A 72,089-nucleotide genomic window follows, 5' to 3' on the forward strand; every position below is an offset into this window, starting at 1 on the left:
TTGGTATATGTTGGAAAACTCTTTTTTTTCTATCAAAGATTCAAACATAACATTTTGAGTCTTGAATTTCTGGACGCAAAAAAAACATGTTAATATGCAATAAAAGAAAGTTGGTAACAATTCATATGCTAATAAAATTCATATTTTATTTCACGATAATCGGAATCTAATAATATTCCAAAGAACATAAACTACGTGAAAATGATTTAAAAACCAAATTAACCAGAACTAAGAAGAATTCTAAAGATACTAAATAACCTAAATTGATCCATCGATCCATCTATAAACATTCTTAATTCTTCGCTCCTTATAGGTGGAGACGGATGAGGTAGATGCATGAATGGCATGGATCTTATAGGTGGAGACGGATGAGGTGGATGCATGAATGGCATGGATGATACGGAATCTTGTGATGGAAACCACCAAAAGGCATGGCTGAATGAACAAATGGTCATGGACGTGGATGGAACCATCAATGACAATAAGGATTCTCACTTGACAATAGGAACAAGAGAATTTTTCTTAGCCATAGCTAATACTAAAGTTTCTTTTTTACAAAAATAAAATAAAATTGGGAACTCTTGAGATGAAATATGAAAGGTTGGTTTAGTGGGGATTTTGTAGGGTTGTCAAGCAAGAGATTCATAATTTGGAGAATTTTTTAAGTTTATCAACTCGTTGTTTATGTTATTCATGTTAATCATAAATAAAGTTTGTATACCCATAGAATTCTGTAAATGAGTGTAATGATCAAGAAGATAAATGAAAGACCAATAGAAATTTTAAATTTATGAGGATAAACAAGATCTAGTTAGAATTTTAATCAAATACGTAATTGTTTTGGGATATCAAATTGAAAGAATATTTTGCGTATAAGCTTGTAACCTATGGCCTATAGCCACAATCCACATTTAGTGAAGGATGGATAGTCGAACACTCTTCATCAAAAAATTATAACTATATACCTTGAAAATTATACGAAATATAGTTCAAAAGTAATTTTCAGATATATATATATATTAAATCTTGAAAACTCTTAATAAAATTTCTGACTTCGTCAGTGCTCATAATGTTATGAATAGTTAAATATGTTAATCAAGTTAATTATAGTTAGAATACATGTTGATTATTCTACAAAAAAATCTTTAGTACAGTTCGTCAAAAGCTTCACATATGCTAACACTAGTTTGTTTAGACTTAATAAATGATCTTAGTGCTCCGCAATCATTATTAGTGTCATCGGCCATAATTAATAAATGATCTTGACGAATATATATAATTCTCAATTTGTGATTCTTTTTCATTTGGATCGGGTGCAGATGAATAAACAAAATCAGTGAGGTAATTTTTTCAACTAAAAGAAATTAATTTTAAAATTATTTATTAGGAAATCGAATTCATTCAGCTGCATTTCATCTAGCCCTAAAAAAAACTCCTGTCATGACTCCCCTACTACTTTTGTGCAATGTTTCCTTTTGTAGAATTGGATTTTTCATTTATCCACAATGGAGGAGCCGCCCCTTGCTAGGAAGACATGTACTACCACCGGTCATAACACATTCCTTCCACAACAAATCCATTTAATATGAAGTTGACTTATTTGTTTAATCAATCGTTGGAATGTATATGATATATTACATGGGCATAATATCTTAATAGCATTCTTGTCTATTTAATTCAACTTGTTAATGAAAAGATTTATATACATTTTTATGAAACGACGAGAATATATATACCACGTTTATTAGACGACAAAAATATATATGCTACGTGTATTAGACAGATCTTTTGGGGTAAATTCATAATTTAATTATTTTTAAATAAAAAAAGGTCATTCCTATTACAAAGACTATTAAAAATAGTTTCAAGGATTTTTTGGGGTTATTCTTAATTTGGATTTTGGAGGATACACTTTATTTAATGATGAATGTGACGACTTTCCTACTCAGCGAAAATTTCCCTGATTGACTACCCAAAATTTAAGCATAAGACAATTAGAAAACGATACATTTATTAATTGTATGAACAAAAATAAGAAGATGCGTTCAGTTCACAAACCCAAAAAATCTTCTTATTTGAATCCCTTTTTTTCTCCAAAATTCAATAGTTAGAAAAAGATTGAAAACCAACCTAACTTGTCGTCATTCACCCAATTCCTTAAAGTAAAAATAGTCGATGGAAGTAAAATATATGTACAATTAAATCCATATTCAATTGAATAAAAATCGCTTAAAAGAAAAGGAATTGCGCTGCTATCAATTTCATTAGCCTTCTTGTAATAAACAAGAGTTGCATGTTTTCTGAATATTCTATTAAAATGAAAAGTGGACGTTTTTGTTCACAACGTCCCAATTAACAAGCTAACTTGGCCTACCTAGGTATCAGTTCATCACCAAATTTATCCTTCTCCATGCAACTGAATAGAGATCATGTGCTGGTGAAAGGTAACACGCCCTAAATGGCATGTTCTGAAGATTGTTCCTAAAAGCATTGTGGCCTCGGACTTGAATGGTATGTTGCCGAACAAGCCCAAGGCTGGCATCCGCTGCACTGTAGTACTCCTGCTGGCCTCGAATTTTATGTGAAAACTGTCGTGAAATAAAATTAAGAAATCAATATTTGATTTTCTAAAATAACAAGTATTGGACCAATTATTTTTGCATTCATCATACCTAAAAGATATTGGAGAAATAAGTATATATTTCTATTCATTTACCTTTTTCAGCGCTTTGATGTTGATGAAACTTCCACTCTTGAGAAAATGGAGTTACTCAATAGCTAGCTGTATAGTTGGCCTAGAAATAGATACAACTACAACAACAAACCTAGTGTATTTCCACGAATTGGACTTTGGGGAGGGCAGAGTGTCCACCGTCCATACCACTAACTCAAAGGTGAAGTAGAGATGTTGTTTCGATAATGGAAGTGCTATATATGTGTATACATCCTAGTAGCCATGTTTGCAAATCAAAATTTTCTCCAGCTATTGAGTCCCTCTCATTGAAGTCTGGATTCACAACTAATTCCTCCATTAGGACCAGTTTTTGTTTGAGATTATGAAAAAAAAAAAAAAACAAGTACAGGGTAATCGTCTATGACCAAGTATAATTTAAAGGGGATTTGAATAAAACACGTCAAATTTAAGGGCAACTTTAGGTATTATTTTTGCCACCATTATTTAAACCAAATATTCTTTTAAGCACCCCATGTACTAACATTTCAAAAAATTTGTATCTCCTTGTTCAGCTTAATGAGATTTGTAACATAACTTTGCGTTAACATGTTGATAGTAATGGAAAATGAGTCATGCTTTCATTGAACTTTTGTATTCATCATAATACTTATTGTAAACACTGAAATGCACTCCAAGAAAGAAATTGCATTACGCTATATACATAATCTCTATGGCCTGAATAGTCTTAAGCAGCAGTAAATTTGTAACTTAATGATAATTTCTCATCACTTTCAGCTATGGGCATCACTGTCAAATCGTGGTGAAAGGATGAATCCGCCATCGAAGGATGAGCGACAATGGCTTTGTAATCTCCATGAAACAGTGAAGTCTCGAAGTAACCCTCGGCATTTGTAGTCCCAACCAAGCCCTCGTGTGACATCGTCACACGAATTTTGTCGACGACATCTCCGGTTGGTAGATTTTTGAAATTGTTATCAGTCAAACACATTCTGAAACATCCAGTTGGTTTCCATGCCGACCAAATTATTACTCCTTGAACAGCTGGGTGTGCAACTACCTCCTTTATTACTTGATCCAAGACTTGTGCCTATGATGCCAAAAACAAACAAAAGATGTTATAACAATCATGGGAAATATATTGTATTCACCAGACTTAAAATATTCGATTTGTTTTTGATTTTTATGAGAGAATTAAGTACCTGATTTTGGTTGGGTCTAACATCCACCTCAGTAATCCATATGGGCAATCTTGCAGAAGCCATTGTATCGAGTCCGGACCTAATATAAGCCTGGTTAGGAGCAGCAAAATGTCCTTCCAATCCGATTCCAAGAGAGCCCCCGTAACCTCCTGCTCTTAATTGTTTAATCTTGTTAAGATAATTGGCTGGTGATGATACTCCATCTTCTGGCACTTCTATCGTGTTGTACTCATTCAAGAACAGAGGGGTTTTCTTGTCAAAATCTGAAGTCAATCGAAAATAAGTAGCAGATGCATTTGCACCAAGTTTACTCTCGAAGAAATTGAAGTGGATGTTTTCATTCATAACATCCCAATGAATAACTTGGCCTCTATATTTAGTGACGACAGAATCGACCCTTTTTCCAGCAGCCGCAGAGAGTTGTTGTGGGGACAATGAGGGAACCCAATTTGGCTGAAATTTTTGGTCATCCCAAAGTATACTTTGGCCTCGGATACTGACACCTTTGCTCTTGCATAAATTCACCATTGCATCACAAGTTGAGTAGTCTATTTTGCCTTGACTTACCTCCGTACTGTACCACTTCATTTCATCTTCAAATACTGTGAATTTGAATCTTGAAAAGAACCAATTTTGGTAAGCATTGTTGTTAAGGATGTTTTTGTTGATAGCAACACCAAATGGGAAATTGGCTCTTCCTTGTATCAACGAGATTGTTGCATTAGGTAAAGGCTTGCCTTGTGAGTCAACCACTTGGATTGCCACTTTGCTTTTCCGGACCTACATAATACTACACTAAAATTAGTCTAGTCTTTTTTTCAGAAAAAGAAAAAATCTTACTAAGGTAACAACTTTTTCGAACTTGAAAAGTTCTATTTTGTACCTTTTCAATGGCTTGATTTTGATGTGACGTCCACTCTTCTTGGCTGAATGGTTGCACTGAGATACTGTCTACCCATATGTCAACTGCCGGATCATTGGTCTGAAAAAAGGAAAAAAGAAAAGATAGAGGATAAATAACGATATTTACGTAATCAAGTTATTTATATGTAAATTTGTATATGATAAAAGCTAATCGGTAACAAAAATGGTAACGACGTCTTTTATCACCTCAAAATAGAGTTGGGCAGGGCCAGAAGCATTAACAGTTAAGCCACCCTTAAACATGGACCAACAACCAGATTTAGCAATGCCCCAAGCAGCATGTTGAAAACCACTCTGTGTCTTGAATATGACTGCTACATTGGCATCATCACCATGGTTCACTTGTAGCCATCCTAGAAATTAAATATATATAATAGAAGAATTAATCTGAATAGTTGTTCGCCAACCCTTACACAAAAAATAACCATACGAATGTATATTTCATATTATCATTAATGTATAATCACGTATAACCCATGTATATAGGTCGAGGATAGTACCAGAAACTACGTAGTTTATGTCTTTTTCCAATTGAAACTCTTGTGACAAACCATGATATGGTCCTTTCCTGTGTGAGGCAACAATGAAATTGTTTCCATCACTTGAAACGACGTTCTCAATTTTAGCATCTCCCAGAATGGTCCATCCATTTAATCCATCATTAAGTTCTGGATTGACCACTATCCCTCCTTCATACTGTGGCTTAAGAGGATTTTTCAAACACTGCGAACACAAATTAAGAAAACCATGCCAAATGATCAATAATTAATTAACCAACCAAAGTACATTTCCTATTCATTCAAATGATTAAGAGCAAAAAATAAGGAGTTATGCCTCGGCTGTATAACTGTAATCATAGTCTTGGCCTTGTGCATAAACTTCAAAACCTGCCAAATATATAACAATTAACTCTTACATTAATGTATGTAATTTTTTTATTTTATTTTTTTAAAAAATATATTTGACCAACCAAATGTGAAAGAATTGAAAAGCTAAAAGATTCAAACCTGTGGAAACAAGCAGTAAATAATATAACACTAGAGCAAGATTTTCTCTTTTCATGATGTCCATAGCAAAGAATCTGCATTTACAAACACACAATTACTATGAGAAAAAGAAAGAGTGATACAAATTTAATATTTAAACTAAATCAAACAATTTAATGCAAGTAATGACATAAACATCAGTTGAGCTAGTAAAAAGATTCTCTATGCAACTCTTCAAACAGAGAAAGTAATCTAGAGAACTAAAAATGATTTATAAAGTATATACTTACTATACTTACTTTGAGATTGTGTAAATGCAAGTAATAATATGCATGGAAGTGTTCCACATCAATGGCATTTATAGTGTAAGCGTATAAGGATTATATTGATTTAGGATGAGAATCAGTTATGAGATTCTAAAATTAAAGATTTTACGATTTTGGTTGAGATATGTTGTAAGACGATTATGCTTTAACTTTTGTACCAAATAGACCAGATCGTAGCAATTACTATTACTATTTTCACCACCAACTTTTTAGGAAATGGAAAACCTTAAATATTTTTCTATATTGAAACAATAAAGAAGAATGGATTGTTTAAGCCTTTAAGGTATATGACGTATCTATATTTAGTTCCACAATCATAAATTTTGAAAGCGTTTTTTTTCTAAATCTGCTTCAAACATCTTTTTGGCTTTAAGATATAACCATTGACATATCTTAAATTTATTTCAAACTTTTGTATTTTATAAAACTTTTATAGTTACTAATGTTATTATTATTACTATTATTTTGCATCGACAGAACTTTATAACTTATTGTAATTTGATCCATTGTAATCGCTAGTAATTATGTTATTAGAAGTTGTTATATAAAAATCCTATCATAACAAAATTAATAAATTTTTGTCAAACTTATTTGTATATATGATTATGATTTGTGATAATGAATACCACCAGTGAAAGTTCTGCCTAATTTGAAATTAACAAGCATGTTTGTTTCCTATGATTTTCTTGATAGTTTTAGAATTAAATTATAAAGTATAAATCATGTTTTTTCTAAAAAAAACTGTGAAATTTTTTTGAAAAATACTATCGCCAAATACATATTCAATTTTAATCCAAACTTTATCTAATCACATTTTTCAAAATAAAAAAATGTAGAAATCTCTCCTAAACGAAAGTTTCATTTCATTTTTTTCCTATTTCATTCTTCTTTACCTATGGGTGTTTCTAGATGACCAGATAATATGTTTTTTTCCGAATATTGAATAAAGGTATCAATTTTACACTTACACAATGTGATTCGCTATTAATATTTTTTAAACGGAAAATGATTAAAAGAAATACTTCTAAAGTATGCGAAATTCAATATAGTTTGGTTCAATCATGCCTCTCATATTACTTACTTGAGCCAAAAAATGCTGTTATTTCAAGAAAATTTTACAAAGCATAATTACAAGACTAATGATGGTATATTTGGACCTGTTCGATTATATGAAAACATATTTGATCCAGCTTATTAGTCCCAACTATAATTATGTAAAAATATGCTAAATATATTTTTATTTATTGAGTATATTAAAAATAGATGTCATATTTGTTTAGTTTGAAAAGATAATGAATATTTTATCCATGTATGCCCATTTTATCATTGGTATTAAATACTATTCATTATTCAATAGATTTTTGAAAGCATTAAATTTATGAAAAATGTACGAATATATTCTTGAACTTTAATAAATGGTACAGATATACCCTCCGTCATAATTTAGGTATAAATATACATTTGCCGTTAATGAAAAGGTACGAATATACCCCTGAACTTTAATAAATGGTACAGATATACCTTTCGTCATACTTTAGCTATAAATATACTCTTGTTGTTAATGAAAAGGTACATATGTACCCCTGAACTTTGATAAATGATACAAATATACCCTCCGTCATACTTTAGGCACAAATATACCCTTCCCGTTAATGAAAAGGTACATATATAACTTTCTCACTAACGGCAGGACACGTGTTACAATCTTGTTCATTTGCCTTTTTTTAACGTGTCACAAAAGTATGACGGAGGGTATATCTGTACCATTTATCAAAGTTCAGGGGTATATTCGTATTTTTTTCGTTAAATTTATTATATTCAAAGGGTGATATAGTAAAATTATTCATATTATTATTGGTCTTAAAGTGTGTGTCAAGTTAATAGTGAACAAATATTATTGAACGAAGGAAAGTATTTATAAAGGAATTTGGCCAAATTATAGTGGATTTTCTCACCATTTTAAGAATCGCGTACGCATATTATGTGCTGCCTAAAGCAATTTAATGCTTCATTTTGTAAAATTAGAAGTTAAAAACACAACTATCATAATATTATTAAAAAAATCCAATTCTATATGGGAAAATAATGAATCATTCCACTTTTGGTTCCATAAGTACGGATAATTTTATTTTTGAGTTAATACATAAAAATGACCCTACACTTGACACCAAATTATAACTTTGCTCTTAAACTTTGATAGTGCACAAATAGGAGTTTTAACTATTCAAAATCTGAACAAATATGACCTTCGATTTTGCAACCCTATGTGTGAGTCTCACTCGCGCCTACGTGGAAAGGTAATCCAATCACACGGTGCTACGTCGTTAAAAGGGCTGACTTGAAGAGAGGTCATATTTGTGCAGTTTTGAATAGTTAAAGGTCATATCTGTGCACTGTCAAAGTTTTGCTTTTTGTGTTAAAACGACGTCGTTTTTTATTATTATTATTAGTATTATTTATTTATTTATTTATTTCTATAGTAGCAGCACCTAACTTTTTTTTTAATTTTAAAAAAATATTATTATTATTTTATTTATTTCTATAGCAGCAACACCTAACTTTTTTTTAATTAAAAAAATAACAGCCATTAGCAGGGATCGAACCCGCACAGTAGGCTAAAGGAAGCGCCCAAGAAGAGCAAATAATACCACTGGGTTGTCTAAGTGTCTTGTTTCATGTGGTTCAACATTAATATACGTACATAAATATACATTTTCTATCTTATATATATACAACGTAATTTTTTTACCGAGGGGGTTCGGGTGAACCCCATGGCAACCACATAGGTCCACCCCTCGTTGATTTAATAACGTTAATTTAATAACATTTTAATACGTTAATTTGATAACGTTAATTTAATATACTACTAGTACTATCCTTAATAACATTAATTTAATAACATTTTATTAAAACTATAATTTTTTATTATTGGTATAGTTTCATCTTTAATTTAATAGTTAAATAAATAATATTTAGATATATTATATAACTTAAATTCGTCCCCTGCTTTATAATATATATACATATTTCATATGAGGCTGACCTGCCTAATTAATAAATCTTCAATATTGCTCTTTTTTACAATGATAAAAGAAATTAGATGTCATTTTCATCGTTGAGCCAAAAATAATGAAAAAATAATAGTGAAGAGTCATTTAAAGGTCATATTTGTGTAGTTTTGAATAGCTAAAGGTCATATTTGTGCATTGTCAAAGTTTCAGGTCAAAGTTATAATTTGGTGTTAAGTTTAGGGTCATTTTTATGTATTAACTCTTTATTTTTTTTATGATTCTTATAATATTTGGCTAAGCACATCTAACTTTCAATTAATTGAAATATATTTCCTTTGATCCCTTATATACGAGAAATATCAAATAAGGTGTAATAGACAAACATGACATAATACATTGATAATTAAATAATTTTAGCACTTAATAATTTTTCAAGTTTATAAGAATTCAAGTTGAGGGGTCCAAAATTGCACATATAAATCAACTGAAGGTAAAAATACGCTTAACTAAAAACTAAATACACCAATTCAAAATCATAGTCATATTTGAAGTACTCCCCTGAAACTAAAGTTAAATAACTCCTTATTTTTCCTTTTCAATAACAAACTTGTGCGACAAATTTATCTATTAGAACCACAATCAATAAGAAATTAACTAACTTAATTGGGAGTAATTAAATCAAACAAAAATTGTGTAATGTGAAAATTTTCCTGCTCCATCCTTTTGTGCAGCCACCTTAACTTTCTGAGCTGTGGAGACATATGTTTGTTTTTCAGGATGATTGATTTCAACTTCATAATCTCCATGAAAAAGTGAAGTTTCAAATAAACCATTTTCATTTGTGATACCAGAAAATCCCCAATGACTCCATTCTTTAAGGATCCTATCAACAACATTTCCAGTAGCCAAATTCTTGAAATTGTTATCAGTCAAACACATTCTATAACATCCTTTAGGACCCCATGGTGCCCACATCATTATTCCTTTCACTCCTGGATGTGCATGGACTTCCCTTATGATCTCTTCCAAATATACTTCCTATCCAATTTAAAATGTCGTTACTGAATATATATAGCGGTGTATAATATATGTATATCGGCTAGGAAAAGTAAACGTAGAATTCAACCTGTTATATGTGTAAAAGACTTAAAGATTACCTGATTGGTGGTGTTTGCAACATCTAACTCTGTGATCCAAATTGGCAATCCAGCTGAAGCAAGCATATCAAGAGATGATCTTATATAAGGTAAATTTGGTTTGACAAAATGCCCCTGCAGACCAATTCCTAACGGTCCACTATATCCGTGGGATCGAAGATCCCGAATTTTTTCCAAATATTTTGCTGGATTTGAAGTTCCATCAAATCCATGTTCAATTGTATTGAAATCATTCAAGAATGGTATTGCATTGCTATCAATTTCATTAGCCTTGTTGTAATAAACAGCAGATGCATTTTTCCCTAGCATATCCTCTAAAAATGAAAAGTGGACATTCTCGTTCACAACATCCCAGTGAATAAGTTGGCCTAAGTATCGATTCATCACTGAATTTATCCTTCTTGATGCAGCTGAAGAGAGCTGTGCTGGTGAAAGATAACGCGCCCACGAGGGCATGTTTTGAGGATTGTTCCAAAAAACGTTGTGACCGCGGACTTGAATGTTATGTTTTTGGACAAGCCTAAGCATGGCATCCGCCACATTGTAGTCCTGTTGGCCTTGGATTTTCTCATTGGTATACCACTTCATTTCGTTCTCGAAAACCGTGTACCTGAATCGTGATGTAAACCAATCTTGATAGGCTTTGTTGCTGAGGATGTGTTGGCTTACTGCATTGCCAAATGGAAAATTGTTCCTTTGTTGCGCCAGGGAGACCGTTGCGTTTGGTAATGGTTGGCCTTGAGAATCGACTGCTTGGATTTTCACTTTAGCTTTACGTACCTATACATCAACATATTATAAGTGATTTTTTTAATACGCATATAGAGTTTGAGCAAAAGCTATTGAATTCACGTGAACTCATAACTTCTAAACTAGGTCAGCCCTTGATTATGTTATCGAGCATTTAATTTCAATTCGATGGTTCAGTGACACCCATATGTAAGTATTTACTAGTCATTTAATTTACCTTCTCAGTACTTTGGTGTTGATGAAATTTCCACTCCTCTTGAGAAAATGGTTTTACTGATATGCTGTCTGCCCATAACTCAATGGCTGTATTGTTGGCCTAGAAATAGACAAAAGTGAAAATAATTAAACAAGTTCAATTGGACAACCAGGAATCATATATAATGTGTTGATTCTTTTGTACAGTAGTATTTATATTTTTTTAATAAAAAAGGTAAAATAAATCACCTCAAAATATAGGTCCACATGACCTGAAGTATTTAGTATTAAGCCACCTTTTAGCATAGACCAGCAGCCAGAACGAGCAACAGCCCATCCAGCACGTTGAATCCCAAATGGGCCTCTGAGGACTAGAGCCACATGAGCATCTAAAATTCCATCTACATGGCTCACTTGCACCCAAGCTGCAAGTAAGAGTACTGTCAAATGGGTGGATCCAATTATAAATTAAGTTAATAAATGAACTGAGTTATTGACTAGTCCAATAATTACTTGGGCTGAGATTGGTTGAGTCAAAAGAGGCTAAACAATGATTCAATGCACAACACGCCAACTCTTACATAATTAACACACACTACTATTTGAAGCAGCAAGGACTAGGTTAGAACATCAAATATTACTGTATCAAAATCAATTTGTCAAGACAATTACATTAATATTTGACATAGGAGTTACTACGTGAAGATAAATTTAAAAAGAGCCGTCAGTGCACTAAAACTTTCACTATGCACGAGGTTTGGGGAACGACCGAACCACAAGGACTTGTTATACACAGTTTTACCCTGCATATCTACAAGAGGCTGTTTCCACGTGATCTACAATTCACATGGAACCCTTCAATGAGAAGATAATAAATTAAATGAAAAAAAATAATTGTAGTACCTGAAGTGACGTAATAAGTATCTTTTTTCAAGAAATATTTTTGGGTAAAACCATGAAGGGGTCCTTTTCTGTTAGCAGCCACAATGAAAGTGTTATTTGTAGTGTTGGATATCCTAGTGGTCATGTTTGCAAATCCAGATTTTCTCCAGCCATGGAGTCCCTCATTGAAGTTTGAATTCACAACTATTCCTCCATTGTATTGAGCACTTGAGGGATCTGCCAAACACTGGAAGCATATACATATGGTATTGTATTAATATTTGTATTACATAATTGAGCGAGTTACCTGATACAGCACGTTAACTACACCAATACTATAAAATAAATATTTTATATTCTGTGCACGGTCAGTGTACAAAATATTCTACACTATCAGTTAACTTGACCTGCTATTGCAGGTTAGCCAATTATTTAGATAAAAATTTTAAAAAAAAATGGAAAAGGACCTAAAATGCCCTTCAACTACGTAAAATGGTGTAAAAATGCCCCCGTCTACCTATTGGACCTAAAATGTCTTTTCCGTTTACCTATTAAGCCTAGAATGACCTTCTCACCTACCTATTGGGTCAAAAACGCCCTTTCATCTACCTATTAGACCTATTTTATCCTTTTATTTAGGTAAATTACATGAAAGGTCACCCTTAAAACTTAATTACATATATAATAGTACTTTTTCGATATTAAAAAAATAATTTTTTTTTAAATATATAGCCATTTAAAAAATCAGAAAAGATAATTATAATTCTTAATTTAATTCAACAACTAATTATAAATTCATCTTAATTTAAGAGATATATTTTCAATCTTCAAATTAAAATTGGAAAAGATAATCCCTGCTTTCAAATATTTTTCTCTCTTATATTTAAGATTCAAATATTTTTAAATGAATTAAGTATTCCATTATTTTTCATATAATTTATGGAATAAATATTCATGGTATATCCATTATGTCGGAAATACTTTTCTTGTTAAAAATTATTTATTAAATAGAAATATATATTTTCAGTATTAGATGGTATAAATTTTTTATATCTAAAATACCATGTATGTTTATGTTATAAATATAATTTATATGGTATAAATATATCATGTATTTTTATGATATAAATATAATTTGTATAATATTTAAATATATCATGAATTGTTATGAAATAAATATATCATATATTTTTATCGAGGCATCGTGAAAGCAAACAATAAAAATGCAAAACATAAAATTTTGATATAGTATATAAAAATGAATGAACAAAGGCGTCCATAAAAATAGGTAATAAATAAGAAATATGAAAATTTAATGTATAATTATTTTTCTTTATATTAGAATCTGTTATAAAAGTAAATATTTTATATGCTATATTTGATAACCAACTAATACGGCTATGTATATGTAATAATTTTTTAAAATGGCTATTTATATTATTTTTCTTTTTATTTATCAGATCAATTTAGAATGACAAAAAATTGATATTGTGCACTATTTATTTCGTTAATATTAATAAAAATGATAGAAATTTTATGTAGTTTAATAAAGATAAGTTGTGGTATTATATAATATTTTTTTTAAATAAAAGGACAAAATAGCCCCAATAGATAGCGGAAAGGACATTTTAGATCCAATAGGCAGACATCAAGGGCATTTTAGGCCCAATAGGTAAACGGGGGGATTTTTGCACCATTTTACATAGTTAAAGGGCATTTTAGGCCCTTTTCCGAAAAAGAATAATTAAGTTATCTACAGTAGCAAGTAAAGTTTACCTGATAGTATAGAATATTTTGTCCACTGACGATGCACAAAACTTACATTCTAAAATATTTTACTAGCGATGTATGTAATTTGAAATCCTAATATCCTATATAGAAATTATGGAATTAAAATCCTAATATATTATATAAAAATTGCATTTGGGGTAGCTTGCCTCAGATGTGAAACCATAATCGTAGTCTTCACCATAAACTTCAAGCCCTACAAAGGAGAAAGATACGAAAATAGAAAGTTGATATTTATATCATAGATTTTAAATAATCTTTAATTATTAAATAAGCTAGGCTTAATTACAGACCTGAATAACAAACAAGAAAATATATCACCAGCCAAGGTAGAAATATTTCCTTTTCCACGGTTTCCATGGCAACAAATTCACTCTTTCTATCATAGCAATGCTCAAAATTAGAGTACGCATGAATAATAAAAATAAAAAGTAGTAATAGAAACCCAAAAAATAAATAAGATACATTCAACTACCTCTAATTAAGCTCCAACGTAACTATATAGAGATGGTAGGATGGAGGTAATATACCAAAAAACACTTCCAGAAGTTGTATTTGTAGAGATTATTGCGAGTTGTTGGATTAAGCTATGAACGCATCATATTTATAGGGAAAACCTGCAATTAAAATAATAGGCAAAATCATTTAGTACTCCTACTGTCTCAATTTATGTGACATGAATTTCGAGAGTCAAACCTTTTAGTAATTTTGACCATGAATTTGGACATAAAATCTTTAGGTTTTTTAAAATAAAATTTACATATATATTTGGCAGGGTGGCTCAAGCATATTGGTGGCCTAAGACGAAAATCAAACGGAGGCCTTAAATTTTTAAGAAAAAATAAATTTTTTTTATTAACTCTATTTTCAAAATTATATAATCGAATTTTCTAATTATTCTTTTTTAAGTAATTAATAATATAATTAATGCATTTAATCTTTCTTGAGACATAATACGCTAGATATATATATATAAACTTCTAATAATTCTTTTCTTTTATATAAAAAAATTAATTTTTTTTATAATAGTAGTATTTAATTTTTTTAAGAAAAAATCTATAATATAGTATCGTAAAAAATGAGCCCCTCAAATTTGGGGGCGGCCTCCTACTTTTTTTGTAAAGTAGAGCCGCCCCTGATATTTGGAAACTAGCATAAAAAGTATTATAAGTTATTATAATAATTAATAATTTAAAAATATTTAATATTACGATTAAAAAAAAACTGGAATCTCAAAATTAAATCGACATAAAATCGGATGGAAGGTGTATCAATTTGTAAGAGATTCTCCAAGTCAATGTTCTAAGCTATGTTTGACACGAATCGATGAATTTTCAGACGACGTTCAGTTCATCTGCCAAGTTCAAATATTAGAGAAATTGTTTGTGGAAATTAAGGAATAAACAAAACTTATTCATTGTTTCGGCCACATGCATGCAAATGCGGTCCATCTTGGACATATGATTAAATTTAATTATATGTGGAAACACGGTTAACCTTCAACTTGAATTAGATAGTGAATGTCATTATCTAGCTTTTACTATTTTAAAGCCTTAGACCTTAACTAATAACATAATAATGGAGTAATTTTGAATTTATTTGATGGCATGCAGATATTAATAACATAATAATGGAGTAATCTTGAATTTATTTGATGGCAGAGTTATATGATATGTTCCAGTAGAGATAGCAAGTGTTACCAAGATGGGTTGTGCTGCAGCGGATGGGGCAACTCTACCCTTAACCAGAGGTTAAGGGTTCGATTCTGGGCATAGAGAAAAACTCTGTTGGGAGCGCTAACCCCCGAATGGGGCCCTACCCGGCGCGAATCCGGATTAGTCGGGCTCCAATGCGGATACCAAACACCTGATGAAAAACCGGAAAAAAAAAAAAAAAAGAGATAGCAAGTGTTCGATAAAATGTATATTCGAGGTACGTGCACGGTGCACGACCATCGTATATAAAAATAACAATAATGCCAGCTTTTAATGCGTCGTTTAGGAGTTGTTTTAATTCTCGGCACGGCCAAAACATTTTCCTTCACTACACTTTTCTTAGAAAGAATCATTGGGTTTTAAGTTATATATGAACTTTTCATATAAGAAAATTTGCAACATCATCGTATCGTCTTTATCTGTTGTATGTGACAGGAATACATTTTATTTTCAAGATTATAAATTAAATCGCATATTTTTAAAAAATTTATCTGCAAGTAGATATTATTTTGATGGACTTAGTAATGTAAAAAATTTCTTTCATGAATAATTGTATATAACTTTCCAATGTGTGTATTTGAGTTATAGCCCAGTTTGGAAGTTCCTTTTGAGTCCCTTTTTTTAAAGCTACCGCCTACCTGTAAATTTTGCCTTGACTTGCAATCTTGCATGCATGTGGATATTGAAAGTGAACATGAATAATACGACTTCGGGTTAGTCCCTTCTTTTTTCTTTTGAACAATTCTCTTTCCTTTGTGTATCAGTATTACACGTTTTTCATTGGCTGACTATGACAATTAACAATATGACTAGTGGTTACTTTTGTTGGGTTAGTTTTTTTCTTTCCTACGTGGATAAATGAAGTCCAATTTGGACCAACCTATTTTTGCACATAGACCCATTACTATGGGGCATATATATTGATCTTTTTAAGTCTTATTCACCATCACAAAAAGAGAGTTTTCAGCAGTCAAAGACAGAAAAACAAAGCTGATTTTTGCACCTAAATTTCAGCCACAGCTGTCAACTTCAAATTGCGATTCCCGTTTCGTTTCTTGTCCGATTGAGCTGATTTTTGGACTGTTTGTTCCTCTCATGTCAATATTTGGTTAGGAACTAAAAGAGCTTGATTTGGTGGCCTGTAACTCCTGTTTTTCATTCCCGTATAGTAGCTGTGTTTTTTGTGCTTTCACTCCTTTATTTCTCTAGTGTTTGGTGCTGTGGTTTATGTATTGTTTCTTGTTGTTTGGCACTTGTTTTGTGGCCATTTTGGAGGACAATATTGTAACTCTTTGGTGATTATAGTGGAGGTTTGGGACCGTGATTTTTTGCTCTTCACACCGAAGGATTTTCCACGTAAATTTGGTGTCTTGTGTGATTGCCTTTATTCTTGCCCTATCGCATTTGTGTGGTAATTCATTTGCTGTCATATTACTTTGTTTTGTTTGGTTTGCTTGTCTCCTCTTGGTTCAAGTTGAAAAGGAAAGTTTAGTCTTGGGTATTTTCCGCTGCTACCCTGTTGGGCTCTTTGATTGTGTGCCCGTCTTTCCTAACAAGTGGTATCAGAGCGTTGGTTGTTGTTGATTGTAGATTTGAATGATGGAGGCAAATCTGAGCAAGATGGTGTGTTTGAATTGTAGTAACTATCATACTTGGAAAGACAAGATGAAAGATCTTCTATTTGTCAAGAAAATGCATCCACCTGTGTTTGCATCTACTAAACCTGAATCCATGACAGATGAGGATTGAGAATTTGAGCACTTACAGGTTTGTGGCTATATCAGATAATGGGTTGAAGATAATGTTAGAAATCATATTGTGAATGAGACATATGCTAAAAGTTTGTGGGACAAGCTCGAGACACTTTATGCTTCGAAGACTGGCAATAACAAGTTGTTCCTGCTTAAGCAATTGATGAATATTAGGTATAAAGAGGCAGTTCCATTTCTTATCATATTAATGATTTTCAGGGTGTCCTTGACCAGCTGTCCGGAATGGGTGTAAAGTTCGATGAAGAAATTCAGGGACTTTGGCTTCTTAATACTCTACCTGACTCTTGAGAAAATATTCGATTTTCTTTGACTAATTCTGCTCCCGATGGTATTGTAACTATGAAATATATTAAAAGTGGTGTCTTGAATGAAGAGATGAGAAGAAGATCTCAGGCCTCATCTTCTTCATCTTCACACTCTGATATTTTGGTTACTGAAGAGAGGGAGAGAAATAAATCCAGAGATTCAAATGATACAGATAAAAGTAAAAGCAAGTCAAGGTCTAAATTCAAGAATGTTACATATGACTATTGCAACAAAAAGGAGCATATCATAAAATATTGTTACAAGCATAAGAGAGATATAAGACGGCAAAAGAAAAAAAGCGATAATGAAAATCGTGTTGTTATTGTTGCTAATGATGATCTTCTTGTTGCTTGTGGTGAGAATGTCATTAATCTTGTTTGAGATGAGTCTAGCTGGTTTGTGGATTCTGGTGCTACATCTCATGTTACGTTAAAGAAGGAATTATTTTTTTCTTATACTCCAGGTAATTTTGGGATGTTGAAAATGGGCAATAATGATGGAGTTAAAGTACTTGGCATTGGCACGATTTGTTTGAAAAGTAATAATAGTTCCAAACTAGTTCTCAATGATGTCAAGCATGCTCTAGATGTTCGCCTGAATTTGATTTTTGTAGGAAGTCTTGATGATGAGGGTTATGTTAATACCCTTGGTGCTGGCGAGTGAAAGCTTACTAGAGGTTCGATGATTGTGGCTCGAGGTGACAAGTTGTCTAACTTGTACGTATTTCAGGGATCTACTTCTAGAGGCTTGATAAACTTGGTAAAGAATGCTACTTCATCAGAGTTGTGGCATAGAAGGTTGAGTCATATAAGTGAGAAGGGGATTGATAGTTTGGCTAAGAAAAAATTTCTTTCTGGAGTAAAACAAGCAAAGTTGAAGAAGTGTGTTCATTGCTTAGCCAGTAAACAGAAAAGAGTTTCTTTTCAGAGTTATCCACTTTCAAGAAAGTTCGATTTGCTGGAGTTGGTGCATTCTGATTTGTGCGGTCCTTTTAAAGTAAGGTCTCATGGTGGTGCAATTTACTTTGTGACTTTTATTGATGATCATTCTCGCAAACTCTGGGTATTTCCTTTGAAGTCCAAGGATCAAGTACTTGATGTGTTCAAGAATTTTCAGGCCTTAGTTGAAAGACAGACAGGGAAGAAATTGAAATGCATCTGTTCAAATAATGGTGGTAAGTATATTGGTATTTTTGATAGATATTGCAGAGAGCAGGGTATTCGGCATCAGAAAACTCCTCCAAAGACTCCTCAGTTGAATGGCTTAGCAGAGAGGATGAACAAAACACTAATTGAGAGGGTTAGATGTATGCTTTCAGATGCTAAACTGCCAGATTCCTTTTGGGCAGAAACACTTAATACGGTTGTTTATGTTATCAATTTATCTCCTATTGTTGCTTTGAATGGTGATGTCCCTGACAGAGTTTGGTCTGGTAAGAATGTTTCTTATGATTATCTTAGAGTTTTTGGATGTAAATCTTTTGTTCATTTTCCTAAGGATGAAAGGTCAAAGTTGGATGTTAAAACTGGACAGTGTATCTTCATTGGTTATGGTCAAGATGAATTTGGCTATCGTTTCTATGATCCAGTTGAGAAAAAACTTATTAGAAGTCGCGATGTTGTGTTCTTTGAAGACCAAACAATTGAATATTTTGACAAAGCTGAGAAGGTTGATTCTCAGAGTAGTGAGAGCCTAGTTGATGTTGATCCAGTTCTTTACTGCTCCTGAAGAAAATCTTCATGATGATGAAAATCAAGTTGATAATGAAGATGATGATCATGTTCAGAATGACCTGCAAGAAGTTGTTGATGCTCTAGCGAGTTCTCTCAGACGATCTATAAGAAAGAGAATACCTTCATCTCGTTATTCTCCTAGTGAGTATGTACTCTTGACTGAAGGAGGAGAATCTGAGAGTCTTGATGAGGTCATGGAAAGTGAAGAAAAATAAAAGTGGTTTGATGCTATGGAAGATGAAATTAAATCTTTGCATGATAATCATACCTTTGATTTGGTTAAGCTGCCTAAAGACAAAAAAGCTTTGAAAAATAGATGGGTTTTTCGGGTAAAGCATGAAGATGGTAATCCAATTCTACGGTACAAAGCTAGATTGGTTGTGAATGGATTTAACCAGAAAAAGGGAGTTGATTTTGATGAGATATTTTCTTTGGTTGTAAAAATGTCATCCATTCGTGTGTTCTACGCTTAGTTGCAAGTCTAGATTTAAAGGTTGAGCAAATGGGTATTAAAACTGCTTTTCTCCATGGTGACTTCGATGAAGAAATTTATATGAAGTAACCCGAAGATTTTGAAGTCAAGGAAAGAGAGAATTATGTTTGCAAATTGAAGAAGAGCTTGTATGGTTTGAAACAAGCTCCTAGGCAGTGATACAAGAAGTTTGGTTCCTTTATGAGTCAGCAGGGCTTCAAGAAGACTACTTCAGACCATTGTGTTTTTGTGCAAAAATTCTCTGATGGTGACTTTATTATTGTGTTGCTTTATGTTGATGACATATTTGTTGTTAGTCATAATGCTTGCAGGATTCAAAAGTTGAAGCAAGAGTTGAGTAAGTCTTTTTCTATGAAAGACTTAGGACCAGCAAAGAAGATTCTTGGTATGTAAATTGTCCGTGACATAAAGGCCAAGAAGTTGTGGTTATCACAAGAGAAGTATATTCAGAAAGTACTTCGAAGGTTTAACATAGACAAAGCTAAGGTTGTCAGTACACCTTTAGCTATGCACTTCAAGTTAGGCATGAAGCAGTGTCCTTCCAGTGATGATGAGAAGGAAGATATGAAGAAATGTCCTTATGCTTCAGCTTTTGGTAGTTTGATGTATGCAATGGTTTGCACAAGATCGGATATTGCTCATGCTGTTGGTGTTTTTAGTCGTTTTCTTTCTAATCCGGGAAGAGAACATTGGAATGCTGTGAAGTGGATTATGAGATATCTTTGTGGTACTTCTAGTCTGAGTTCGTGTTTTGATACAGGGAAGCCTATTTTTTGTGGTTATACTGATTCAGATATGGCTGGTGATGTTGATACTCGCAAGTTTACTTCAGTGTATTTGGTTACTTTTGCAGGGGGAGCTGTGTTTTGGCAATTTAGGTTGCAAAAATGTGTTGCTCTATCTACTACAGAAGCTGAATTTATTGCTGTCGTTGAAGCTTGTAAAGAATTGCTTCGGTTGAAGAGATTCTTAAGGGAACTTGGTTGTGCTCAAGAGAGGTATGTGCTTTATTGCGACAGTCAAAGTGCCATACATCTTGGCAAGAATTCTATATTTCATGGTCGGTCTAAACACATTGATGTGATATACCATTAGATTCGGGATGTGTTGGATTCTAAGTTGCTTGAACTTAAGAAGATTCATACGGATGATAATGGTTCCGACATGATGACTAAAGCTTTGCCAGGAGGGAAGTTTGAAGATTATTGCATGATCTCCAGGATGATGGTCTCCTCCACATAGTGGGGAGAGGGAGAATTATTGGATTATTGGGTCTTTTTCCCTTTCCATGTGGATAAATGAAGCTCAATTTGAACCAACCCACTTTTACCCATAGACCCATTTCTACGGGGTATATATATTGATTTTTTTAGGTCTTATTCACCATCACAAAAAGAGAGTTTTCAGCAGCCAAAGAGAGAAAAATAAAGCAGATTTTCACACCTAAATTTCAGCCATAGCTGTCAACTTCAAATTGCGATTCCCGTTTCGTTTCTTGTCCGATTGAGCTGATTTTTGGACTGCTTGTTCCTCTCATCTCAATATTTGGTTAGGAACTAACAGAGCTTGATTTGGTGGCCTGTAACTCCTGTTTTTTATTCCCGAACAGTAGCTGCATTTTTTGTGCTTTCACTCCTTTATTTTTCTAGTGTTTGGTGCTGTGGTTTATGTATTGTTTCTTGTTGTTTGACACTTGTTTTGTGGCCATTTTGGAGGAAAATATTGTAACTCTTTGGTGATTACAGTGGAGGTTTGGGACCGTGATTTTTTGCTTTTCACACCGAAGGATTTTCCACGTAAATTTGGTGTCTTGTGTGATTGCCTTTATTCTTGCCCTATCGCATTTGTGTGGTAATTCATTTGCTGCCACATTACTTTGTTTTGCTTGGTTTGCTTGTCTCCTCTTGGTTCAAGTTGAAAGGAAAAATTTAGTCTTGGGTATTTTCCGCTGCTACCCTGTCGGACTCTTTGATTGTGTGCTCGTCTTTCCCAACAACTTTTGGCATAACAAGTGTTATTTTTCAACTCATTCAAATAATGGATGGACTCTATTATTACCGACCATGTTTTTCGACTCATCTTTGTCCAACACTTTTTGATATCAAAACATTGAGGATTCATGCCGTTACTTGTTTATTAAATTATCCAGTTTTTCATCATCACATGCAGTCTAATTTTTTAAGGATATATCGTAATAAGTGAATTAATAATCACTAATGTGAGAAATGTTTATTCATCACATTTAAAGTGGAATACACGACGTCTTTATAAAAACATTATCATAGTTTTTAAGTAACTAATAAATAGCAAGACGAAAGCATTATTGTTTTTGTAAAATTAGGTTCTGGGCCTAACTCACAACCCCAAAAGATAGCTCAAAGGAAGGAGGATTGCCCAAGCCAAGTGGTGTTGTCTAATTAAATTGTTAAGAGATAATGAATCATTAAGCATAGTTTTGGACCTCTGTCACCAGGAAATAAGTACGGGGTAGAATCTCGTCAAACTCAAGAACTTCAGTGTGCATAGTATAATTTAAACAACTAAAGAGGTGGAGGGTAAACTTTTTATCAAATTGGGACGATAAAAGGAAAAGTCGCGGTCTTTTTTCCTTTTAGATGAAAATTTCATCTTGTAGTGGAAGCAATCAATCAATGGGGAAGAGCGAAAACTCAGTGGCGAGCGAAGATCCTTCTTCATCTCGCCCATGGGAATCTTATCATACAGTTTATACAAATGCCAAAGCTGGTAATTTTTCAACCTTTTTCTGTTTTTTTTTGGTTGAAAATTTAGGTATTTCCAATCGTTTTATTGTAATTAATTGCTTAAATCATCTGTAGAGAGTGTAGTTTCACCAGTTTAGAATGAAATTCTTCTAATGGAGTGGATGTATAATGAGAGGTTGGTTATGGATGGATTCTAGAGCGGTAGACCGAAGAAGCATTAGTGGGAGTTGATTAGACACAACATGGCGTAGTTGCAGATCACTGAGGACATGACATTAGATTAGGGTAGAAGGGTAGTAGGTAGGAATGTATTGACTTACTGTCCGTTCTAGTAGTCGTAGTATTATATTACTCTTGTTTCTTGTTCTTCGATTTATGTTATTAACTGCTGTTTTGTGTAGTTTGATTATAGTACTATTTTGTTGTGTTTTATTACTCTGTATAACCGAAACAGCCGCTCTACCTCTGAGGTAGAGGTATAGTTTGCGTATACTCTACCCTCCCGGACCCTATTTTGTGGAACTACGATGGGTATGTTGTTGTTGTGGTAGAGTGGATGTATATTGAATTGATTAATTGACCTATTTAAATTACTTTTTAAATCAACATTTCATAAACAAAAAAGTTGGTATCATTTTTTTTTATGCTGTGGTGGTTTTGGATCAGTTTTTTCTCGAAGTGTAAATTGCTGTTGTATATGAGGGTGTAGTGATTGATGATTGAAATTGTAGGAATGGAAGGAGTGGACAAGGAAAAAGTGCAGAGGATAGTGTATGAAATGAGTAAAGGGTCCAAGTATTTTGAGAATGAGGAAAAGAAGGAAGCTTATATGAAGCAGAAAATTGAGAACATGCGTATTCAGTACTCCAAACTTACTGCACAAGATATATCTCATCATCAGAAGGTATTTTATTTAAATGACAGTAGTTTCATGTCGGAACCTAATTGTCCAATTCTATCTGTATTCTTTGAATACATGAATTGATGTGTGTGTGGATGGTTGAGTGTCTGAGACTGAATATTTATGATAAAACATGTTGTCCCAATGCTTGATCTGTGTAAGGAATCTTTTCCTAAAGTCTAGGATCAGTTGACTGCTGCTGCGTGAATATATTTTAAGTGTGCAATTATGTAATTCCAACTGTGAGTGGAACAAAATTCAAGAAGTTTTGTGCTCAGTTACGATCTGAAACGGGTTGGGGGTAGAAAAGAAGTAAATATATGCATGGATGTATATCTTAGAATTATTTTGAGCTTCATCCATTATTGAGAGATATGTGGAGCTTTTCACTATTGGAAGGTGCAGTGGCCTCACATGGGGCTGTTGAAGCTCCCTTTAAACCATAACAGAAGTGCTTCACTACAATTGGCATTTCGTTTTTTTTTGGATAACCGTGGTGTCCGGGCTTGCTTTCGCACACCTCGACTAAATCCACAGGGTACCCGCCATCTCCCACCTGCAACGGATATCAGGTAATTCTGTCCACCAAGGCTAGGACAGATTGGAAGCCTCACCTTGTGTTTTTTTGCCTCTGCTGGGATTTGAGCCTGAGACCTTAGGTTCCCAACCCACTTCATTGACCACTAGGCCACACACCCTTGGGTGCAAAATTAGCATTTCTTGAGCTAGCTTTTGCCCTGTCTAGCATCTCATTATTGTTTAATGTCACGTCAAGAGCAAAAAATTAGCTAACTATATAGCTCATAGTTCAGAAGTAGTTGCTATTTGACAGTAATCCTGTTCTTTTATTATGTGTCATGACATCATCTGTTTGTGTTGCATTGTTGCTCTGTCTTTTCCCTTGCACCTTCTCTGCTGGGATGGGGGGTGGCTTTATCTGCGTAACCAAACTTTTCATTAACTTTCTTATATTGGGTTAGCTTTTTTCTCTTTCTTTTTTTTCCTTTTCAGATGGCTGAGAAAAGGATTTTAGAGCTAGAAGACACACGTGATTTGTCAAGGATTTGGCTACATGTGGATATGGATGCTTTCTATGCAGCTGTTGAAACCTTGTGTAATCCTTCATTGGAAGGCAAGCCAGTGGCTGTTGGCAGCATGTCCATGATTTCCACTGCGAGCTATGAGGTTTGAATTTCAGAAGATGAGCTTTTAGATTAATCAGAGATGCTTGCTGCCCAAATGTGGCTGGTGGATGGATATTCATGTTTAGTTCATTTTTAGTTTAGCTTTCAGATTCCTATTTCTGTAAAGTTTGTTGTTGCTTTGTTTTTGCCTTTGCCCTTCCTGAATAACAAGTACTTATGCTTTATAGGCCCGAAAATTTGGCGTTCGTGCTGCGATGCCTGGATTCATTGCACGTAAACTATGTCCAGACTTGTTATTTGTCCCTGTCGACTTTGAAAAATATACTCATTACAGCAACATAACAAGAAAAGGTTGCAAACTATACGTCTATGAACTTGTTAATTTTTGATTGATATGTGCCTAATTATTTGCATTGTAATCCATCTTCTCATAGTTTTTCAGAAATATGATCCGAACTTTTTGGCTGCTAGCTTGGATGAGGCATACCTTGATATTACTAGTGTTTGCAAAGAGAGGGGCATTACAAGTGGAGAAGTAAGTCTACATCTTTATTATCTCTTTCCATCAGAATTTCCTCCCAATCTTATCTATCCCTGCTTTTCCTTGCCCTTGAGTTTGTTTTGTGTCTTGTGATCCTCCAATTCTTTGGTTGTTCCACTCCTTTAGGTTGCGGAAGAGCTTAGACAAAGTGTACACCTTGAGACAGGTCTCACGTGTAGTGCTGGAGTTGCACCAAACCGCTTACTTGCTAAGGTATTGAAAATGAAAATTATTTATTTTAGTTCCCTGCCCTCTTATGAAATGAATATGCGCTTTCGACATAGACTTTTTTTGAGGCATCTACACGATGCATTAGTTTTTTTTGCATTTAATCTAGGAGCATCATCTAAGCTCATATCTAGCGTAGGTATGCCTTAGCCAAACTAGGAAAAAATTGCATCATATTTTTGGCAAATCATGAGAAAAGATGGATTGGAATCCCAACTAATTAGGTAGTCCTGCTATTCACACTTTTTCATATCAAAATGAAGATGGAGGATGTCTGAATAATAGCTTCTTTATTCCTTCTCACAGGTTTGTTCAGATGTCAACAAACCCAATGGCCAGTTTGTTTTGCCAAATGATCGAAGTGCTGTCATGACATTTATTTCTTCACTTCCAATAAGGAAGGTACGGAAAGTAGCTGTTTTGTCTAGGCTCTTTGGTTTATGATGTATCTTCATTCCAATTAGGCAGTTCACTTCTGCTTTTGCATTTAGGATGTAGGTCTGTAATCTGACATTCAGGAAAGTATGTACAGATTGGGGGCATTGGTAAGGTCACAGAACGTATCTTAAAGGATGTGTTTGGAATAGCAACCTGCGAGGAGATGCTGCAAAAGAGTAGCTTCATTTGTGCCTTGTTTTCTCCATCTTCAGCAGGTTTGTTAATGATATAATTCATCTCTTTTATTTCCCCTTAAGCTGACAAGAGCACAACCTAGAACTATTTTCATGGAAAGTTCAAGCTCGATTTGAGTTGTATAATATGATGTTCTGTTGTGTTTGAGAGGTCTTCGTCAAATTTGATCAACTGATGTGGTCGCTGCTTGTGTCCTGAATTTTCCCATTGATGGTATTTTTCTGTTATTGACAACATATCAGTTGCCTCTTTTTGCAGACTTTTTCCTTTCTGTTGGGCTAGGACTTGGTGGAACCGATACTCCTCAATATAAGATGCGAAAGAGTATAAGTAATGAAAGAACCTTTTCTGCCATCGAGGATGAAGCTTTGCTTTTTCAAAAACTAGGTATGGTATTAGTTACTTCCACGGTTTCTGGTTGTGCGACCAGTGCATATTGTTTTTCCCCTCAGATTTTTAGTCTGGTAAAATTTTCCTTCTGCTGGATGTCTGGAACTTTGGCATGTGTTTCATAATCATTTTCTATGAACCCAAGTTAATTTTGTCAACTGTGACTTCCAGTTGATTTATCAGAGATGCTTTCTGCTGATATGAAAAAGGAAGGTCTGTTTGGGCGAACATTGACATTAAAACTGAAAACCGCATCCTTTGAGGTACTTCGAAGTTCCAACATTTTCCTTTAGTGACTTTTGCTACCCAAAATTTAGGTTATTTCTATATAAAATTAGCTAACATAATCAAGGTCTCAGGTTCGAACACGAGCTGTGACCTTGCCAAGTTACGTAAGTTCAAGTGAGGAAATCTTGAAACATGCTTCAAAGCTGCTGAAGGCCGAATTTCCTGTTTCTTTGAGACTCATGGGTGGGTGCTTTAACACTGTTTAGTTCATTTTAGAAAATATGGCTGCCTTGCATGGTTTCCCTTCTTTTAATTGCTCAGTACTGTAATTAAGCTGTTATTAAGTTTTTGTGTTCATGGTGAAAAGCATCAAGGATGTGTCTCAAAATATTCTAATTCAGGTGTGGCTGAAATCATCCAAAAATAAGACAAAGTATCTGGAATGATTTGTATTGTTATCACCACAATAAGCTTCAAAACATTTTGTTTTTTTACAAAATAGATTATAAGATGTTGATCATGTATTGGTCCTCCTTTTACTTCGTAGAGGAAGTTATCTTCTTCCCTTCTGCTTGATTACTGCAAATGGAGAGTGAAAAGGCGCAGGGCGGGGTGGGGATGGGATTCAAAGTGTTAGAATTTTTAATTTGGTTTGAAATATTCACGACATCAATTGGAATTTGGTAGCATTGTGTAGCTTGAACTTAGCAAAATTTATTTTCTCCAAATCTTTTCTGAAGCCCTGCTATCGGAATTGAAGGGGAGGTTACGGCTACAAATGAATAAAACATTTGAAAGCCTAAAATTTCTGATAGTGAATAAGGTTAACATTATGAGGAGCAGATATAGAGAACAGTTCATAGATTTTACTAATTCCTTAGGTTATTTGGATTTGCTGTTTTTTAGGTTTTATTTTGATTTACATGAGGGACTGATTTAATCATTTTGCAACTATCAATTTCGATGCTATAGAGAACAGTTCATAGATTTTACTAATTCCTTAGGTTATTTGGATTTGCTGTTTTTTAGGTTTTATTTTGATTTACATGAGGGACTGATTTAATCATTTTGCAACTATCAATTTCGATGCTGCCCCACTCACTTGCCACCACGATTCTGTATCTTTTAATTTCAGTCATTGGTTAAACTATGCATTTATGAATGTGCTTTGGGGCGGAAGCCCAAACAGAATCCAACACCATTTATATTATTTTCTCTCCCCTAAGCTAGAAATGACGTTCAGTTGTCGACTTGTTAGCTATTTTGACGTTTATTTGACTGCAAACTTCCCGTATGAAGCATTTTGACTAAGCAGTTGAACTTTTCCATCAGGACTTCGGATGTCTCATTTCAGTGAAGATAAGAATGGAATTCCACCTGATCCCAGACAAAGAACTCTTTCTAATTTCATTCTAGCTGGAGATGCTTCTGGAGAAAAGACGAATGATTACAAGCCTTTGGTCCCTGATGTTTGTGATAATACTTTCTCAGTTGATGTGAATTGTTGTCCTACCTACTGCGCTGAGACATCTTGTGATCTGCGTGGCACGTCGATGGAGAACCAGACTTCAAATTCTACTTACAGTTTCCACATATTAAGGAACATTAATGAAGAAGTGAATGATACTGTTATACCTCAAAGTAGTGAACCTAGACCCAAGGTATATGTTTCTCTCTTGAAAGAGCTACAGTACAGCTACTTGATCGAAAAAAGGTCAATGATTCAAAGACCGAGCATTCTAATTGTGAACATGTCATTTTACGCAGGTTCATGAACCAACTGAAACTGATCGTACAATAAAATCTGAGAAGGTTGACTCTTATATGGGACAATTGGAGGCAAGCAGCTGTGATAGACGGGAAGTTGGTGTTAACTGTGAGGATGATGGAGCAGGGTTTGTATCAGATCAAAAGCAATTATTTCGTTGGGTGGATGACTACAAATGCTCTATTTGTGGTATTGAGTTGCCTCCAAATTTCATTGAAGAAAGGCAAGAACATTCTGATTTTCATCTTGCTGAAAAGCTACAAGGTGAAGAATCTGGTTATCACCACAGAAGTTCTATGCCACAACCGAGGTACCTTCTACTTCATGGTGTTGATGATACATGAATATATTTCTTCATCCTTCTGATTACGATTTGATCCAGTAGTTATTTTCCTTTGGCTTCTCTCAATATTGGGTGTCATCTTAATTTTTTCTGAATTCTTGTTAGGGCCGTCCAGAAAAGCCATACTGGAAGCAGCAGTCGACCCAAAAAGAAACAGAAATCATCTCCAACTGCCAGCAAATATGTACCAATTGACGCATTCTTTGTTAAAACAAACCAGAATTTTTGAAAGGCAATATATTTATGCAGAAAATAATGATAGATTTATTTCTTTGTCCACGTTCATCAACATACCCTGTGTGATCCCATAAATGGAATCTGGGGAGGATGGGTCTATTCCTTTATCCTTGTATTCTTTGTATATAACTGTGTAATTTGTATGCAGTAAGACAATGCAACAAGTGTTACAGTTAACTTCCTGCTTGTTTGGATGTTCGTTACCTATTGTATTGTATGATATTGTTACTTTAAATACAATGTTTCCATTGTTAATTTTATTGTATGATATTGTTAAATTTGTTGTTATTTAATGATTAAACGTGTCATTTTTAATGTAACGATCGATTTGACCGATCATATTAATGATTAGTTGTGATATATACATTGATGCATATGTGATTGGTAAAATTTCATTTTATAGGTTATCCTATTGTGATTATATTTAGAAGGCATGAGATCACAGGCTTAAATATATGAATGAATTATTATGTGGTCGATAAATTATCTCAGCTGCACGGATAGCAGTGTTCAAAATTGAGATAGAAAAGTGAAATTGATTGTTACTTAATAATGTAAATATATTTTTGCTTAATGCATAGTTCTTTAAACTTGTTATCATATACTATAATTTAAATACTCGAATTAAGTATTGTTTCAATTGAACACCTCAAGTCATAATAAAATATTTTAATTTCAACACCTTCGACGAAAAAAAGTGTGTATATTTTGATTCATCTACTAAACAGTTAAGTGAACCATATAAAATATGTGATGTTGTTTAATTGTACGCATTAATTTTTAAGTAAAAAATATTTGAAATTTAGCGTCATGTATCAAGCCATACATGCTTTTTAGTAACTCCGCTGTATCCCCACTCCACTCCACGAAAAAATAGGAAAAATAGATAAAGTGACATCTAGAAAAAAAAAAGAGAGAGAGAAGACGAGAAAGGATTTGTTACTCCCTGCACAATTTCATATCCTCAAAATTTGAGTATAAATGAGTTCATATCCTTGCGCAAAATGCCCAATTTCTATGAGAAACTCCACAACTCAATTCCCTCATCCAACATCTACAAAGCAAAGAATATGTTATCCTAAATCCATCATCTCCCAAATTTCATCAAGAACAAACAGTACTACTAGTTCTGAAGACAACTTTCCGACCATGTCAGAAATCATGGAAGCATCAAGATCCCAAAATCTTGATCTTCAGCTAGGAACGTTAGGACCCTTTTTCAGAATAACAGCAAAGAGCTTAAAAACCCAAAGGGACCTTGGGAAAGCTGAGGGGTTGATAAGGGTCTGGTTTCAAGGTAAAGTTTTGCATTTAGACTCCATTAAACTTCAGAAAGAGACTTTGGGGATGGAAAAATCAATATTTGGGATTGGTTTGTTTATTGGAGCTGTAGCAATTAGGCATGGTTATGATTCTGGTTGTAAGAAAGCTGAGTTGCTAGCAATTTATGACACTGAGCTTTACCACACCAAGGTTATTCGCCAATCTCTCTCAAGTTTTTCGTGTTAATTATCCTGTTGATGTAGTTGTTTACACGTTGCATTTGGATTGTGAACTCGAACTTTTATTTTATTTTCTTGTACATAAGTTTTCGCACATGCACCAGGAAGTCATGGGTTCTACTCGTGAAAATAGCCTCTGACAGAAATGTGGGGTAACGCTACCTACATAAACTCTTCTAGTTCGGTATTTTCCCGGACCCTGCATATGGTAGGAGTACAAATTATTGAGTCTTGGAATGAAATAGGTTCATACGAAGATATAGAAGATTCATATACCTAACCCCAATTAGTTTGAGATTGAGGCCAGTGTTAATTGATTGATGGTCTTCTTCTTATAGAAGTTAAATCAAGAACTGTTCTAAAGATTGGATCTTTGAGAAGCAGAAGTAATTACTATAACATTTTAATGATGGTTCCTGTAAAAACATTATGGTGTACGATCAGATGATTATTCTAGTTCTTGTTTAATTTTACAAATGTTAGTGTATCAACTTAGTGCTCAATTAGAAACTCAATGTATAATGAACCCGTCTCTACTCAAATTCTAGTCTTTTGCTTGCATCAGGTTTCGAAACCATTCGCCTAACTCACACCTTACATGTTGTACCACTAGACCAAAGCCCCGAGGCCTTATTGCATACTTTTACTTCGTCAAATTAAGCATCACATCAACTGGTGTTTACTTTCTACTTTTTCTGACTTTAATTTGGACATTATTTCTCTTTGAATATAACAGCTTGTGAGGTTCTACACAAGGATTGGTTTCAAGACAGTTCACCAAGTAACTGGTGAATCACTTGGAGATGTTGGTCACATGTTGGTCTGGGGAGGCGTAGGAACTCGAATGGATGCAGACATTGACCATCTTCTTGTGAAATGGTGCACCAGATTTAAACCAAAGAGTTAATTTTACTTGAAGGAACTCAGCATCTTCAGCAGTTCAGCTTTGTTTATAGCACAAAATGTGTTGCAAAGTATATGAAATTTGTTGACGCTTCTGAAATGACTCCCTTTAATAGTCTGAATACTACATGTGATACAGGTTGTTTGTCTTATTTTATACTCCCACCATTCTACTCTCATTTAATATAGACGAATAATTACACACTTACCTTACAGATCCATGAAAATGTTAAGAATTTTTTTTAGATATTATAATTTCTGTATTGGCTTATCGACACAAATAATCCATTTGAGGTTACTATTTAGATTTTATTCCTATTTTTACAAAAATTGCGCAATATAAGCCTGATAAAATTACCCATCTGGATAATATTAAACTCGAATCTAATGTTTATTCATATATTTCTCAACCTTAGATTGTGATCTAATGTTTTCTCTTTAACATTTTTTTATTTGTTCAAAGACGATCTTTAGATACATGTTCTAAAAGATGTATACGTAGCAATAGAAATTTGAGAAAAAGGTCGTTTACTAAATAGTTATCCAAAAAGAACAATAGGTGAAAATTTGCTCATTCATATACTTCTAAAGTCGGGCCGAACCCGAACTATGGATCAAACATTAAGGCCCAGTAATATTGGGCCCTTCACTGTATTCTCGACCCGAATATATCTGGGTATACATAAGCTACCAAGTTATCTTCTTCTCTTCCAGATTTACCCTAATATGTCGTCTCGTCGAGAAGCTCGCTATTCCGACTCTAAACGACACCGTTCCCGATTCGATCAGGAACCCAGGTAACCTAAACCTAACCTCTCTCTACATTATTCCTATTTTCTTAACAATATTTTAGTGACTTTCTCTACTTGCAAATGCATTAGTTATAATAAGTTTTGAATGATTCATGGTTCCAATAATATTCATTATGGCAAAAGAAACATTTTTGGTGGATAGAGTTTGTTACCTGATACCTGTTGCTGCTGGTGGGAGGTGAAACGTATCCCGTGGAATTAAGTTTAGTTTAGTAAATAAATTCCTAATAAATATTTTCTTCAGGGCTAAAATGAAACAAAGGAAGTATATCTTTAATTGCTTCACAACTAGAAACAGTCAATTGTGTCTTGAAAATTGGGGTTCTGTTTATTCTATACCTTGTGGTTCGTATGGAACAGCTCAATTTGTGAATGATATAGATTTCGGGCGTATAAATTGTGTGTTAATATTTGGTATCATGTTTTATCTTGTTAGTCCAAAGAGATCAAGGAAACACAGTAGACAAGAAACTGAGAGGCCACCTACCACACACGGTTTAGATTTTGGAAACAATTCAGAACGGGAGTTGAAACACCACCGTCGACTGCAAGATGCTGTGCCTCTTGATGCACCATCAGAAAGAACTGCGAGGAAGCCATCTGAGAACGTGACTGTTAAAGATGATGGGATCAAAGAGTCAGCTGATGCCAATGAAGGATCTCACCATCGATCATCCAAACACTCTTCAAATCCGCCAGTTGTACCTCGTTCTACCTCATTTTTTCAGGTTTCTATATTGTGTCTACTTAATTTCATTTGTTTCGTGTTGACAGTTTGTGTTAGATTCTGCTTTTGAACTACTGATGTGTAGAATTTTGGCAATCAGGCTCTTTGGTGAAGCTTGCTTCTAAACTTAATTGAAGCATGCCAAAAAACTTGATGGTAGTTCCTTTATCCATTCATGTGCAAAATTAGGATAACATTACTGTTAGTTGGTGGATAGGGGTGGGAGTGGAATTCAACTTAGCAAGAGTATAAATGAAACCAAAAATTTTGAACTTTATTTTCTTTTAAATTTGTAGTTTTAAGCAGCTACTTTCAATTTGAGTTGATTGTCTAGATATTTTGCTTTGTTACACTTGAGCGTCGTAAGAATTATACTGCTTCATTTCGTTCCTCCCAGTACTTTCTTGTTATGAGCCTCATTATGCTTATTAAGATAAATAATAATGTTGCTTTTCTGTTTGGATAAATCTTAGCTTCTACTTTCTTGTTATGAGCCTCATTATGCTTATTAAGATAAATAATAATGTTGCTTGTCTGTTTGGATAAATCTCAGCTTCTACTTATCAGAAAATGAATAAATAAAATTTCAGCTTTTGAACTTCAATAGATGAGAATAGATTTGCCTCGGACTAGTGCATTGATTTAAGTTAATCTGCTTTTATTTCTTATATTGGGGCTGATATTGTGGGATTCTTGTTCAGCCCGTTGACTTCCAAGTAGATCCGTATATATAACAATGTTAGACTTGCCTGTGCATATCTTGTAACAGCACGATGAGCGTGGTAGTGCTGGGCAAGTTGATCGAAGCTCCAGGCATAAGGCAGCAAGTGGTGAGTCTCCCCATATTTCTTGGATTTTGATGAGTGCCGTCCATTTCTTTTTCTTCTTTGTCCTTTTTCTGTGCCGGGGAGCAAAAGGAAGGATCAAACCATTTGTATGACCTCTAACATGACTTGAGCTGTGATCAGAATCTTTCTATTGCTTGGTGTCCAGGCTAACTGTGTTATAGTACATTAGCTATTTTTTTCCTTGATAATGGTGGTGTATGGGACAACTTGCGTTACACCGGGTACCTGCTACCTCCCACCAACATAGGTATCAGTTAATACTGGCCATCAAGACTTAAGCAAATGAGAAGAAAACAATCACCTAGTGTTTTTTTTGTCTTTGAGAGGACTCAAACCTCAATCTCCCAGGTTTTTATCAACTTCAGTGATTGTTAGGCCACACTTTTGTGTGCAAATTTGTTAGATACTTATTCTTCTATAACTTATAAAAAACGAACGCCCACCCCTATCTTTAAGCAGACGGTCTTCCTTAATTTTGAAAAGCATAAAATGCTTGAGAACAGAGTCAGCTAAACATATCTAGAGAAGAAAATAGTATTTCCTACCTGCATATTATGACCTGCGTAATTTGTGTTCAAGACTTGGTTACCATCTTTTGTTTCCCCCTTGAAGAGCGAGGATGGTGGAAAGATGTGAAAGAGCCATCAAGCAGAGCCATTACAAGTGATAAGCAGATGAATGATGAGAAGAACAAAGTTTCAGGCAAACAGAATAATGTTTGGCGCCATGACAGGTACTTTGAAGTAAAGGAAGATCCTAAACCACCTGTGAAGAAAAGGTCATTTAGGGAGGAAAAAATTCCAGTGGATACTGAGAAAGTTGAGAAAGCAGCAACAGAACTTGTTAAACCTAATCCTTCTCAGCCTGAAGTAGACGGCGGAAGAATGAATGAAAGAACTGACCACATGTCACGTCATCCTGGCAGATATGAGAGACCATTTACTGGTGAGAGGAATGCAAACAAGGGTGAACCATGGAGGGGCAAATTTCCACCAAGAGACAGGTACCATGGCAACGTCGATTACATGGGGAGGGACAGATTCAATTCAAGGCCAGGACATAACCCAAGTAAGGTGGTTGAAAAGTGGAAACATGATCTTTATGATGAGGCAAACAAGAGTCCACCGCCAAAGAATGAAGAAGATCAAATTGCGAAAATTGAAGCACTATTGGCTTCTTAGCACACCCTTGTCTTGCAGTGAAGTGAAGTGGTAGTTCCCTTTTCTTTTGTTTGTCAAAAAAGTGAGGGGGGATTATTCCGGATGGTCAAAGCTATTGCTGTACAATCCTCGCGATTATGATTTTGCTTGGATTTGTGTTTGGGGCGTAGTTCTAGCAATGTGGTTTTAGCGGTGTACTTGAAGAAAGCTTCTCGAGATGCTTTTTTTAGTTGCGTGCTCTGTGAACATTTATAGTGAATTAGTGATGGGCAGCATGGAGCCATGTTCTTTTGGATTTCTTCTGTATGGAAATATTCAGTTCATCTGTTTCGTAACAAAGTCTGCAGTAAAATTGTGCGCGTTATTATTATCTTTATACTCAAATTTCCGTTCTCGTGGAGAAACTCTCGTACACGTGCTCTCTCTTTTGGGTTTCATGAAGTGTATTCTCCCTTTGTTTGTCCATCTTTACCCGCGCATGAATTCTCTGTGTAAACTTACTGCTAATCTTTTGAATCATGTGTTGAACGCCTTATTTTGGGAATCCAACTTCCTTTGTACTCATACCAAAATTGAATCAAATCTGTCTTTATCTCAACGATTGCAGAATTCAGCACTTGAAAACATAGAATGATCACTTGCTCTGCAGAGACAATTGCTCAACGAACGAGGTGCTTAATAGGCTGCCTTTTCTGATAAAATGCACACAAGTAAAAGCAAAGTTTGGGAGATTTTCACACAAGACTGCTTGAACCCTCTCTTCAACTACTGTTCAATATTTTGACATAATAAACCAAGATTCCTCCAAAGTTTAAACCGAGAATACATGCATGTGATGAGCTAAAATTGCAGCTCCAAAGAGAAGGGTAGCATACATATCAAATCATATGCGCAGACCAACAAAATCAAGAGGCTAGCTTACGATTCATTCATGCTTGTACAAAATATTTTTCGGGACGCACCACTTTGAGCATACTCTTGTACACGTCCACGCTTCTAAAGTGCGATTTCTAATATTAAAACAATTACATTTCCTATTTTTTTTAAAAAAATATATATATATATATATTACAAAGATTGTCATACATCTCCCTTGAGCATGTGATGGCGTCGTTCATATCTCCCTTAAGACTCGTGTATTGTTCACTTCGCCCTTAAAACCTTTCCAAAGAAGCCTCATGAAAACGAGATCTTGGTTCAACCACAATGCTTGGTTAGGCAGGGAGAAACGACAACTTGATCCAGGTAAGACTGAAAGTGATATAGTTCCTGTAGTTAGAGCTGCTAATCGTCTCTCCTTTTAACATAGAATTTCTGAGAAAAAAAAAATAAAGAACCCTCAGAAATAAGTCAGACGGATGGTAATGTGGTAACAGTTGGATTCTATATGCAGCAAATATTGTACATGGGTGACGAATGTCGCCTTTTGTAAATAATACAGATCAAAATAAGAAGAGAAACAGGCTTTTTTCTGCTGAATTTGGTACCACGTTGCAAACAAGTATCGCTTGCACGTACTAAATCCAAATCAAGTGGGCCTTGATTGAAAATTAGATCTAACTGTAGGAACCCCAAACCAAAAAGGTACCTTTAACTCTATCTACGAAGATCCTCAATGTCTGTTAGGGGAGCTGCACTGCTGACAGAGCGCTTAGCTGGTAGATTAACCACCAATTGACCACAGGCACCACTTATATCTTGGCCCATTTCCTTGCGAACAGTTGTGCGAATATCATATAAATCCCTTAATATCTTCTGAAACCTGGTGACTTTCTGATTGGTACTGGTACTGAATTGACTTAAAGATCCAATTGGATTAAAAGGTATGAGATTCACAACCTGTGAAAAATGGCATATTATGATGTCAATGCAAAAAGATCTAACCGTATTCTCTGCGAGTGAAAGATGAAACAAACTGTTCAGATATATAGGTCTTAGGCCGCCCAAATGCATTAAGCAGACATTCACCTGCATATGTACAGACAGCTGACATTTTTAGGGTGGGATTTACATAAACTGCTAACTCACCACTTGAAATGTCTCTAGCAGTTTCCCAAGCTGATGGGCGTGCTGCTCCCCATCATTTACTCCATCAAGCATTATGTATTCAATAAAGATCTTTTGCTGGCTACAAAGAAGGTAAAATAAGATCTTCAGTAACTTGTACCAAATTCATCATCATGGACATTAAAGATAAAACTATGTGCCTTAATTTGTTCCATATTCTTTCCATCTTGGAACAGTCCAAAAATGTATGATAGCATTCTATTGATATTGTATTTTTAATAACTTTCAAAAGTTTCAATAACTCAATATTAGGGCCTTGTTGGAGACATTTGGCTTTACAATGAGCTGCCAAATTTTAAATTTCCAATGAACTTTTCATTACCATAATCTGAGTTAGAAAGTTTTAAGTCCAAATTTACTCGAATATAAATAAAGAGGTAAAAGTTAAGCTTATGAAATTTAAAATACATAGGGCTAAAAGTCCCTAATCTATGGGCCTTAGATAAACTTAAACCTTGATTATCAAGTATAAACTTTAAATACTGATGCCATATACCTGGGTTTGAACTATGATATTTGCTACCACCACTACTTACAAAACACACAAGTTAATATCCGAATCTCCATGCAAGTCAAATAGCATAATATAGAATGGGAAGGAGAGAGAGAATGCTGCTGAAATATAACAGGGCAATGGCAAACACCTTTTCTTTTGATATTCTCTCAGTGCATTCATGAGTTTTTCCAAAGGAAAAGCTCTTGCTGCAGGCATTATCTGACAACGGATATCTTGGACTGGTGCATGCAAAGAAACAGCCAGGTTCAAATTTGGGACGTCATTGTGGAGCTTGGTAATGGCATGAATTATTCCAACCTACAAAACATTTAATCGTTTATGTTGTTGTTCATGTGATCTATATAAAATAAAAGCATGCAACTAAAGATATAATTATGTGAAAGTAGTTTCCTGACATGAGAAAATTTATTACATGGAACACCTCAAGTGCATAGAAGTGAGTGTGAAAGTCGAGGTGAGCAACCATATAGCACATTGTAATTTGAAAGAAACAAACATCAATAGGTCATTCATACCGTTGAGACTGTAATTTTTCTAGGAGAGATCTGAAATGGAGATGCTATCATGACTCGTATGGCATCCACCAGGGCAGAGTAGTTGTTCAATGGTTCTCCCATTCCCTGTCCATCAGTTGGATGATAATGCAACAAAAATGATCAGTCAAGAATGAGACGATGGAAACAAACCAAAAGAATAGAAGAAAATAGTTAAAATGAAATAACAAAGTAGACAACATGAATGGATCCAAAATTCTTAATTACTTCATAAATGAATTCAAATTAGAAAATCTTTCTACAAAGACTCGAAGAACTTTAATTATAACCTTATACATACATACATACAGATATATATATATACATACAGATATATATATATATATATATATATATATATATATATATTGAAAAAGGAAAGAACTTTATTTATATACTCAGTTTCCTGCTTGAAAATTTGATGCATCACATCTTTTTTCGCTCCAACAGATTCTCGCAAACATCATTAGGGAATTTGGAACTCAGCTATATTATATTCTAGCTTACACCATCCTACAAAGAAACTTTATCTATTCCTTTTTAGTCCATTCCAATAATCCTAACCTACTTTCAGCAGAAAACTATTCAGCTCTGCCAACCCAGATATTGATTTTTTAAAATTGTTTTTATCAAGGCCAATCCAAATATTGGTTAATACTACATTTCTTGGTACAATTTTAACGCGAGATTTCAACGGCAGTAGTCACATTTCAACAATTAGTTTGTCCACTTCTCTTTGTCAATAAAATAATCTAAACAAGCATGTTAGTCTTATACTTTCTGTAGCAAAAAGTTGATTAATTTTTACTGGGATGGAGGAAGAAACTTGTACTTTTGCAACTTGGGGAATTACACAGACAAGTTTGAGAACCTGGACAAATTGTAACAGATGGAGTAGAACAAGCAAGCTGGTCATAAGTCGATCTGTAATATTAGTAGTAAAAACAGTGGCGGATCCAATTCATCAGGGACTGGTTTGACCAACCCAGAGATCTTGTTCTGGACCTTGTGCATAAACGTGAGAAACCAATTACAAGCATAAAACCATAGCATCAGATAAGCATTTGGTAAGGTGGTTGAAGCCTCTACACATTTCTACACATTAACTCTACGGTCGAATCCCTCGATCTACACTCTACTTTCTTTTTCTTATTTGGTTAGCAGCTTCATACTTCATTAGATGGATCCCTCTTCTTATTTAGTAACCCAAAAAGGCTAAAAGGTCAAAAATGGTTAAAAAAAGAAACAACAGAAGGCCTAAAGAACGAAGAAGACACTGCCTTCAAAATCCAGATACACCACTGACTAGAGAACAAATCTCATGGAGAAAAATAACTATGTAGAAAGGGAAAAAAGGATACCATGAAAACAACATTACGGATGGTTGAAAAACGAGAGGCATGCACCAATTGCTCAATTATCTCTCCGCAAGACAGGTTATTTTTGAACCCCATGCTTCCTGTAGCACAGAATGTGCAGCCCATTTTGCATCCAACCTTCAAGAAAAGAGCATCTGGTCAACATAAATGGCTTTCATATCAAAACATCAAATACTTAGGCAAGGGAAAAGGATAAAACAGTTAACAGCTAATATGAAATCAGCTAATCTTGTCACTAGATAGAGGTTAACAAATTGACCTACCTGAGAGGATACACACAAGGTTGATCTTGGTCCGCCAGGACGAGGCTTTCCATTATATTTCCCCAAGCTTGAGTCATATCTCATAATCACACACTCCACAAATGCTCCATTCTAGCATTTAACAATGTCAATGAAAGATGATTGTAAAGGAAGAAATTCAGGTACAGATACTATAAACACCCCCGTCTTTCTTAATAAGTAAGCAATCACAAACATTTAAAGCACAAAAAAAGGAACACCGATGCCTCAAACCTCCTAACAAATATTATTAGAAGAATAATACAAATTCAAAAATTGGGAGACAATCAAAATCTTACACACCACAGATCTAATTTTATGGGAAGGAGGAATCGTAACTGATTAGTGTTGGTTTACTATTTGAAAATGGAGTATATGAATTTAACATTTCCTACTCCCTCCATCCCATATTAGTTGTCCAGATTACTAAAAATAGTTGTTCCAAATTACTAGTCAATTTACAAAACCAAGAATAATTAGTTAAAACTTTTCCCATTTTACCTTTACAATAGTTCTTTCTGAAAGTGAAAAGAAGTTTATCGTTCCAAAAAAAGTTTCTTAAGGGATAAATCAGTAAAATAATCCTTCTTATTTATGATTTCTTAAGGAGCGCGTAAAGGGGAAGTGGACAACTGCTCCATCCGTCCACTTTTACTAGTTCAATGTGAAAATCAAGAGATAATTTATCACTTAGTTCCTAATTTATTATATGCAGAGGATAGCATAGTAAAATTGTCATTCTATTTATTGCTCTTAGGGGCTGTATTGTGTCAATACTGGACAAGTAAAAATGAACAGAAGGAGTATTAAAAAAGGAGTTGGGGCAGCTAAAAAGCAAAACCTGGAGCTTGATAAGGAGCTTGGTGGTAACGCCGTCATTAGACTCCAATACAGAGTGGACAACAGAAGTTGAAGCTTTGAACTTAGCACGTAGCAAAGCATAAGCAGAAGACGGCAAAGATGGAATATCTTCCCAATTACAATCTGGGTTCTGTATTATATACCTATTATTCATGCATATATACGCAACCAATCATCAGCCAAAAATAATCAAAATTAACTTGTACATCATCATCACAACAAAAGTAAAATAAGAGTGGAAAACTAACTTCCAAATAAGAGGGATAAAGCGATTGTTGATCCCGGCGTTGTCGAATTCAGCCCTAATTACTGAAGAATCGAACACTGATTTTAATGCCATTTGCATTCGACCGATGTGCTAACGGCGGCGCGTTGTGATCGGCAAAAACACTATGCTTTTGCCAAATTGGATTTGGGTCGGGTCGTTAGACCTATTATTGCACATGCGAAGTTCGAATTATTTTCAATTTTCACCCATTTAAAGTTTTAAGTTATCCTTTAATCTCTCTATTTTGTTTGAATTGACCCTACACGAAAAATTATTTTAATTTATTTATTTAATTTATAAAATTAAAAGAAATTATTATATTTTATTTTTCTACTCTTAGTATTAATTTCACTATGTAAAGCAACAACAATAAAAAATTTCATGTATTTTCACATAGTGGGATCTGGAGAGGATAAAATGTACGCAATTCATATCACTACCTCCAAAGAAGTAGAGAGTATTTTCGATAAACCCCGGCTCAAGACAAAGAACAATAGATAAAATCGTAGTAAAACATGAAATAAGATGAAATAAAAAAAACAAGTTACCCATCAAATAATACTTTACACCAACAAATCAACGACATCCACCAAACCCAAAACCTTCTAACTAGAAGCTCCAACCAATGAACACAGCCTTAAGACTACTAGTTTGGCTATACCAAATCTCTTCTAACTATTAGCTACGACTCACCCCATGCATTATCCTTCTAAATCTAATTTGCGTCCTCCGTACCTTTCTATGTAAAGTAATAGTAGTCGAATTCAGAGTTTTAAAATAGGAAAAATTATTAATAACATTAATTTAGTAAAATATAACCTAATTAAAATTGTCCTACAAGAATGTCAATAAAAGTTGAGTAAAATGAAATAGGGAGTAATTTGCAAACTATTTATTTTTTACTTCATTAAGGGACTGTTGGAAAGTCACCCAGATAATTGAAGTTGGTGTAATTTACATTATCTGACATGTTTGGTTGACCTAGTAATCGAGTGAAATTAACAAGGATAATTACACTTTCTAATTTACAGAAGTAAGTTGTAATTGCTGGTAATTACATTATGAAATTATTTTTTAATTTCTTTCTTTCATTTCTATTATTATTTTTTTGTTCTATTTTATTTTTAGTTTCTATATTTTAAATTCTTTTTATTTTATAATTGTAATATTTTAAAGAAATATTTTTATTTTGTTTTATTTATATTTCATTTCCTTCTCATTCCCAACTTTTACTTCTTGTGATTTCATGAAAATTTCCGTATTATCTAATTTTATTTTTTATGTAATTTAGTTAGTATTTTAATTTTTAAATTAAGTAGAATTCATGGTTGAATAACATTATAGACTTAGTTTTTTCTTTTTCTTTTGAATCATATTTATCACGTTATGTTGAAATTTAACATAAAAATATTATTTGTTTATTTTAAATTATAAAATTATGTTATATTTTCACATTCAATTTATTTATTTTACTAGTGTTGACTTGATATTTCATATTGCATGTCATTCATTTCTTAGTTAGAATTGATAGTTTATTTTCTTGTCAAATCTTTTAATAATTTTATAATATTAATTTTTTTTATTAATTATGCATTTCATGATGTTCTTAAAAATTATGTACTTTAAGTTTTTTATGATTAATTTATTTAAAATATATTAATTTAAAAATTATAAATTAATTATTTTTATAAGATTATTAACTAATATATTTTGAAAGTCGAATAAGTAAAAAACTACCACCTTTTCATTAGTGAAGCCTCATCTCTTGCTGTTCTTTTTCCCAGTTTCAGTTGCGCCAATGAATAGTTAGTATATTTTAATTAAATTAATTATAAGAATCTAAAAAGTATGTGATTTAAAAAAAAATTATGAAATACATATTTGACAAAAAAAATTAACACCATAGCTATAATGTCATAAAATTATCAAAATATTTGATAAAAGATAATCTATCAATTCTAAGTACTAAAACATGTGACATATCAAGTCAATACTATTAAAATAAATAAACTGAACCAAAAATATGACCAAAAAATAAATAATAAATAATATGAACGATGTATGGAATCACACGAAGTAATAATTGAAAAATCAAATATAAATAGTGTAAAATAAAAAATATTTTTAATTTTTTTTTAAAATAATAAAAAATTAAAATTGTAGAAATAAAAATACTTTAGATTTGAACTTTGAGGTTTCTGCGTTTTCACCTTCCTATGAGGTTTCTAAAGCATGAATGAAACAAGGGTGATGCGTGTGCATGCTTGGAATTCAATCTAGAGAAATCACAACTTGAGTATGAAATTGTTTGATACATACCTGCTTTATAGTATTCAATTTCTATAATCCCTTCTAGTTTTTAATTTCTGGTAATTTGTCTAGATTCGGTTATGACATCACATTTGATACGAAAGATATCAAAAACGTCTTTGAGAGGAAATATGCTCCCTAACCCCCTCCCAACCTGAACAGATGTTACATCTTATCTATCATGATAAATAAGCAACTTAATTTTATTTGTTGAAACGTCAATAAAAAGAAAATGATAGATGCTATCATATAATTATTACTAACAATTATTTAATTAGAAATAGATAAAGTATATTTAGGAGAACACTAACTTAGAAGGTATAGGGGTTATTAATATAGTGAATGTGTTCGTGCGTGGTGGCGTGGGGGTCAAAAGTTTCAACTAGTTTCAGTTGAAGAGCCAGAGGTACTAAAGTTACTTGAGTTTTATGGTGGAAATGAGAGGAATTTGGGCAGAGGCATGATGGTTATGAATGCTAAAAGATGAATTTGAATATTACCTGTTAGAATGCAAGGGAGTGAATGGCGGAGAATAAAAGAATAACGAGGTCACTGGTTAAGACTTTGAATCTGGACTATATGTGCTTCATGGAAACTAAAATGAAAGTTGCCAACTCTTTAAGGAATTACCAGTTCCTTTGGGAAGGTCGTGCTGAAAATAGGACGAAGATGCATCTTATCAAATGAGATAGGGCATCGAGGGATAAGAGGATTGGGAATTAAAAATTTGAAGTTTCTGGTTTTGGAAGCGCAGAGCAATAATTGAGGAATCATCATGTTCTTGGACAGTTGAAGGTGAAAATTCTACAGTTGAGAATCATTCTCTCACTTCATTTTTGGAAGACTCAATCTATCTACTTTAATGGATGTATATGGGCCATGGGACGGGAAAACAGGAAAAGGAGCTTTGGAATGAACTAGTGCAATTCAAGGATAAATAGGTTTCTTCTCTCAAAGGAAGGGATTTAACCACAATAACTTTGATAACTAGTAGTTATTTCTTTTTTTAAAATATAATTGTAGTTCATAAAAAAAAAAAAAGATTAAAGGCAAGTAGAATTCTATTTATCTGCTTACTAAAATTATTTCAAATTCCAAATTATTAATTTAACTGTTAACATTATTGTCTGGATCACTAATGAAATTTTTTGATCCTTTGTTTATCATGAAAATATAATTAGGTTCTAGTCTTCTAGAAACTTCTTCGGTATAGGTCTTTCTTGGTTTGAATTAAATAGGTCGTTTTTATTTCTTAACTTCAGTTTAATCTAATTCAACAAACTTTACGAATACCAATAATGCAGAGTTGCAGATTGAATATATGGTGAATTTGGAGAAAAGGACCAACTTAAAATTATATTATTAAGTTATGTAATTTGTTGGATCTTTACCAAAAAATAATCATATAACAATAGTACATCAATATTTCAAATAAACGCTATACACATGAGGCAAGTGACAGAGAAAATAGATGGATGATTAAATGATTGTAATTTGAAAGAATGAGGAAGATGGAGGGTGAGTGAGAGGAATGGGGCAGGGCGGGGACGATGAAGGAAGAAATAAGAAAAGGCAGTTTTTGAGAAGGAAAATATTTCACTTTAGTTAAAAAATAATAATAACCTGCTATTGCAGGTCACTACTACCTGATGGTGTAAAAAGTTTATACATTGACGGTGCGTGTAATTTAAATTCATATTTTAGAAGTCAATATTATAAATATAGTATATTTTAGGAGTTAATATTATAAATATAACGACATAATGATTTGAGAAAAAAAAGGTGAAAATACGATTTTATCTAAAACAGAGACCTTTAATAAAGGATTAAAAGTTCGAATCACTCTAAAGATTTCACACTTTAAATATATTGTAGATTAGACAATGACAATACACGAAGACGAATTCAGGATTTAAAAAAACGAATGCACTATTGCTTTAAAGATAAAATCAAAAATTTTATAATAAAAACAACTTGGCGAGCAACGGTAATTAATTACATCATACAAAAAAAGTATCATTAGCTACAATTATACTCGACGACACTTCATATTTTAAAAACGATCTATAACAGCATCATTGTTAATGGTTGCAAATATCTTACGCTTTATCTTACAAAGTAAATGACCATTCAAAATTCTTCACCAATGTTATTACATAGATATACGACTTCATTAAAAATTTATTCAAGGATAAATGTTCCAACAAATTCAAATCAACTGAAATTAAATTTACTGTTGCATGATATTAATGATTATTATTATAAATATTTTGCTTTTTTATTTTGTACATTATAAATTTCTTACAAAATATTATTATATAATATTTGAGTATGCTATTATAGAGAGTTAATTATACAAAGAGTGTGCAATCGTAATAAGTGTCATTGTTGTTATAGGTAGAATGTCGTTATATATAAGTAAAATATAACATGAAAAATTAATTCCGAAAAAAATCAGACCGCTATAGTAAAATGTTGTTATATCGAGGTGACGTTATAGAGAGGACTGACTGTATGTATTTTTTTAAAATACCAAACTTAATCGAACCGTATCGTTACTGACAGAAAAGTAACATTGTTACATCTAACATGTTTCCCATCCCCTCTCTAGGCGCAATTGGCTTTCCTCAATGAGGAGAGCTGTTCAGCATAAAGTAATGAAAAAATTACATAACGCGACAACTTATCTTTACTAAACTATATAAAATCTCTACCCTTTCAATTGATTACTTAAATTCATGATTTACCTTCTCTCTCTAAATCATCAGATACAACGCAAAATCAATAATCAAACTCCTTATTTCAAGGCTGGAAATCTATTTTCTATAAAATCGTGTTCCCCTTACTCTACCCCCACCCCATGCCATATTCAATTTCTACATTAAAGGAGAATTTCAACAACACAACGACAATAATATCAACAGAACAACGTCGACAGCAAATCAACAAAGCCCCGACGAAGAAATCCCTCTAGGCGAATCTTCAGTTTTTCCATTGAAGGAGAAATTGTATTTTTCTGTCGTCCAATTAAATTTCTGTTGAAAGAATCCACTCTAAATGAATCTTCAATTTCTCCATTAAAGGAGAAAATGTATTTTTTCTGGAGTTTGATTGAATTTATACCAGAGTTAACTCCAAAGCTTTGAAATTTCATCTGATTCATTTTAACTCGTGCTGTGAGTTTCATGAGGTGTACGTCATTAATGGTGAAGATAGATCTAAAAAAAACTACAAATGCTTTGTATCATGCAGGATTTTTGTGAGATATAAGGGAAAGTCATCGTTTTCGTTCTAAATTGTGCTCAAAAAGTCGAAACCACACCTAAACTATTAGAGTGACCTAATACACACTTATACTATTTAAAAGTGAATTTATTTTCACCGCACATAGAACCAACCACACGATGGAAGGTGTTACACACTCGCGCACATATCATCACAATGACACTGCTACGTCTATTTTTACATCAAATTGAAAAAAAAAAAAAAAAGTCCAAGTCACCCCAATTGCTTCTTCTTCCCTGTCCATCATCAAAACCCACCATTAAACTACCACCATTGTCATATCGTAACAAAACTCATATCATCATCACCATAGATTTCACCACCACCAACAACCAAATTCACCATTGGAATCACCCTACCACAACTGCTACCATAAAAATTTACAAGTCGGAATCATATCACCACCATTATTACCACTAAAAATTTCAAAGAGCCACCACAAAATTCAACACCCATAACTAAACTCATCATCGAAATCATATCACAATCATTTTCGTCATCGAAAATTACAACGAACCACTGCACAAATTCAACACCCGTTATTGAATTCACATCAAATCACAGCACACCAATAGAGTTTAATGTTTATTAAAATTAAACCACCATACACTTCAATATTAAAATTCGCAACAACAATCGTAACAAAATTTTATTTTCACCCTAAATTGCTTTGCTAAATCATTCACCACCAGATCCATTATCGTTATCACCATCGAAAATAATCGCACCCATAAACGTAAACCCAACATCCATCACCAAAATTGACAGCAACTTCATTGTCAATAATAAAAAATAAAAGACATACCACCGTCAATTTTATCAATCAATCATCAAATTCCTTAGTATTGCGAATTTCGTTTAAGCTTGAGACGGAGAATGGTGAAAATAAAAAGTCGATTAGTGAAAGAAATGAAGTGGTTTTGATAAGAAAAAAAAAATAGAGAAAGAAGGAAAGGTTAACCATAGAGAATGCACAAAGAAGAAGTAATTTTCGTTTTTTTTTTCTTTTGCTTTCATTTAACTCATGGACGCGTTTTTTTCCTTTTTCTTTTTAATTTTTTGTCATATCAGCTTTTGAGGTGGAAATAAATTCACTTTTACATAGTACAAGTGTGTAATAGGCAGTCACAATAATTTGAACGTGTAAGTGACTTTTCGAATATAGTTTAGGGTGATTTTGATGGCTTTTCTCGTGAGATATATAAAAAAACTCTGAGATACATAAAGTTTGGTGTGATGATACATAATTTATGTCAGATCCATGTATGACATACAAATTTAAATATGTATTTCTCTTAAATTATGTATAGTATAATGTATCTCGACCTAATAGTTTTAAAGGGGATGTATCTCACAAAATTTTATTCTATTGATGCATTTGTATTAATAACTAAGTTAAATTACTAACTGTTACATTTTTACTGTATCTTCACTCTTTTTTATTCTACTTGTAAAAAAATTGAGCTGCAACGAAACAAAGAAGAAAGAATAAGCTTGTTGCTGCTTGAAGAATCGTGATCTTTTTTTAATTTCAAAATTTAAATTGAATACGTAATTTTCGGGATCATTGAAAGACGAATAAATGAAAGTCGCCTGATTTGCTCCGTTAATTGAACATATTTTCATTACTTTCCCTTTTTAAATGCACATTTTTCTCATCAGTTGTATGGGAAATAGATGTATCGGGTGGTTAATTATGTCATCAAAAATGACAAAATAAGGAATTATTTATATTTTGATAAGAGTAGGGATAAGGACTAATTAGGTGTTAAATGATTGAAAGTTATGTAAGTTTTACTAAAGTAATGACTTGGCAAATCGTCTAATTTTGTTACCTCAGGGTCATTCTCCATATCTCGTACATGGTCATGAGTCGGGGGTCTATCGGAAACGGCCTCTCTACTTTTTCGAAAGTAGCGGTATGAACCGCATACATTTTATCCTCCCCAAACCCCACTTGATGGGAATTCACTGGGTTTGTTGTTGTTTGTTTGTTTGGTCATGGGACGCAATCATCTAATTAATTTGCAAATCAATCCATCCCAATTTGTGCTCACCAATTCATAATCTATTGGTATTTATTTTCTATTATATAGAAGAGGTGGTTTCGACCACCTCATCTAATTACCAAAACACTCATCTACTTCCACTTAATTATATATCATGTCCCAATATATAATAATTTCATTATTTCATCATAATGATTTAAATATTTAATATATTCTATTAATTAACTATAACTACATATTGAAAGTAAATTTTTTTCTTTTAAAATATTTAAAAGACATATAGAAATTTTATTGACTCTCATTATTTTAGCAATGCCACATAAATTGAGACAAAAGATTATTTCATCATAATGGTTTAAATATATAATATATTCTATTAATTAACTATAACTACATATTGAAAGTAAATTTTTTTCATTTATTTAATTGTCTATCATGTTCAAAACTAATTTGTTACCACAAATCACAATAATTAATAACTTAAAATATTTAAAAGACATATAAAAATTTTATTGACTCTCATTATTTTAGCAATGCCACATAAATTGAGACAGAAAAAAAAGTATTGCAAATCATAATAATTAACAACTTAAAATATTTAAAAGATATATAAAAATTTTAGTTGACTCTCAAAATTGTATCGAAGCCACATAAATTGGGACACAAGGAGTAAATATATTATTCAATAATTACGTAAAAATTATTATAAATCACAATAATTAATAAGTTAAACTACTTTTTTTAAAATAGATAAAAGTTCTATTCAACTCTCAAAATTTTATCGGTGCAGCATAAATCATGACAAAATAAAAAATTATCTTATTTAATTGCAACTAAATATTTAAAGTAAATCAATTTTATTATTTTAATTGACTTTTATATAGAAAATTAATCTTTTTATTTATTTACTTTAGTAAATTTAAATTTTAAAATTATTTTTTTCTTATATAAAAATACTAATATTTCAACTTAACTTTAAATTTTTAAAGTACAAAATTAATAAATTTAATTTAATAAAATAAATTTCTAATGAATATTTTCTTAGAATTTATGTTGGGTCAATATGTATCAAGTTAAAAAGAAATAAAGAAAAATATATAGTAAAATTTTATTATTGTGAAAGATAAACATAATGCACTACCCAATAATGTTTAATAATATCATATTTTGCATATGCAAAATATAGCATCCCGTATTTAATTAATATACTACTCGTTGAGTTATCGAAGATTACTATTGGATATGATAAAATTATATTAATTTTTATACTAATAACATAATCAATCGCTCTTAATTAATTATTATGAGTCATCTAGGTATTAAGAAAATAAATAATATTTAATAAAAAAAATAGATATAAAATGCGAAATTAACTCCTGATGTTTTAAATTAAATTGTTGTCTTTCAAACGATGATTTTACTATATCACCCCTTATTATAAGTCATTTATGTATTAGAAAATTAAGAATAACAAAATGATATATCAACGTAAAATATTTGATTGACTATCAAAATTATATTAGTGCCACATAAATTGGGACGGGATAGAAAAAGATATAAAGCAACATATATTATTTGAAAATGAAATAAAAAATACTGTAAATAACAATAATTAACAAAAAAAAAAAAAGTTGACTGATTTCTGCTTCAGCTGCTTCAATCGTGATATTAATGTATCACCCGTAATTAATTATTATAAGTCACTTATGTATTGAAAAATTAATAATGTTGAATCCATGATTTTACTATATCACCTATAATTAATTGTTATAAGTTATTTATGTATTAAAAATAAATAATATTTAATTAAAAAATATAAAATAAACATTTATGACATGTCTGATTAAGTTGCTTCAATCGTGATTTTATTATATCACTCCTAATTGATTATCATAATTTATTTATTAATTAAAAATTAATAATATTTAATAAAAAAAGTAAAATAGACTTTTATGACATGTCTGCTTCAGCTGCTTCAACCATAGTTTTACTAAATATCACCCCTAATTAATTATTATAAGTCATTTAAGTATTAAAAAATTAATAATATTTAATAAAATAAAATAGATATAAAAATGGTAAATTAACTCTTGATGTTTTAAATTAACTTGGCGTCTTATATGAGGTCCAATTAAATTTTTCAAAAGTATTATTTAAAGTAATTTCGCTTTGTCACTTCTAATTAGTTGTTGTAAGTCATTTAAGACATTTATGCTTCGCTGCTTCAGTCGTGATTTTGCTATATCACCCCTAACTAATTATTACGGTTATTTAAGCATTGTGCCACAGAGGTTGAAATATAAAAAATATTATAAATCACAATGATAAAAAATTTAAATTATTTTAAAAATATAATTAGCTATCGTCGACACAAAACTCTGAACAAAGAGAGTAGCATATATTATTCAAAAATTACATAAAAAGTATTATAAATTACAATGATTAACAACTTAAAATATCTAAAAAAATTTAATATGTTATATATTTCAAAAAAAATTACATGAAAATTACTAGAAATCACAATAATTAACAACTTAAAAAATTTAAAAGATATAAAATATTTGGTCGACTCTTGAAATTATATTAGTGTCACTGAAATCGGAATAGAAGAAAGTATTATAAATCATAATAATTAAAAACTTAAATTATTTTTAAAATATAATTGACTATCAATGCCACAAAAATTTGGACAAGAAAAGTAACGTATATTAATTTGAAAATTACATAAAAAATATTATAAACTACAATAGCTAACAATTTTAATTATCTAAATACATATTAAAATAACATATGTTGAACTCATGTTAGATTTCTAGAAAACATATGCAATCCTTTTATTAAAAAAAATTATTTAAATATATCAAGATTTTAAAAATAAATAAATATCTTAATATTAGGCCACGGTCATGCTCCTCTAGTAACTTAATAAAGATCACTAGAAATTAATACGAAAATTTTGATAGACAATAACAGAAGTACATTAACGGAGATAAGAAAAGGCTCAGCAGAGGAGATCTGTCAATCTATTTTTTATTTTTTTTTTGAACATTGGTAAATTGGAGATCTGACTATCTTAACTATAATAAGAAGATTCACATCATGTTCTACTGACTTCACCACAATCAAACTTGCAAATGACATGAAAAGTACTACCCTATACAACAATGTTATGGAAGCTGAAATAAGCAGCTTTGTGGAAAAAGCAAGGATCTACTATCAGAATTTACAAAATGGGACAGTTACATTGCTACATTTTTCTAAGCTAATCCCAACAAAATTAAGCACCGCACGAAGAACAGTTAGAACATTTTCTTCCAAAAAAGAGAGTAGTTTGAAGCAGATTAAAAGGACCTAAGGAGTACTATATTTAAATCAACTATATTAATGTTATTGCAGTATCCTAATGGAAGGACAATAAGCAAAATATTTTGCCCCAAAAAGAGAGTAGTTTGAAAACAATGTAGATTCTCATAACAAGCATCAGCTCTGTGACGTAACTTAACACCTCTAACTATCATTGCAATAATAATCTATCCTGAGATAGATTGACAAAGAAGCCTGTAACGAGCTTCTACATCACATTCTTCATGCATACAATCTAATAATCAATACTACAAGCAGCAGTTAGTAACTTAAATACGAGCTCGAACTGTTCGTTCCAAACTACCAACTGGTGTGGTCACAAACTCTCCAAATATTTTATCTTTCTCCAATGCTTCTATCGTCTCTGAAGAAAGGCAAATCTCTAGAATCATGCTCCCTTCTTGTAGTCCAGGTGACGCTGTTATTTTCCCCTCAAACATGTTTCCAATGCCACTTCTATCCGTAATTGGCTTTCCCCAGCCAAAATCATACTTGTAAAAATCGAATAGGGGAGAGTTGTTCAGCATAAAGTAATTGCTTGGCAAATCCGCCAATTTTACTACCTCGGGGTCATTCATCCAATTCTCATATATGCACTTCAACTTTTCATGGTCATGGGACGCAATCATCTCATTAATTTGTAAAGCAGCCCATCCGAATTCGTGCTCGAGTAGCTCTCCTGTCGTGATCGTTACGGTACCAGGGCAAATTGCATTTCCAAAGAACCCTTCAGGTAAAGGAGGATTCAATCTTTCCCTCATGTCAATGGATACCTCAAAGGTAGTTTCTTGACTGAGATCAAGGCGACGACATCGTATTACTGATCTCCAAACATGAGCTAATACAGCTTGAAGAGAAGAAATTTTGGTGGTGTTCATTTCATGATTGGCCTTTGCTTTTAACTTGGCTACACTTTCTTTGGAAAAATGAAATACCCTTTCTCGTAGCATTGTTGGTGGAATGAATCTATGACCTGCATTAATTCTTTCATTTGGTATAGAAATGCGATCAGAGAAATGATTAATTTTGAAAGGGAATTGACGTTTCAAAAAAGGAATTTTGGAGATAACATTCAAACCGCGAGATATCTCGGTCCAAGAACTGTAAAATTGCCCAAAAGAAGTTCCATCCACTACCACATGATTGTTTGAGCAGCCAATGAATATGCCATCCTCAAGCTGAGTTACTTGCTCACTGCAAAACATGGTTGGGAGGTAGCCTCTTTGTTTTGGACTCCATTCAGTGGGAAGAAATCGCGTACCACGTAAGGATTGTAATCCGACTCCACTATGTCACTGACTCTAATACCATGTGCAGTTGCATGGTTGAGTTGAGCACCAGCATTGTTGCAATTTATGAAGAATGAAATGGTGCCATTCTGCTCGTCTTTAGTTGTGTCAAGGCGGCCGCAGAATGGAGAAAAGAAATCTAAAGTTCGAGATAGTGAAACTCTAAGATGATCAATCAAGGAACTGGTGTTGGTTGCTTTTGATAACTCTTTTACTTGTTTGAATGTAGGCTTGAGGAAGAGGAGACCAGTTTGAAAGTAGTCAATATGAAGCTCAAGAATGTTCTACGGTGTCAACTCAATCTTAGAATATGCATGGAGCTCTTCAGTTAGACTCCTTTCAGCTTTAACTGTCCATGTTGAAATTATGGATACCTTGGAGGCCATAGCTTTCAATCACTACCTGCGACACCCCTTTTTTTATATTTTAGAGATCGGAAGGTTTCAAAATGAAAGTGGCAGCGTTTAAAAAGGGAGATTTATTCTTAGAAAAGGAGTGACTGGTGCGGTGCGGGATTTAAGATACGAGGGACGGTGCGGGTTTTAAATTATGCGGTGCGGGACAGGTGTGAGGCAGGTTAAAGTAAATATTTTTATAAATGGAGTGGTGTGGTGCGGATTGCGGGTATATGCGGATTTAAATTAAAAAAAAATAATTAAAAATTAGTATTGTTCTCGTGAATATACCTAAAATTATATGTGTTCTTTACTTAAATTTTATAATACTTAAAACAACATGCATAACACTACAAATAAATAATTTTATAGTAACTTTTTTAACATTTCTATTCATTTGAATAAAAATATGATATTTGATCATTACTTGTACACGTTATACTTTTTGATAATTTTTTAGTGAAAAGTGATATAATAAAAATTAGTTATTATTTCCTAATTGTAGATTTGAAAATATTATGATTTTTAGTGGCGTTACAAATTATTCAAAAAAAAAAAAAGAAAAAAAAAATGCGGGGCGGTGCGGTGCGGTTAAGAATGTGGGGCAGGTTTATGCGGGATTAAAAGTGATGCGGTGCGGTTTTAAAATTTACGGATTTAGAAAAAATCCGCACCGCACCCACATCGCACCAAACCATTGCCATCCCTAGGTCTATCGGACAGATAATAAATCTATCTTAAAAATGGATCATCTTTCTAAATAAAAGAGCTTATGGTCCATTTAATTAAAAAATAGAGTTAAAATATTTATTTAACAAAGAGTCCCATTTAAAAAAGGGGAATCTATTTTTAGAAAAGAAGTAGTCACTAACTCACTTGTCACTGAAATTTTGTGTTTTAAGTCACCGTAGCCCGTATGAAATAAATATCCCTTTAAAACAAAGTTTGAATCCAAAATTGATTACAACAACATACAACATATTCTCACAAAATTAGATCCAGGAGGAGAGAGTGTTTTCAGTTGTTTCCGATACACTTTCGGCTCAAGAGAAAAACAGTCTAGAAAAGGATGTACTCCCTCCGTTTCAAAAAGGAATAATCTACTTTGACTCGACACAAAATTTAATAAAATAAAGAATACTTTTAAATCTTGTGGCCTTAAATTAAAGTTGTATAAAATGTAACAAAATATCCTTTAATCTTGTGGTCCTAAACAAGTCATATGAAAATTTAAAATTAAAGTATTACAAAAAAACAAAAAAATAATTCTTTTTTAAACAAACTAAAAAGAAAAATTAGCAGGAGTAATAGAAATACAAAATGCAATAGCTAGAAACAAAACAACAAATAGTAGCATAAAGTAGTACAACAAAATGATACTACAATCAAGCTATATATGAAACAACAGACATCAAGTCTCCAAAATTGATTAGCGATAGAAATTACAATAAGAAGTCATGTTGAAGGAGGAAAAGGTGTCGGGCAATCCCAATCCCATAATTTTACCCTTTAAATCACACAATTCAACCACACATAAACTAACCCTTTCTTTAATTTATTTTAGGAAAGTTAACATAATACTCTGCAACCAAAATAGCAAATCAAAGGAGGAATAGACTGTATTCACAAATATTTATCAATAGAATCTTTGTTTCATCCTATTTTATTTGTGATTGAAGTATATCTCCATCATTTTAAATTTGGCGCAAACAAAGTGTTGTAAGCATACTATCTCATTAAAGGAATAAATTCTTCAAAGAGATCTGAAAATGCATCACTGTGTGTAAAAAACTAAGTAAACATTGAAAAGTATTGAAGGCAATAAATAGAAGAAAGATATAATCGAACCGCTGTATTAGGTAAATCTGAAGTTACTAAGTCACTGTGCTAAGCGACCGAACAGCTTATTAGCCGGAAAAAGGAGATTTATCTTAACTGTTAAAGTGTATGTGATGGAGCAATGAAAATTCTATTGGGTTTTATTGTTAATTCATGGCCTCAGATGGTATGACAAGAATCCATTTTTTTATTATATATATATGAGTACTTCGTACCTCAATTCTAATATGTTTAAATAATAAAAATAACATTTTAAAAAAAAAAATAATTCATCAATTTTCTTAAATGAATTGTTTGAAATACGGTCCTTCGATAAATAACATATGTTTCTTAAGAAATTCGTTTGTTTCTTGAGAAAATTGAAGGAAAGGTGTCTTTTAAGTCTTGAATGAATGATTGATGACATTGACCGACAGATAGGGTCAAACATCATTAGAAAATTTGATTAAGTTAATTGTGGACTTGATTAATATTTTCAAAACTTTCTAATCTTTTCAAAAATACAAATCAACCCAACTCACACCCCTCTTCAATCCAAATCAACCACTCTCTCCTCTCTCTCCAGCTTCTCTCAACTCTCTTCCAACCAACAGTTCTGCAAAATTTCTCCCTTCAACCCCCGACGACTTCTACCTCCAACGACAAATAGTTGGGCTTCGAGTTCCCCTCTTTTCTCCCTTCAACCCCCGGCGACTTCTACCTCCGGCGACAAATAGTTGGGCTTCGAGTTCCCCTCTTCAATTCAATCAACTTGTCTCTCATCCCTCTCTCGACAGCTTCTCTCAACTCTCTCCCAACCAACTATTCTGCAAATTTCTCATTTCAATCCTCGGCGACTTCAACATCCGACTACAAATAGTTGAGCTTCGAGTTCCTTTTCAACTTCAACCTTCAATCGACTTGACAGCCTTGCTCTCCGGCCACAACAACTTCGAATTCTTCATCGTTTCTTTTCTTCTTTCACAAGTAAAAATTTATGGCCTTTTTAGTTTTGAAGAAAACGAGGAACTTGAGCCAACTTCTCTTATAGTATTGGTTAACAATTTCAATATTTGTTGCACTAATTTAAAATGCGGTCTGAAATGGCCTTTTTATTGTTTGTGTTTATAAAAAAAATGACAATTTGGTTTGATTTATTCTATTTTTGTTCTTGGTAAAAATGGTGAAATTGTTGTTTTTTATTAAACAAAATCGTGCTACTATTTTTTGTTTCCTCCGACAGATTACCCATTTGGTGCAACATATTAACCATCTGATGCAACAAATTTATTATATAATGCACCAGAGGAACCATCAGATTACAATTCTGATGCAATAGATTAATAATCTGATGCAACAGATTAACTATCTGATGCAATAACTTTACCATATGTTGCAACAAATTAAGCATCGGATAAAAAATCTGATGCAACTAATTAACCATCCGGTGCAATGGAAGAACCATCAGATTAATGATCTGATGCAACAGATAAACCTCTGGTTGGATAAAATCCCATCAACTCTTTCTACAGGAAATGTCCAAGACTTGATTTTTCTAACTAATCATTCTTCTGCCGCGATAGACGACCCTATGTTGGAAGAAATCTAAATACTATTGACTGTTGATATTTCCAACAGATCACTCATGTGTTGCAATAGATGTGTGACCTGTTGCACAGACCATTCATCTTTCTCAACAGATGAGTGATATGTTTTGTATTGTCGCAACAGATTACTCAGTTGTTACTGCAGGTTAGTTAACTGCTCTGACAGATCACTCATATGTTGCAACAGATGTGTGATCTGTTGAACAAATCATTCATCTTTCACAACAGATGAGTGATATATTTTGTATTATCACAATAAATTATTTAACTGTTCCAATAGATCACTCATATATTGTAACAGATGTGTGATCTGTTGCACAAACCATTCATCTTTCTCAACAGATGAGTGATATGTTTTGCATTATCGCAACAGATTATTTAACTATTCCAACAGATCACTCATATGTTGCAACAGATGATGTCATAACAATTGTGTGATCTGTTGAACAGACCATTCATCTGTCTTAAAAGATAAGTGATATGTTTTGTGTTGTTGCAATAGATTACTCATCCGCTGCAATAGTTTGGTTATATGCTGCAACTGTTATTTTACTGTTATCCTTTTTAAACGATGCATTAATCAACAATAATATATTATTTTATGTTCCTACTAATTTTAGATAATATGGTTCCTAAAAGAACAGAAACTGAATCAAGTCCAATTAAAGGAACAAGTGAAGCAGCTAGGCTACATCCACCACTCTATGAGCTTGCTTTACAAGGATTATCTCAATTAGGAGCGGAATATGATGAACACGGGGAGGAGGGATGTTTCAAAAGAGATGATGTAGATGCTAAAAGCCCTTCCACCGAAGAGCTGGTCAAAGCCTTCAGCATTGATCATTATCCTGTGAGAATGCAGTGCACTGGTACCGCAGATTTAACGGGTGATTTTGTGCTTAAGTCAGTCATGGAAAAATCTTTCGACGCCTTCAGAAAAATACTTTGAGAACAAAAATTGGATGCTTATTTCAGGGACAACTGCTTTGGGAAATATCTTGATTTGCCGGAGGACAACAATGCTCATTTTCAAATGAAAATGATATATGAACTACTTAAGCGTAGGTTTATGTATGAAAACAAAGATAAGATGGATCAGGTGTGGATAAATTATTATGGCATGCCTGTTTGTTTTGGTTGGAAGGAGTTTGCCATAGTTACTGGACTAAAATATTATCCTCCTTCTCAAGTTATACCTATTCTAACCCAAAAAAATACCCCGCACACCTAAAAAAGGCAAAGGCAAGTCATGTGATCGTGATGACCTGGTGTCCATTGTTGGTCCAATCTTTAAAAATAAAAATTTGATAGAAGCGTTGAAAGGTAAAGGACTTTCAAAGAATCACAAGCAGTTATTGTGCTTGGTTTGATTTGTACATAATATTCACTAGGCGAGAGACGTTAACAACAACATATGCCTCGGTTTAATAAAGCTCTCCGAGGATCTTGATGTGTTTAACAGCTATCCTTGGGGGTATGAAAGCTTCAAAATGATGGTAAAATATTTGTTGACTCCGTTAGCGCCAAATATAGTCAACTTATATGGCTTCTCATGGGCTTTCATGGTAAATGTTTCTTTCTTCTATTATGATATCATTCATTTTTTCGCTCAATAATGGTTTTGATTTATTGGCATTATTTTATAGGCTTGGGCGTTTGAAGCCATTCCTTATTTGAGACAACAAGTGAACTACCAAGAAGCAGTTTCCTGTCCAAGAATCTTGAGATGATTGTCGGCCAAAACTGATAAAAGTATAAAATTTCTTGATCTCTTCAACCCCCCAAAGAATGCAGTAAGTATAATTATAATTTTTTTTCAATTAATGATTTTTTTTAATGATCTAATCGTCATTCTAATATATGTTATAATTTATGTTAGATTGTGCATCCGTCGCTAGTTTCGACCAATCGAGAGTTGAAGATGCCATTTTTTCTTACTTTACGATCTGTGCAAACTTTATCAGACCCTAAGGTCATCGATAGAATAAAAAAAATTATTTGGAGCAACAACCATTACAAGAAAAGCAATTTTGAAAGGTGGACTTATTGTTGTTGTTGATGGTCTTAGTGGTGATAGAGTTGTTGGTGGTCGTAATGGTGCTGCTGTTGGTGCTAATGATGTTCCTCTTATAGTATTTAAAGCAAACCATTATAAGTATGATCATACTGGTTATACAGATTTTGCCTCTCCCAGCGAATGTTCTACATGCAAATATCAAGACTGCAGGGCAAAACATGATGTAGTGATTAATTCTATTAATGCATTAACTGCTTCTGTAAAGGAATTGACATCTAAGAGGGGTCTCATTCCATCAAAGAGGATTTTACTTTCATCCGCTCCATTAGAGATTAGGGCTAAGAGGAGAAAGAGAGTGATTTCCAGGGCATTATCAAGCATCCAAAAAAGTGAAATTGCAACTCCTCTGTCTGTGTGTTGCACTGAGCAACGTACAATGTCCAAAGGAGAGCAGCACGAGCTGAAGAAGGTAAATATATTATATGTCTTCCAATTGACAAAACAAACAGACACATATCTGTTTCAATAGATGACACATCTGCTGAAAATTATCAAACAGATATATACATCTGTCGCAATAGTTGACTAACCTGTTGCACCAGATACTTTATCTGGTGCAACATATGTCTCGTCTATTTTAGCAAATCACACAGCTCTTCGTACCATTTTATTTGTACCAACAGACGACTTATATGCTGCAACAAATGATTCATATGTTGTAACGGATGGTTCATCCGTTGGAAATGATCACACATGGTCTTCCTCATGTAGAAATTTGTCCCAACAGTTGATTCATTATTGTAACAGAAATATAATCTGTTTGGGATAATTTAAAACGGAAGGAAGACCTATTTGATTTGCTAGAAGAGATGAGTTATCCTTTTTCGTTTTGTTGTATCTCCGTGATTAACATTGACCAATTTTGTCTTTCCAAGTGGATGTAGAATAAGCTACTGCTGAACAACATTGACAATATGCTACTCTTTTTATGGAAATACGAAGAACAAAAAGTGCATAAACCGTATGTAAGCGACAATAAAGATCCATGACGAGCAAAGCCGAATTTCATAGCACCGGATTAAGAACAACTTTTCCATACTGAGTAGATCTTCATAGCTTGAGCTTGTCAAATCAAAGAAATTCTTGATAGTATACTTAAATTGTTGTTGATGTATTTGTTGAGATCTGTACCCATAATAATTTTTTTACATTTCATTTATTCGTTGACTTATTTTAGTCAATTTATGAAGGGTTCAATTTATTTTATTTTGTCTATATTCCTTAGATTTGAACTTATTAATTGAAAAGGAATACTAGATTCAAATATTGCAACAGATAATGTATCTGTTGCAATAGACGACACATCTATTGGAAAAATTGAAAAGATTAAGACATATGTTGCAACAGGTAGGTGATCTGTTGGGTGATCTGTTGGAATTTATTAAACAGGTCCTCCTACTGTTGCAACAGATGGACATTAGATAAAAAGATCGAGATAATGCAACAGATGACCAACCTAGTGCAACAGATAAAATATATGTCAGAACAGGTAGGATAGCTGTTACAACGAATGGAAAATCTGTTGCATTATAAAAATTTAACTTTCTTTGGACATAAAATATTGCCACTACGTGTAAAAAGGTTAATGTGAATTGAATTGAAATAAAAAGGGCGCAACCCATCGACGGTGTTTAGTTCAAATACCTAAAATAAGATAGGCATCAAGTAGATAATGTTCTGTTTAATATGTCAGTGTCAGTCTGGCACATTTCGCTGACTTGCCGTCACTTGGCCCCCAACGGTCATTTTTTCCCCCATTGTCTTATATATTCATCTTCCTCCTAAAATTTAATCCTAAATTCCCAAATCTTTTTCTTCACAGTCATCTTCTTTTATCTATTCAAATTATTTCTTTCCTTTTTTTCAATTGAGCTTGACAATGTTGAGTGAATCTTCCACTGTTTTTTGTGATAAAGATTTTCGATATTGTAAGTGCGGTCATGAAGGTCTGTTAAAGACTTCTTGGACTCAACAAAATTCGGATCGTAGATTTTTTATTTGTAAGATTTCAAAGATAATATTTTTTATTTAATTAATTGATTAATTATTAACTTGTAATTATTTTGTAATTGTATTCTTTTTTTTTATAGAAATTAGGTGGATGCGATTACTTTGATTGGTACTAAGAACGACACCCTTCACAAGCAAATCGTGTAATCTGGGGTTTGTTGAACAAAGTCAAGGCTTCTGAAGAGAAACAAAATCGAGCAAGAAGATACTACATTATTGTTGTTATTGCTATTGGTTTGGTGTTGTTGGGCACATGGATATTCAAGCCTAATTGCTAAAATTTTCATGGTAGTGTGTATATTTGCTACTGGTTTGCTGTTGTCGGGCACATGGATATTCAAGCGTAACTGTTGAAAAATATCAAAAAGATTTAGGCATATGTTGTAAAATTTAGGTCATCTGTTAGAAATTATCAAATTGGTCTTTCCACTGTTGCAACAGATTAGACTTAGATTATTAGATTATTTATAAAAATAATATCGTCATAATGCAACAGATGACCAACCTATTGTAACAGATAAACTATCTGCTAGATTGGATTAAAGATATATTACAACAGATTGATAATCTAATCTATTGCATTATAAAAAACTCAACTTTCATCAGAAAAAAATTATTGTCACTACATGTATATGTAATAAAGTAAAGAGTGACTTGAAATTAAAAATTTCTATTTCACAGGCTCTTCTATATACACAGGCTTCAAGCGTCCAGTTAGTACCTCATAAGCCCAGACCTCTTGCAGGTTTTCCACAGCGTTGTTGCATAGAAAAATTATTGGCTCAGCCATTTTTGTGCCGGTCAGCAAACATTCGATGTGTGCAAGAGCGTGCGAGCCGCTCGCTTTAGCGGCATCATCTTTTGGAAGGATCATTCCCCTGTTTTGACCTTCAAAATCCCATGATTTCTTTATCAACACTTTCTTTGGCAGATGATTCATCAGTTTACTCTCCCTCAACAAGTTGGGCAACAACACCATCAGTGGCTCTACGAGAAGGAAAGGATCAAAATCGTCAATGAGAGGTACGTTAAAGTCATAAACATTGATCTTTACCTCCTCGAGTAATATCTCAATAGCCTGATAATGCATGTCATTCACGCTAATGACTGTAAGAATCCTTTTTTCCTCAGTCCAGCTCTTGCCGTGTGGATTTGGCTTGTCCCCTCTAACATATCTTAACATTTCTTCTTCATCTAAAACCAATGTCGGAACTAGGAAATCAAGTCCCACGCCAAGGACTGACGCTTCTCCATTGAGTTGATCGTACCTATCCTTGAGCTTTTTGCAGAAATTGAGGTCAATTATCCTATCGGCAGCGTCATAAGCTTCCCGGTACATTAATTGCCTTTTCCTCATGAGGCAGAGAATTATGTCAACATGCTGTGAGATAAGAAGTCAATTTTTAAATATGTTAGTAATTGTAAAGATGCAACGGATGGTCCATCTATTGCATAGGGTTCTCTGAATCAATAATCCAACGTAACTTATTCAACAGATGGATAATAAGTTACAACAGAACCACTACCAGTTGCACCAGTATACCCAGCTGTTGCAACAGATGTGAAATCTGTTGTGTAGCTTCTTCTTCATGGGGTAGGTTAGACGGGCTAGGTTAGGAAAAGTAAACTTGTCTTGTCCTCGTACGGCATACGCATATTAGTCATAGTGTGGAAGTCTTGGGGGGGAAGGAAAGAGGCCTGGGGTAATCCGGTGTGCCTGGCTTGGCATTTTTGGCCTATCGCAAATCCCTCTTCTCTTCGGCACTAAGTTTCGCGTATATGTCCACCTTCTTGACAGGCCCCTGAACTTCAACAACTTTTGCAGAGGGAGGAATTGCAATTTCTTTTAATTTTTGAGCGAAAAGTACGTCTCTAATTGCTTTTTTCTTTCTCCTAACCAACGTTGTAGGAGTGTGTGGCTCCCTCACCTTCTTAGATGGTATGACACACCACTTAGATTTGAATTCCTTGGTAGCTTTAGAGATAGACTCTACTTTTTAAAAGAGTTTATCATGTCTGTCCTTGCACTCATCGCATTCGTAATGAGAACACGAGAGTGAAGAGGGGTGAGAGGGACCTGTGTAAGGGGCAAAAAGGGGTGTTTTCAAACATATTTATTCTTTCTTGAGCATCAACATACTCATCATCACGAGTGGTAGCAGCATCAGCATGCCTGCCACCACTACCAAAAACTCCACCAGAAGAAGCACCTGGGTCTACCTTAGTAAATTGTTGGTCATGAAGAGCCTCAACATTAGGCTGACCTTACCTAACTTTCTTCTTATGGCTGTTGCTCCAGCCAATTCCTTCTTTATTAACTTCACCGTTGGGTCTGCTATAGTATCAACATGACCTAGAGTAATATAAGAAGTCATCCCTGACTCCTCTTCAGTAGGCACGATCCATGGATGCACAACCTATAAAGAAGAAAAAAAAGACAGATGCATTTAAACCATATAATATAATAATTTTCATAGTTGGGCTACATTTAAAAAAAAGATCCATCTGTTGCATAGTTTGTAGTATATGGTTAAAATCTATTTGAGTCTGGTTCAGAGAAACAGAGCAACATATAGATAATGTGATGCAAAATATCAATCATCTGTTGTAATAGTTGCACAAGATGGGTAATCTGTTATGCAATAGATGATCTATACATCGCAACAGATGAATAGTATGTTATCAGGTTAAACATCTGTTGCATAATTTGCAGTAAATGGTTAATTTTTTAGGAGTCGGGTTCAGAGAACCAAAGCAACGTATGGGTAATCTGATGTAAGATATACCCTGTCGCAACAGATGTCCCATCTGGTGCATCAGATATAACATCTATTGCACCAGATATAACATCTGTTCAATATCTTTCTTATCTTTGAGTAGAATTATTTTACTTGAAGAAGACGTATGCATCATTCGGAGGGTTAAAGAGATCAGTCTCCTTAATATTGGTGTTGCTCTTTGCAGCCAACCACCTAAACATCCTTGGATGAGAAATCTCATCCGGGTAATCCATTAACTGCTTTCGGAGGGGAGAAATGGCTTCAAATGCCCAAGCCTAAAAAATGTAAACAGGAAGCAAGCAAAAAAAATCATAATAACTATATTCAATATAAATTAATGGATGAGTAAAATTAGTGATTAATTTTACCATGAAAGCCCAAGGAAAATCGTATAATTTGGTTGTCCCTGAGGATAGCTTTGTCAGTAAATATTGGACAGTCAAGTAGAAGTTGTCATATCCCCAGGATAATTGTTGAATTTATCAAAATCCTCAGCACGAGCTAACAAATCATCTTCTATGACCTTGTTGACCTCTCTTGCCAATATAACCGAATGGGCAAACCAAACTAAGCACAATTGCTCCCTGTACTGCTCTGGTATGGTTTTATCCTCGAGATCTGTCAACAAATCTGATGCTTTGTAGCCACGTTGAGCAATGTCAAACAACCCATCTATTTTTTTCTTGTATTTTCTTGCCTTGGATCTATTGCGGGGTGCTGGTCCTTCTGGACGATGGCATCTCAAGCCCGTCACTATGACAAACTCTTGCAAGCTAAAACAAATAGGCATGCCACAGTAGTTGATCCAGATTTCATCCATCTTCTTTTTGCCCCCCTCCTCTGGATCTTTATCATCCCCCGCGTACTTGATTCTGCGCTTGAGAAGACCATATACCATCGTCATAGGGAAACGGATACGGGCAGAGGGGTCCTCAGGCAGCTCGAGAAAGTTTCCAAAGCAGCTCTTCTTAAAAAGTCCGCCTATGTTTTCGTTCTTCATAATTTTCATAAAATTTTCAAAAATATTCCCCATCTGATATTTAAGTATAATTTGACCAGTTAGTTGTTTTCCTTTTGGGTCATTTATCGGCATCGCAACTTGAAATCTGTCAATACTAAAAGTTTTGACAGGATCATGCTGGGATGTTGATATTAACTCACGCCCCGTCGGTGATCCATTATTATCAAGTTGATGATCATCCTCTTTCTCTTTCTGACTCTCCAAGTCCTCTTCTTTCTCACTTTTATTTTCATCATCACCATCTACTGTCCCTTTTCTACCTCCCTCAACGTTGTTTTCACATCTCTCCCCAACTTCACTTTTCTCTGACTAAGATTATTCAGGAAGCTCCTCCGAATCCTTCTGTACTGTAGCCTTTTTTTCTAGTAGTCAGATGTTGATCCACTTTCACTTTCTTTTCTTTTGGGAGACATGTTTTACCTACAGACAAAGAAAAATAAAAATTACCTTACAGTTGATGTATGCATAGATTTTAAAAAATACATTACAAACACCACAAATACCAACACACCACCAACCACCACCAACCAATGCCAACAAATAAATAAGCACTACGAATACCGTTACCACCACAAATACCACCAACCAATGCCACCACCGGTGCCACCACGATGACCACAAACACCATCACCACCACCACCACCAACACCACAAACACCATCCAACTATACCACGATAGGCAACGGAATACTGCGATGGAAACTAGGAATTTCTCGAGTTCTTCCTATGATTTTACCATCAAAGCTCAAAATTGTAAACCCATTCTCGAATATAATACAACTAAAAGTTTTTTTTTTCATGATTAACTTAAAAGACCTTATTTTTTAGAAAAAAAACAAATATAGAGCTCTTCTCAAACTTTAGTGCCTACGAAGACAAAGAAAACGACTGATACAAGCAAGAATAAAGTCGAAAATAACACCTATGTGGTCGAAAATGAGAAGAAAAATGATCTGTTGTAGAGGGTTGAGCAAATTTGTTGAGTAGTTGTTGTTTGTATTGTGTTGTTGAGTGAGAATGAGAGAGAAAGAGCCAGACCTTGAGATTTGAAATAACGAAATATTTTGTATGGGTTGATTTGTATTTTGGAATAGAATGACAAGTAGTTTTGAAAATGTTAATTTGGTCCGAAATGATCTTAATTATTTTTAAAATCATAAAATATATGTGTAATTTTTAACCCTCTCATCATGCAATTGCCAAAAGGGTAATTCAATTGAAATTGTATAAAAATAATTGAAGTTGTAGTTGACCGAGTATTCTAGGAGGTGACCCTGTGAAAACTCACCCCTGGTCCTAGATCAAACAATTTAGGTACTATTAGTCTAAAATATGAACTCAATTGAAATTGTAAAAAATAAATGTTCAACATGATGCGTTAGATTTCTCATCTGTTGTAAATTATCAATCAGATTAGGTAATAACAGATTAAGAATCTAATGTAAATTATCAAACAGATTAAGTCATCTGTTGCTACAGATTACCCATTTGTTGTAAATTATCAAATGGATTGTCATATGTCGCAACAGATTACCCATATATTGTAAATTATCAAATAGGCGCTGCCATCTGTTGTGGCTGACCCTGTGAGAACTCACCCCTAGTCCTAGATTAATCGATAGTTTACTCAATGAGAACTCACCCCTAGTCTTAGATTATTCAATTAAGGTATTAGTACCCTAGTCCTAGATTAATCAATTAAGTTATTAGTCTAACATATGAGGTAGTAAGAATCGGTTCGGCTCAGACTGATCGATCGACGACTCTGTCGGGAGGAACGCAGTACCGTCTCATTATGCAATTGATAAAAAACTCAATTAAAGTTGTAGTTGACCCTATGAGAACTCACCCCTAGTCCCAGACTATTCAATTAAGGTATTAGTACCCTAGTCCTAAATTAATCAATAAGGTATTAGTCTAATATATGAGGTAGTAAGAATCGATTCGGCTCAGAGTGATCGATCGAAGACTCTGTCGGGAGGAATGCAGTACCGTCTCATTATGTAATTGTCAAAAGACTCAATTGAAGTTGTAGCTGACCCTATGAGAACTCACCCCTATTCCCAGACTATTCAATTAAGGTATTAGTACTCTAGTCCTAGATTAATCAATTAAGGTATTAGTCTAACATATGAGGTAGTAAGAATCGGTTTGGCTCAGAGTGATCGATCGACGACTCTGTCAGGAGAAACGCAGTACCGTCTCATTATGCAATTGCCAAAAGACTTAATTAAAGTTGTAGTTGACCCTATGAGAACTCACCCCTAGTCCTAGGCTATTCAATTAAGGTATTAGTACCCTAGTCCTATGTTAATCAATTAAGGTATTAGTCTAACATATGAGGTAGTAAGAATCGATTCGGCTCAGAATGATCGATCCCCGACTCTGGTCGGGAGAAACACAGTACCGTTTCATCATGCAATTTTCAAAAGACTAAATTGAAGTTTTAGTTGACCCTATGAGAACTCACATTCAATTAAGGTATTAGTCTAACATATGAACTCAATTGAATTATATATAAACAAATGTTTAACCTATTGCAACAGATGTCTTTTCTGTTGGATCAAATCAAACAGATTATGTAATCTGTTGCAACATATTATCCATCTGTTGTAAACTATCAAACAGATTAAGTTATTTGTTGCGAAAGATCACGAATCTATTGTAAAATATCAAATAGATTAAGTCATCTATTGCGACAGATTACCCATTTGTTGTAAATTATCAAATAGGCGTTGTCATCTATTGCAGTTGGCATTATGAGAACTCACCCCTAGTCTTAGATTAATCAATTAAGGTATTAGTTAAACATATGAGGTAGTAAGAATCGGTTCGGCTCAGATTCATCATCGATGACTCTTGTCGGGAGGAACGCAGTCCCGTCTCATCATGCATTTGTCAAAAGACTCAATTGAAGTTGTAGTTGACCCTATGAGAACTCACCCCTAGTCCCAGATTATTCAATTAAGGTATTAGTTGAACATACGAGGTAGTAAGAATCGGTTCATCTCTGAGTGATCGATCGATGACTCTTGTCGAGAGGAATGCAGTACCGTCTCATCATGCAATTGCCAAAAAACTCAATTGAAGTTGTAGTTGACCCTTTGTGCTCATTCATCCATCCCTAATTCCACCCAGATCAATGTAGGTACTATTATTAATCTTAACATTAAGTTAATGAGAACACATTTCAACTCAGAGTGATCGATCGACGACTCGGGTCGGGATGAATGCAATACTAACACCATGAAAATGCAATGACTCAATTGGATTTGCAACAGATACATTATCTTATGTAACAGGTTATCGATTTGTTGCAACGGATGATATATCTGTTGTAACAGATAATTTATCTGATACAACAGATATGTAATCTGTTGTCCAACTCATTGTAAATGAAAAACGGTTCCTGTAAAGAATTAATTATTTTAATAATAAATCTGAAAAGTTATGACTTATCACAATATTATTTAATTTAATCAATTCATAACTTCTTATAGTAATCAAGAATGTCATTAATAAATGAAGGTGAACAGTTGTGCCTTTAAATCTGCTTTATTAATTTATATAATTAAAAAGTCAGAAAATTTGGATGTCATGAAGATAATTTATTTTTTTTAAAAAAAAATATATATTATATGTTGCAACAGATATATTATCTGGCGCAACAGGTTATCTATTTGTTGCAAATCATGATATATCTGTTGTAACAGATGATTTATCTAATGCAACAGACAATATATCTGTTGTCCAAAACAGTGTAAAAAACGGTTCCTGGAAAGAACTAATTATTAATAATAATAAAGCTGAAAAGTCATGACTTATCATAATAATGATTAATTTAATTAAATCATAACTTTTTACAGTAATCAAGAATGTCATTAATAAATGGAGGTGAACAGTTGCGATTTTTTGCCTAACTCATTCAAGTTCATTTCTCTATAAATAGATCCCTCCTTACTCAATCGTTTGTTCTACTACACACTATTTATTCCTCGCTCTTGTTACACCTTCAACTTCTTTCTCTTCAAGAACTTGATAGTTTTTTCCTATCTCTGGTAAGTTTTTTTCTTGATTTTTGTGTAAATATACGTTGTATTACATTACATTCGAATTTTTTCTTTACTTTTGTGTTTACGTGTGTGTTTTGTCAACTTATGCATTTTTTAGATATGACTGATCCTGTGTGGGATGTCACTATTTTACGAGACGCCATGAGGGAACTGCAGAAGGAGGTTCATGACCTGCATTGGGAGTTGGCCGCCGTCAGAGTAAGGATGCTGCGGGAAATTCACAGGCTGCGGAAGGCGCTGCTGCTGCCCTTTGAAGATTGGCCGGTTGGCCATACAAATAATAATGATGTTAATAATGATGATAATAATAATTAAGCTTTTTTTTTCTGTAATCTATGTATTTTTTTTGTTTTATAAAAAATTATGTTTGATGCACTTGACTTTTTATTTCTTATTTAATTTTCGTGTTGTCTATTTCTATTTCTTAACGAATAATATGTCTACAATTAAGGAATAATTTGATTCCAGCAATAACAAGAACATATGAGTTATAAGTTAGGTTTTGTGTGTGACAGGAGCTGTATCTGAATTTTGTTGTTCGAAACATATTAGTAATCTGATGAAACGGATTATTTATCTGTTGAAACAGTTTACTAATCTGGTGCAACAGAATACCCATCTATTCGATTCATATTACGGGCACCTAAAACCCTTAAACATGAATCCATCCAACATGAGTCTACTGTTACAACAGAACATTTATCTGTTGCCGCAGATAATGGATCTGTTTAAATTGATTGCTCTTGTATTGCATTCATGTTCGCGTGCAGGCTATTGTTGAAAAAACAACACACTAGCAGTTACCCAAATTCAACTAAAAAGCATAATCTGACTTACCAAAGTCTCCTCTCAAGTAAATTCCAAAGTTGAAAGTGATTTATGAAACAAAATTTGACATAAGAATTTGGTCAAAGAGCAGCAGTTGGGGTAACAACAACAACAACAACAATAATGGTCAACAAAAAGAATATGAAGATGATAATGAAGTATAAGATGATGATAATGAATCAGAAGATGATGAATAAAACAACAGCAACAATGAACAACAAATATCGTGAAGAGAGAGAAAATAACAACGAATGAGGAGAGAGAAAAAGACGTTTTTTTTCCCTTCATTTCTCGTTATATATTAACTAACATTTGGATCAAATTGTAAATTTAAAAACTTGTAGATTATTTTGAAATTTCTAAAACTTTTTTAAATCATTATTAAGTAATTGTCACATTTACTCAATTATTAAAACTTGTGTCACCTACACTTCATTTTAAAACTCTTTTGTCACCTGTGCCCAAACCCGTAGTTTCTTATTAATTGAAGATGTCCAGTCCTTGGCCAACTTAAGTACGTAAGAGCTGTCGTGTCTTGCTAATCGTTATTAGTTTTTTTATTGAGATTGCAGCTCCTAAATTATCCAAATCATGAATGAGACTTTTTTATAAGTGTATCGATGGGTCCATTCGCGATGTAAACTACAATAATATTCACATGAATTTGAAAACTTTACCTCACGAAAAATGTTAGTATGCTCTTATTTAGGGTTGTGCAAAAATCAAATCGACCGATAAATCAAACTGATAAAAATGTTATTGAGTTATTGGTATTGGGTTATCAGGTTAACGATTTTTTATTGGTTTTATAAAAAAATTTATTAGGTAACGATTCGATATCGGTTTTAGCTTATTGGGTTATCGGTTAAACCGATAATTCAATAAGGATACACTAAATTATAGTTTTATCTCTATTTATGTTACATATTTAAATCTCTCTCTTTGTCTATCTGTCTATCTATCTAGATATAGATATGTGTATGTATATAGATTATATGCACTACTAATGAATTTAGTGATTCACAAAGTATTAACCTATTCAGGGCAACAAAGGCACAATATAAAATTCGACTATTATCGTAATAAAAAGCTTGAAACATTTATAACTTCCAACAATTAGGATTCAACTTTTTTCCTAACTAACATTCAATTCAAGTTTGAAGATTCTTGTAAATTAAAATGCATTACGTAGGTTTTGACGATAATTAAGATTTCATTTTTTTTATGTTAGTTGTTACTATTTCTATTTTATAAGTATTTTCTTGTTGGTTAAATCGAAAATCGAACCGTTAAGGACCAAAAATCAATAAACCGATAAGAATATTTTATTGATTGGTTATTAGTTTTAAATATTTAAAAATCAAAAATCGAATCAATAAATCGTAAAATCGAACCGATCAATGCACACCCTACACTTATTAGAAGGTGATGCATGTATTTTATCTAACTTGAATTTACTGTTATTATGTGAGGAAAGAAATCAGCGAAATACGTGTTACGATTTAACTTGTCATCGTCACTTACAGTTGAACCTTTTAAAAAAAATACTCATCGATTCACATTTTGCTATTTAACATTAAGGGGTCGTTTGGTGTAAGGTATAAGGGATAAGTTATCCCGGGATAAAATAAAGGATCATCTTATCCCATATTTGATTGAAGGGATTAATCAATATCGGAATAATTTATCCCACCATTTACACCATAGTAATGGGATAACTTATCCCTATGCATGGTGGGATAAGTTATCCTCGATAATTCCGGGATAACTAATCCCAGGATTAGTTATCCCGGATAACATTTTCCCAACCAAACGACCCTTTGTTTAATTGTCCTATTTTGTATGACTGTCTGATAAGTAATGAAATGCTCACTTATAGAGTAACAAACTCAAATGTTTTGTTATATAAATGAAGGAAGTAGCTGCTAAAATTAAATATGATTTATGTAGTTATTAATAAAACATGCGATGAAAAAAGAAAATATTTTGCCCCAAAAGGATATATAGTACAGCGTTGAAAACAATGTAGCTTCTCAAATCACGACCCAAAAAGAAAAGCTTCTAAAATACAAGCAGCAGCCTAGAGACACAGATATTGATCGATAGATAAAGAAGTTTAGCAAATTTAGACACCACATTTTCTCCTTAATTCATGCATATAAATAAACTAATAAGAAATTAGTAGTGAATAGTTCGTTCCAAACCAACATCTGTCATATGCATGTTCACTGTTGTTTTCCCCTCGAACATGTTCCCTTTGCCACTTCTATGCACCATCGGTTTTCCCCAACCAAAAT

General features: G+C 33.3%; 5 protein-coding genes and 1 pseudogene across 8 annotated transcripts; 2 read left to right on the top strand and 4 right to left on the bottom strand.

Moving 5' to 3' along the window:
* Positions 1–3,306: 3,306 nt before the first annotated feature.
* On the bottom strand, positions 3,307–6,162 carry LOC107879939 (endo-1,4-beta-xylanase 5-like). The gene is made up of 8 exons (XM_016726863.2): positions 6,104–6,162; positions 5,826–5,899; positions 5,653–5,705; positions 5,319–5,541; positions 5,005–5,171; positions 4,778–4,876; positions 3,895–4,674; positions 3,307–3,782 (listed from the first exon to the last, which is right to left on the bottom strand). The coding sequence occupies exons 1-8, from the start codon at positions 6,160–6,162 to the stop codon at positions 3,420–3,422; spliced, it is 1,818 nt and encodes a 605-aa protein (XP_016582349.2). The 3' UTR covers positions 3,307–3,419.
* A 3,390-nt stretch (positions 6,163–9,552) lies between these two features.
* On the bottom strand, positions 9,553–14,483 carry LOC107879940 (endo-1,4-beta-xylanase 5). The gene is made up of 8 exons (XM_016726864.2): positions 14,389–14,483; positions 14,207–14,292; positions 14,063–14,109; positions 12,147–12,372; positions 11,493–11,668; positions 11,266–11,364; positions 10,299–11,078; positions 9,553–10,179 (listed from the first exon to the last, which is right to left on the bottom strand). The coding sequence occupies exons 2-8, from the start codon at positions 14,271–14,273 to the stop codon at positions 9,820–9,822; spliced, it is 1,755 nt and encodes a 584-aa protein (XP_016582350.1). The 5' UTR covers positions 14,274–14,292; positions 14,389–14,483; the 3' UTR covers positions 9,553–9,819.
* A 7,906-nt stretch (positions 14,484–22,389) lies between these two features.
* Positions 22,390–31,626, top strand: LOC107840178 (DNA polymerase kappa). 4 transcript variants are annotated; one of them, XM_016683939.2, is made up of 15 exons: positions 22,390–22,677; positions 23,387–23,559; positions 24,568–24,741; positions 24,929–25,052; positions 25,136–25,236; positions 25,369–25,455; positions 25,777–25,872; positions 26,003–26,123; positions 26,362–26,490; positions 26,665–26,756; positions 26,853–26,964; positions 28,054–28,382; positions 28,489–28,799; positions 28,938–30,542; positions 31,308–31,626. In XM_016683939.2, exons 1-14 carry the CDS (start codon positions 22,548–22,550, stop codon positions 29,059–29,061), a joined length of 2,103 nt encoding a protein of 700 aa, XP_016539425.1. In that variant the 5' UTR covers positions 22,390–22,547; the 3' UTR covers positions 29,062–30,542; positions 31,308–31,626. The 4 variants fall into 4 exon arrangements, with proteins under 4 accessions (XP_016539425.1, XP_016539424.1, XP_047250966.1 ...); XM_016683938.2 differs by having other exon boundaries at positions 22,512–22,677; positions 28,948–30,542; XM_047395010.1 differs by having other exon boundaries at positions 22,523–22,677; positions 25,994–26,123.
* A 2,138-nt stretch (positions 31,627–33,764) lies between these two features.
* On the top strand, positions 33,765–35,397 carry LOC107840179. Its single transcript, XM_016683941.2, has 2 exons — positions 33,765–33,843; positions 34,474–35,397. The coding sequence occupies exon 2, from the start codon at positions 34,536–34,538 to the stop codon at positions 35,040–35,042; it is 507 nt and encodes a 168-aa protein (XP_016539427.2). The 5' UTR covers positions 33,765–33,843; positions 34,474–34,535; the 3' UTR covers positions 35,043–35,397.
* A 372-nt stretch (positions 35,398–35,769) lies between these two features.
* Positions 35,770–41,131, bottom strand: LOC107840180 (dual-specificity RNA methyltransferase RlmN). Its single transcript, XM_016683942.2, has 9 exons — positions 40,908–41,131; positions 40,640–40,802; positions 39,781–39,891; positions 39,500–39,634; positions 38,121–38,225; positions 37,733–37,902; positions 37,050–37,149; positions 36,610–36,860; positions 35,770–36,335 (listed from the first exon to the last, which is right to left on the bottom strand). The coding sequence occupies exons 1-8, from the start codon at positions 41,003–41,005 to the stop codon at positions 36,618–36,620; spliced, it is 1,125 nt and encodes a 374-aa protein (XP_016539428.1). The 5' UTR covers positions 41,006–41,131; the 3' UTR covers positions 35,770–36,335; positions 36,610–36,617.
* A 10,903-nt stretch (positions 41,132–52,034) lies between these two features.
* Positions 52,035–53,893, bottom strand: LOC107879942 (annotated as a pseudogene).
* Positions 53,894–72,089: the final 18,196 nt, after the last annotated feature.

This window comes from Capsicum annuum, chromosome 8 (assembly GCF_002878395.1).
Source record: "Capsicum annuum cultivar UCD-10X-F1 chromosome 8, UCD10Xv1.1, whole genome shotgun sequence".
Lineage (NCBI taxonomy): Eukaryota > Viridiplantae > Streptophyta > Magnoliopsida > Solanales > Solanaceae > Capsicum > Capsicum annuum.

Coding starts and splice junctions, on each gene's coding strand:
- LOC107879939 (XM_016726863.2), bottom strand. CDS start 6,162: ATGCCATTGATGTGGAACACTTCCATGCATATTATTACTTGCATTTAC. Junction 5,900..6,103: donor TGCATTTACACAATCTCAAA/GTAAGTATAGTA, acceptor TTGTAAATGCAG/ATTCTTTGCTATGGACATCA. Junction 4,877..5,004: donor CTGCCCAACTCTATTTTGAG/GTGATAAAAGAC, acceptor TCCTTTTTTCAG/ACCAATGATCCGGCAGTTGA.
- LOC107879940 (XM_016726864.2), bottom strand. CDS start 14,273: ATGGAAACCGTGGAAAAGGAAATATTTCTACCTTGGCTGGTGATATAT. Junction 12,373..14,062: donor ATTATGGTTTCACATCTGAG/GCAAGCTACCCC, acceptor ATATGCTTCCAG/TGTTTGGCAGATCCCTCAAG. Junction 11,669..12,146: donor TACTTATTACGTCACTTCAG/GTACTACAATTA, acceptor TCTTACTTGCAG/CTTGGGTGCAAGTGAGCCAT.
- LOC107840178 (XM_047395009.1), top strand. CDS start 22,548: ATGAAAATTTCATCTTGTAGTGGAAGCAATCAATCAATGGGGAAGAGC. Junction 26,491..26,664: donor TTTGCTTTTTCAAAAACTAG/GTATGGTATTAG, acceptor TGTGACTTCCAG/TTGATTTATCAGAGATGCTT. Junction 26,757..26,852: donor TGAAAACCGCATCCTTTGAG/GTACTTCGAAGT, acceptor TCAAGGTCTCAG/GTTCGAACACGAGCTGTGAC.
- LOC107840179 (XM_016683941.2), top strand. CDS start 34,536: ATGAATGATGAGAAGAACAAAGTTTCAGGCAAACAGAATAATGTTTGG.
- LOC107840180 (XM_016683942.2), bottom strand. CDS start 41,005: ATGCAAATGGCATTAAAATCAGTGTTCGATTCTTCAGTAATTAGGGCT. Junction 39,892..40,639: donor AGCTCCTTATCAAGCTCCAG/GTTTTGCTTTTT, acceptor GTTAAATGCTAG/AATGGAGCATTTGTGGAGTG. Junction 38,226..39,499: donor TCCGTAATGTTGTTTTCATG/GTATCCTTTTTT, acceptor ACTGATGGACAG/GGAATGGGAGAACCATTGAA.